The sequence below is a fragment of the Andrographis paniculata genome, unplaced genomic scaffold (assembly GCF_009805555.1).
Source record: "Andrographis paniculata isolate CXL003 unplaced genomic scaffold, ASM980555v1 Contig32END, whole genome shotgun sequence".
Taxonomy (NCBI): domain Eukaryota; kingdom Viridiplantae; phylum Streptophyta; class Magnoliopsida; order Lamiales; family Acanthaceae; genus Andrographis; species Andrographis paniculata.
The window spans coordinates 4,205,012-4,276,140 of NW_026137565.1; the positions used below are offsets into that span (position 1 = coordinate 4,205,012).

A 71,129-nucleotide genomic window follows, 5' to 3' on the forward strand; every position below is an offset into this window, starting at 1 on the left:
TTATTGATTGAATCAAATATTTCTTTATATGGTACTACTGTCCAACTAAATTTTTTTGTCTACTTTTTATATTTAAAATTTAAATAGTATATATGTATTGATATAATATTTAAATAATAAAATTTTAAATTTAAATGGTTATTTAATAAGATATAAATAGATATTAATATGATTTTTTTAAGGTAAAATTAAATTCAATACTAAAAACAGTTACATTTATATGATTTTTTTTAAAGAAAAAGTTTAATTTGATATTTTTCTATAGAAAGAATTTTTAAAAATAATAAAAATATATGTTCATATTAAAATGTGTTCAAAGATTTGAATAAAATATAAATAACAAGTATTAATGAATAGAAAATTGTTAGAGGAAAATTCTAACAAAACACAAACTGTTTGGTTGTTTTGTAAAATAATTTAAAGAAAAATAATTTTTTCTATAACATATAAAAGAATTGTGTAGATAATATAAAAATAATAAATGTATGTAATATATTATCTTTAAAAAAAATAGATTGATTTATTTTCACAAAATAAACAAACACTCCATTATGGATATTTTAAATAACTCAAATAATTAAAAATAATGGGAAAAAAAAATTCAAAACTCCAAATGCAATTAAAATGATATACTATTGGGTTTTATTTATACAAATATCTTGAAATTTGATATTATTTATTTATAATAATGTTTTAAAAATATTTTATTAAATAAATATTCTGTCTTATATAATATCATATGAAAAATATTAATTTTTTGATATTATCAAATTCTTTCAAAATTTCAAAAATCTCCCCCCCCCCTAATTTTTATTTACTCATAAATTTGAAATTATGTAGAGGATGGGGCACTTTCTAGAATTATCTGTTTTTGGATATATTTGGGATCACGAGTCATGCACTTGTTATATCACATCAGAGCGCAGAGTTAATTTCGTGGGGCCCGCATTTTGAAGTTCGACTGCATCCCTACTATGCTGATTCGCCACGCTGAATTATTGTGATGATAATTTATTTTAAAAATTTTTTATTTATAATTTTAAATTTAAAATAATATGTCCTCCGACTCGGTTCTAGGTAATATAATTTAATAAATTAATTATATTAGTTATAATATTATTTTTTTTATTTTTTATATAAGTAATGTTATTATTATTTTTTAAAATAAAAAAAATATGATTAAAAAAATTAAAATAAGTATTTAAATATTTTAAATAATATATCTCAATACAAAAATATAGAATAAAATTTTATATAATATAAATAAATAAAATAACTATTTATAATTAATATAAACTAATTTTATAAAAAATAAAAAAAAATTAAATATAAATAAAATTATTTATTTATTCATAAGAAAAATAGAAATAAAATGATTTTGAATAAGTTTCACGTGTAAGAGGTTTCTCCAAATATATATTTCATTCGTCCATCTCTAACGGTTATATCTATCTTTTATGTCATTCTGCTTAACATTAAAAATATCATTATATTTGTATAATTTTTTGTATAAATGTTTTTCTATTAGTATTACAAGACACTAACAAAAATACTTTTGATTTTTTTTTTTAATTTGTACTACGTTTTGATATAATAATTAATATTCAAATATCAATATGCAAAAAGTAAATAAGACCCTTAGAGCCGGACGGAGGTAGTATATAATAAAAAAATAGTTCGAGTATCCATTAATATTATGTTGATAACATATGAATATGAATTTTCAATCATATAACTTGAATTAATACGATATACTATTATTTATTGTTAGTTTATAATTTATATGTATGGTGTGTTAATATACTCCGTTCACAATTGACACTATTTTCATTTTTATTTGTCCCGTGACAATTGACAATTTTTTATTTTTGTTAAAGATTATTAAATCAAAATATATTTAACAAATATAAATCAACTTAATTACTACATAATATACAACATCAATAAATGACATAGAACCACTCAAAACTTCTATATTTCTATCTCTCATAAAAAATTAAATATTTTTATCTATATTTAAAATTACACATCTTTTATGAAATTTATTTATGTTAATTATAAATTAAAAAAATATTTTTTTATTTACTTGTATTATAGAAAATTTTATTCTCTACAAAATGATATCCATATTGCATATATTTTTAAATATTTAATAATATATTTTAATTTTTTAAATCATATATATTATTTTTATTTTAAAATTATAAATATTATTAACTATATAAAAAATAATATAATAATATCATAACTCATTATTATTTACTAATTAAATATTCTTACCTTAAATACCGTATCTCTAATCAAACTATTCAATTAAGATGGAAAGGGGGGAGTAGCTTTTATATTGAGATCAATATAGTATATATTGTGTAATGGTACATTGTTACTATTATATTATAATAGACATCAGGGTGTGTTCCTTTTACGTTAAGTTTGGAAAACCAACTCTAGTGTTACCGTGAGTTTGTGAATGCGCGCGAAACCACATCCTAGGCGACAAAACTGCAAGCTAGTATGTAGGGTTTGACCATGGTAAGCCTTCTCATACCCCTTGTCTTTCATGTATAATATATACGCGAAGCAGTCCATTTACACCATACGTGCATGGTTGTGCATATTTACCTGTATTATGCTAGTTCTATAGTTATGAGCCGTAGTCAATTGCCATCACACGGGCACGGCCGTGCATACTTATCTGCTTATTTCTGTTTCGGTCTTACGTAATTCTCGGACGATTTGTAATGTACTGCACGCCACCGGACGGTCTACGCGCATGACATATTTTTGTCATTAACGCTTGTTAACTTTTGGTATTTGACATATTTTTTCACGTCGGTTATATATTTTTTTATTATTATATAGCAAACGTAATTTGCATTGAAGAAATGTTTCTTCCACTTATTCTTCCGCACTTAACGGTAGGTTACTGCCATAATTAATTTTTTTTTTTTGTCTTTTTATTTTCCCTTTTTTTTGTTAACGAAGAAAAGAAAATTAATAAAAGAAAAACATCACATTTCATATTTATTACATTTTTTTATATTTAATATAAATTATTTTAATAATATAAATAATCTCATCTCTCCAATTATTACTTATCAAATCACTATCCAACAAAATCAAACAAAATCTACTGCACAAAAGGAACGCAGATTCCCAACAAAAAAAATTAAATAAAAAATTTAACTATATTAAGATCTTGTACCAAAATGTTCGAAGCCCATGCACTTACCCAAATAACTTTTTTTAATTTTTGTCAATTGGGCCTTGTTAAGAATCAATACCCAAGTCTGTAGTGTGTACTGTGTAAGGCAAATTCAATTTCTCCCTCTCTTTGACACTTAAGATTAAAAGCAAATAATAGTAATAATAAAATACAGTAAAAAATAATGATGAAAGGAAAATAGACAAGAGTGTGTTTGTTTTGTTGAAAAATAAATAAAAAAGAAAAACAATATTTTTCTCAAATATTAATATATTGTATGCACTTATATTTTTATATTACTACAATTTCCTGCTTCACATAAAAAGACTAGCATTTCAAAAAACAAGCAAACTCCAACATGTTTGATTTGTATTTTAATTTCAATTTAAATAATACAATACTAATATGGTTAATTTAATTTTTTTACGTTTATTTCTACTTTATCTCAATATAATAGTAATATTTCTAAAATTTTGTGTAAAAAGCAAATGAATATATATATATATATATGAGACGAAAAGATTATACTATATGCATTAATATTTGCGAAACATATTGCATTGAGATGTATGACAATTAATTGTCAATTTTAACTACTCACTCCGTCCCATAACGAAGTATTCATTTCTCCATTTTAGTCCATCCCATAACAAAGTATTCATTTATCCATTTTAGTCCATCCCATGACAAAGTATTCATTTTCTTTTTTAGTTACTATCTACTTAACATTACAAATACCCTTACAATTTACAATATATTACACAAATGTCATTATCTTTATATCACACATACTAATAACGTTATTTTAGTCATTTCTACTTTATTCCTACTATATTCCAATATAATACTAATATTTCTAAAACTACGTAAAAAAAACAAATCGATATTTAGCTCCGGGAGAGAGGGAGTATTACTTTGTGCTAAAGTATTAAGTAAACAGTTGGTTGGTGTTATTTGGTTATACATAAATTGAAAATTATATATATTTTATATTTTATTTTAAAAATATTTAATTACATTATTTCAGTTTGCTGTATTTTTTTAAAAATAATTTTGTTATTAATTAATTATAAAAAATTTATTCAAATATATGTTTTTTTTTTGTTATTTTTAGATGTTTTGTAAATAAATAAATAAATATTTTTAAAAAATATGAACATTTTTTTATTAAAATATAAAATAGAAAAGAACAAAGCTTAGGGTATGTTTGTTTGGGGGTTTGGACTTTGGATTGGGATTTGAATAGTAAAAATTTTGAATTTGAATAGTTGTATGATGTGATATAAATAGAGTTTGATGTGATGTTTTGAATGTAAAATTGATTTTTAGTATAATATAAAAAATGAAAAATAGGTGTTTGATTTGATGTTTTTTGGGGGAAAAAATTGGATGAATAGTGGAAATCCTCCAAAATCCTTCAAACAAACACACCCTAAATGAATTTTTTATTAGATTAACTTTTAATTAATTTTTTTACCAGATTTATAAGTTTAAATAAATTTATTATAATATATTCATTATAATACAAAATTATGTGATAAAAATATATAAATAATAATAATAATTTCTATTTTGTTTTTATTTTAACAAATTAACACAATTTACAAATTAAAATAATATTTAATTATTTTAAATTTATAAAAATAAATTTATAAGTTATCAGAATAAATCATATTAAAATAAATAATAAAAAGTATTTATTAATATATATATATATATACTATGTGAACAAGAGACTTAGTGTTTAAAGACAAATTAATAATAAAAAAATTATTCTGAAATATGAGGTATACAATATTTTAAAATTAATTTTTAGGGTTCAATAAATTTTTTCAATCACCAAAAGTTTAAATTAGCAGGACATAAAACTATTAAATAAACTAAAAATTGATGAATAATAAGGTCATTACTAGACACACTTTGGCTTTGTTAAAATATACTATCTTTTATAAGATATATCAAAATTCATTTACTCGCTCGAAAACACTCATGTTTCAAAATTTTCGAAACTATTCTAAATAATCTCGGAAATTTCAAGACTATGTAAAATAGCTTTATAATTTACGATACTCTTCAAATAGCAACGGGTTTTTTTTGTTTCGGCCACTAATTCGAGACAGATTCCGAGCCTATACAAAATTAGTATCGGATTTAGTTTAAATTCCGAGGAAATTTTCCGAACCTAAAACTCTTTTTTCTGGCAGTGTTATGGCACTATGAAAATGAATTAAAGTGGTGTCACACCATCAAGTTGTAAAGGATTTACTTGCAGAGGCACCAATACATATATATAATGCTCCTACATTATGAATCTATGACATTTAGCCATTGCAATTAAATTAAATACAGCTGATCATAATGCTTATTCACAAATATCATATCGATCTTGATTAGATGACAATGTATGATATGCATGTAGGCATCACAATCCAAAAATAGCAGGTCTTTCACTGTAATCAATTTGACTTTCTTTGCAATAAAATTTGTTTCCACTTGAACAATAGGGACATCACTATGGTTGATGCTTATTCTTGGAGGCAGGTTTAATTTATATTTTCCTTCAAATCCATCATTGTCTTCACTTAAGAATCTATTTTAATTTCTGCTAATGGTGCAATTTGAAGACACCCCACTTGATTTTGCTTCATTTGGTGGATGTAACATTCGATTAGATTTTTATTTCTTTATTTTCAGAGACAAGCAGCAACTATAAATAGGGGATGACGATCTTCTTTTTTAAAATATTAACAACTCAACTTTAGAGAAACAAAACACTTATTTCCAAAGTAAGTAATTGAAATCCATTTTCTTTTTCAATTTTTGTAGAACTATTACTGTCTTAATCAACACAGTCACACACTAATTGATGTTTGGACAGATTAAGGGATGCGTAGATTCAAAATTTTCAGATAAAAAAAAAAACGTCTTATTTTAGGGTTTTCTTCTCTCAGGTTGAATGTATGATGTTATCACATTTTAAGTTTGCTTTTAGAAATATTTATAAAACATGTGTTTTTGATCATTTATAATATTTTTTATAAAAAAATAAAATTTGAATATGCTGTTTTACAGATTATTATTATTATTATTTTCTTTAGGGCAAAGTGCTAAAACATGTTTGAAAACATATCGAATTTATGAATAATGGCAGGGAACATATCTGAGAGATATATATGGCTGACATAAGGGCAACTGCGGTCATCGTGCTGGTCTTACTGATAGCATCGTCGGGGATATCAATGGCGGCGGCGGAAGATCACAAGCAAATTAGAGAGGATAATTATAAGGGAAATGATGTTAACAGCAATCTTAATGGAGGAAACCACCATGCCTATCCCATTCCTGAATTCAACATGCAATCGGGACGTTCTACTCCCGGGAGAGACTGATATATATATATATATGCCTTACAATCTTGTCACCAATTATATATATATATATATATATAAAATATATGAAGGTATATATATATGCGATCAAGTCGGGGAATGGTTACAGTAGTGATTGGGGCAAGTCGATATTATGTTGATTTGCTCCAATCAGTTAAGATAAAGCAGGCATGCAATACTTGTTTTTATGTAAAATAGATTAAATAAAAGCATGTATTATTATTTTATACTTGTAGGTATGCTGTATGAATACCTCTCAGTGCTTAAATTAATAATATTGTGTGCTGTGTAAGATTATGTTATAACTGTTATTAGTTTATGTATTGTATCTATATTATATTAATAAAAATTATGTTATTTTTCTTTATATCATGTATTGTTTGTCATTATATGCGGTGATGTTTGTGTGGAATATGTATAAGATTAAAAAAAAGGAAAAATAAAAAGAAAGGGTTTTACTTCAATAAAAGCAATAGTTGGTATTGATAACGGTATATATATAAGTTATGATCGTATTGTATGATATATTAAGAAAAAAAGATAGTTCTAATACTACAACATGTTGATCAATACAAATTTTTTTTTTTTGGGTTATGATTTGTTCATGGATCTGGAATTAGAATCGAAAGACATGTTAGAAATACAAAATTAGAAAAATGCCAAAAAATGAGATAAACTCATCAATTTCTATATTCTTGGCATCAAATCTATATTTATCATCAATTCTAGATGAAATGATCCATTAAAGTGGTTCAAGTTTTGTTAAGAGTAGAATATTTATGAAGAGTCTAGATATGAAAAAAAATACAAAAATACTAATAAGGAAGAGTATGTGAAGTAGTCGATCGCATAAATAACCAATATGATAATATAATATACAATGTTATAACATATTATTAACTTTTAGCAAACAAAATATATACACAATCCCATACAATATATAGATTATACACTACGTATTTCTATATAGCATAATATTATAATAGTTAAAAAAAAGAAAAAGAACTCTAAAACAAACTCAACAGAGAAAATCTGCTTTCCAAAATAACCATGAACAAATTCAGTGTACAAATTCACCAACCCAAAGATCCACTAATAATTCTAACATAACCTTAAAACAGACTTCAGTACCAAACCCCACAACCTAATAATACAAATACCCGACGATGATTAAATTTCAACAATAATTTAACAAACATATATATAATCCACTTAATTAAAATAGAAAAAAAAAAAAAATCACAAGGAGGAATCTGTCTCCTGGAGAGAGACTAATGTCAAGTTAGCATCGATCGATCAATTAATTACATTTTTTGTAAAAAAAAATCGACGACGATGACTGATTCGATTAAATTAATGAAGGAAATCAAACCCACCAATGGAAAGCAGTAATTTAGAAATCACGTCATCTGCAGCTGTCCACGTGTCGTTCTGACAGGACAAGAGATGGCCGGGCCCACTACGGCATTAGATTAGTGGAAAGATTGGGACAGGCCATGTGATCGCATGCCTGCCCAGCTAATATAATGAATTCAAAAAATGAAGAAAGAATTCATCAAGAAGAATAATATTTTGCTGCTAAATTAAATTAATTATAATTAATTAATTAATCTTCTTCTGTACAGCCATCCCGCCGGCCAATCAGGCTGCCGGCGGCGGATCGTCGCCGGCGGCGGCTTCACTCTCCATCTTCTCCTTCTTCATGTTCTGCTCGTGGTAGATTTTTCTCAGCCTTTCTATCTCCTTCTTCAAGGCTTCTTGATGGGCTGCATAAAATTTATTTATTTATTGTTTATATATATTTATTGTAAATAAATTAATATTCAATATTTAATTTATATATACCATCTTTGAATATTTTGTCTTGTGCCAAAGCAGCAATCCGCTGCTTAAGAGCACTGTTATCCACATTCAGAAGAAGCCTCTGATGATCCAAAAATGCAACCCTCGGAGACAATGCTGATACCTCAGTCTTTAATAATTTATTTATATATATATTAAATAATTAGCAATTATGATATTTGATTCGAGTAAAATATATAATTAATTAAAATAATAGTAATGTTTATGTACCTGTAACGTTGTCACACTCCTTTCGAGCTCAGAAATGTATTGCAACTTTCTCACTCTTGATCTCTGTGCTGATTGCCGATTAGCCAATATTCTGAAAGTATATGTTGTTGTTGTGCCCACGTTTAGTAACGGAATAAAATGTTTTGTATAATATATTTTGTCATACAAAAGATTAGCAGAATAATGAAATTAATAATTAATTGAATTTTAAAATATATATAATGTTTGATCCAGTTAGTCGGCTACTCATTTTTATAAGCAACTTTTCCAGGAATATTATATTCATGACACACATCGGGATTTTAATTACCTAATTATGGCTTGATTTAGACGTAATTCTGATTTATATGATCATTTTGATGATTTATCGAATTTACCAATCTATTACGAAGTTTTGATAGTACAGAATTTTAAAAATATATATATTTTTAATAATATATACAATTAATCACGTACCGCTTGATCCGCTTGGGGTCGACAATGGTGTCGCCGGAATTATTGTTGTCGGAGCATTTAGCCGGCGACGGAGCGTCCGCGGTGGCGTTGCATGAGCTGTCCACCTCTCCGGGTTCGGTTTTCAGCTGCGCGCGGTGGAGGTGGTCCGCCGGGAACCTCCTGTCGTCATTGTCGCTGTTCTGATCGGACGGCGAGGAGGGGTTCGCGCTGGAGGTTCTATTCGGCGGTCCGGCGGCGGCGACGTCGTCGGAAAACATGCTGCGCAGCTGCTCGTCGTCGAGCCTGTCGAAGCCATTATTGTTGCTGCAGCTGTTGGGCTCCTCCACGAAGGCGATGGGGTCGCTGACTGTACGGCGGTGGGCGCTCCGCCGCGTGGCGGAGAAGTCGAGGAACTCGTCGACCCATGAGCCGGCGGAGGACGGCGGCGGCGGCGCCATCTGGAAGGGGAAGGAAGACCAGTTCATGGGGAGAGGGGGCTTCGGAGGCAATTGCTCCATGCAAATTAAAGACACAAATTTAATTATTTAAATCAAATTAAAATTGAATAATTGGAATGGTCGGGTTGGGGAATTGCAAGAACTGTACGGCCGGAAATGGAAGGCAAAATAGGAAGGGAGGGTTAGGCTTAGCCGATTGAATGGAGACAGTTAGAATGCAAGAGGTTGGAATCTTTATTGAATTGAAGGATATGTATATATATATATATAAAAGCTGAAATTAATTAATATGTAGGATATATATATATATATATTTGTATGTGGAGATGCTATATAGTTACCAGGGGGGGGGGGCGGGGGGGGGGGTAATGCACATGGGGTGGGGGTGAGGGGGAGATGGGACAGCTGGCAACAGCTGGATTTGAGAAGAAGTGTCATATGCGAGAGGGGAAGAGATGAGATGAGGTCGCCATTAACAACGGAAAGTAAAGAATTAAAGAATAGTTTAATAAGAAGGGAAGGGTAGGGAAGGGAATCATGAGCGCAGCACGTGCCGATGTGACTTTTGCCCTCTGCTCTTCCATTCATATATGTCTGGCGCCAAATATCCTCTTTATTTATTTATCTTTTTCAATATGGCTAAATTGATTTTTTTTAGTTTATTGTCTAACTCATTTATTATTTTAATACTTTAACTAAATTTTGTATCAAAATAATTTCGTAAGGAATTTTTTTTTTTTGCTAAAATGGTCATAAGGTATCGGATTCGCTACGTTGGCAGCCGTTGTTGATGTGGCGCTGACGCAGTTGACATGTCATCGCCAAGTAGATGCCACGTTGGGGGACCATTTTAGCGAAAAATTTTATTTGCTGAACTATTTTGAAACAAATTCTACTTAAATGTCCTAAAAATGATAAAGAAGGTCATATACAATACTAAAAAAATAATTTTCCAAAATATTTTATAAAAAAAAATCCACGTGCCGTTGACGTGACATCTACGAGGCAATGACATGTTCACTCCGTCAGCACCACGTCAGTAACGACGGGTCAACGTGGTGAATTTGGCACCAGAGGACCATTTTACTGAAAATTTTTTATTTACGGGACTATTTTCAGATAAAATTCACTTAAAATTCTAAAATGATAAAGTGAGTCAGATACGAGATTAAAAAACAATTTACCCTTTAAATATACTTCGTCCGACTCGACATTAGTAATACTCCCTCCGTCCCAATACAATAGTCTTGTTTACTATTTTTGTCCGTCCCAAAACAATAATCTTATTTTCATAAATAACCATGTCACCATAAAAAATTTTTATTAAACAATTGCCGTTACTTTATACACTAATATACTTACAATGACAAAAAAAATTTTATTCATATTTTTTACCAACTACTAATATAATATCAATATTAGTTAAATTTGGTGCTCAACTCAATTAAGACTATAGTTCTGGGACGGAGGAAGTATAAAAATATTGTCATTATTATTATAAAATTATTTGGGTGTGTGTACTTGTGAGGTTTTAGTTTTTGGTTTTGATTTTGAATAATAAAGTTTTAAATTGAAATAGTTGTTTGATATGATATAAATATGTGTTGATGTGATATTTCACTACTAGAAAAAGGTTGATAATTGCGAAAATTTATTGCAAATTTTAATCCGTGACAATTAGAAGTCACAGAAAGTAATTTTGTGACAAATTTATGTCACAATTTTTTGTTTTGGCTATTCAGTAAGTAATATTTGCAGAAAAAGTTACAAACAGCTTTCTGTGACTATTTAAAGTAGCGGCTTATGTAACGAAAATGTCCAAGATATTTCCATTCCGTGTCTTTTGACTATTTTGTCACAAAAATTGTCACAAAATTTTTTCTAGACTATTTTAAGTTGCGGCAAAAATAACCAAAATATTTCCAACATTTTAAATTATTATTGATATTGTCATAGTATAATTTTCGTGACTTTTTAAAATCAAATGTCACAACATAAGTAACGAAAATAACTATAATTTTTTTTATTATTATTCGTAGTTATTCAAAGTAATAAAAAAATAATAAAATCATCTTCAATATCTTTATTCAAAATCGTTCGTAGCTATTCAATTTTTTTTTTAAAAAAAATTATGATGATATATTAAATAAATATGTATATATTTTAAAAGATAAATTTATAATCAATAATATTTATATAGTTAAAATATAATAACAAATAAAAAGTAATAATTTAAAGTAGATAGCTAATATGGCATGACAAAGTCGTTTAAGTCTTTAATAACTAAGGTCACTAATTCGAAACCCTTCGACTAGTGTGGTACGAAGTAATTATTTTGTTAATATAAAGTCACAGAGGTGTAATAGTATTATTTTGTAACTTATTGTCACGAAAATATCATAATTATAAAATATTTACCAAATTTTGTTGCAGCTTCTGTTGCTATATAAAATCGCGGATATGTCATGATATTATTCTATAACTTATTGTCACAGAAATGTCACCACTTAAAAACAGTCACCATGCAAAATTCCACGGAAATGGTTCTGTATATTTTTCTGTGATTTTTTAGTAAAAAGTCACAAATTTGTATTAAAATCGTGACTTTTTTTACCGCAACTATAACCTAATTTTCTGATAGTGTTTTAAATGTAAAATTAGATTTTCATGTAATAAAATAAATAAAAATTTAGTGTTTGATTTGATTTTTTTTAAAAAAATTAAAAATAGTAAAATCGAAAACTAATTTCACAAGTAAACACACCCAAATCTTTTTTCTTTAGAGATAAATGGATTAATAATACACCCCTAAATAAACAAACCCAATGTTGAACCATGGTACATAAGTTGTGATATAAATTAAAAAAAAAATTAATAATTTTAAATTAACAAAGAACTGATGGTAAAAAATTAGTTCCGTAAGAATAACCTAATGGTGTGGGGGTTGGGTGTTTAACAGTAAGGTGATGGCTTCAAACCAATAGGACCGAGTATTAATTTGTCTATTTTACAATCATGCAAATCATATTGGATTATATGTTATAATTTCTTTTTACTCTTTTAGTTCTAATTCAATGTATATTCGATTTATCATTTTTATTTGTCCCACTAAAACAAATTATTTTAATTATAATAAAAATAATCATATGTAAATATCAAAATACTCATAATTTTTATAAAATTATTTATTTTACTTTTTGCTTTGAATCAAAAAAAATATCAAAACAATTTTATATATTTTCACTAATTAATAAATATAATCTATTACCAAAAAAAAAAAAAAATAATATATTGGACAGGGGCAAAGAAAGTATATATATGTATATATATATATATTTATTTTGATATTTTTGAAGTGAAGCAATAGTAGATGAATGTAATATATTCCTTCCGTCCCTAACCATGTCAAAACAATAGTTTTATTTCAATACTCCTACTATTTCATTTTTATTACACAATTGTCACTACTTTTTACATTAATACACTCACAAGGAAAAAAAAAAAATTATTCATACTTTTTATTCACTATTAATATAATATCAATATTCTTTAAATTTTGTACCCAATTCAATTAAAACTATATTTATGGGACGGAGAGAGAATTAGAAATTCTTGTGGTTTCTTGTTTGGAGTATTTTCAAGATACATTTTGAAATATTCTTTCATTGTAATAATTGTTGTTTGAGAAGATTGAAAATACATCAAATGAATAAATTAAATAGATATATTGATTACGAGAATGTTACTCTTATCGACTAACAAAATATTCATATTTTTATTTTAAATTATTTAATTACAAAGTAATTATATTTTTAATAACTATGGATTTTATCTTTTTTCTATAAATATATTTTTATTTTATTATTATATTATTATTTTTACACTAAAAAATAATAACAAAATTATTTTTAAATTACTTTCAATTATATATTATAATTAAAATATTAGTATTATTTTTTTAACTCCACGTTAAAAATAAATTATATATTTTTAAAATAAACGGAGGAAATATCTAAATATTATTGCCTCCGTTGAGAAAAAAAAAAAAAAAAAAAGAAAAGTGCTCAAACTTTGGGTATAAGTTTTAACGTGGATGTGCACTTCTGTTACCATATTTTCTATTTTTTTTTAAAACTTTAACTAATTAAAAAAAAATAAAAATTTAGGTGACTGGACGAGAAAAAAGTACAAATTTAGGTGACATGAAAGTATTTCTGCCTCACTTCTCCTTTTTTTTTTTTTTTTTTTTTTTTTTATTTCTTAGTATTTGAATATTAATTATTATATTAAAACGTAATACAAAAATGATAAAAATATTTTTATTGGTGTCTTATAATATTAATGTAATGATATTTGTAACAAAAAATTATACAAATATAAAAATATTTTTAATATTAAAAACAATGACAACAAATACAAATGGATAGATTGAGGGTGGACGGAGGTAATATTATTACTATTATATTTTTTTCCCTTGGACAAATACACTGAAGGCGGCAGAGTACGTTATCTTCATCTTAATAAAAGTAAATTACATTTTAATAATTAGTTTTACATATTCAAGAAGTAGGTACCATCAAGTACAAAAATAGTTTAACATTATTCTTTCGGCTTAATAAAAAATAAATTACATTTTAATTATTTTTACAGATTCAAGAAGATTCCATCAAGTACAAAAATAGTTTTACTTAATAAAAGAGTGAATAAATAATAATATTGAATGACAAAATATATTAATATAATTGAAAGAGTATGTAAAAATAATATATATTTTTTTGTATATATAAAATAGAGATCAATTTTAAATACATCTAGTTTGTGTTTGATTGTAGGATTTTCTAAGAGTTTTGATAAAATTGTTCCAATAAATATCTGTTTTTCTATTTTTTTTTATATTACATCAAAAATTAATTTTACATCATAAATATTATATTAATATATATTTATATTATATCAAACCATTATTTCACTTCAAAAATTGCTATTAAAAAAACACAAACCTCACAAACAAAAACACAACTATTGTTTCAATGTTGGTTTATCTTAAAATTTGAAGTTTATGATGTAAAAATTGTGTTGGATGAGATAATATTGTTGATTTGAAATTCTTTAGAAGAAAAAAAAAAATCATGAAAATTCCATACTATAGCTCTACACACACAGCTATAGATACAAAAATGTATGCATATGAATACATATATAAATACATATTAGTGTTGAAAACTACTCCTCAAAGAGATTACATATGGACAAATGAGCTGTGTAAGAAAATTAAAAGGGCATCCATCTATAATATATATATATACACATCTATAATATATATATATATACACGACAAAATTGTACAAAATTTATTTGTGGTTTTATGAAATTGCGCCAAATCTCTCATATTTTGAAAACTGTGTCAAATTTCTTCGTGGTTTCATAAATTATTCGTATAATATCTTCGACCATCCTTATTTAACAATGTTTGACCTATACGCGTCCAAATTGCGAATAAGTTTCATAATCTCAAATTTTAAACTCCTAAAATTACAAATATATTCATTTATTTTATATTTAACCTAAAAAACAGCAAAAAAAAACCCAGAGAAAAACAACTATTTCTATGTATATTTACTGTTTCTTGAAGCTGAATATAAAAAATAAATGAGTATATGTTAAATTTTAAGAATTTATAATATATTTTTTTAAACTCTTTTGTACTTGGGACGTGTGCAAATCAAATCCTGCTAAATAAGGACGATCGATGAAGTTAAATGCTAAGTTTATTAAATTATTAAAAAAAATTGATGCAATTTTAAAATATATAAAATTTGATGCAATTTCGTAAAATCATATATTTATAGATATTATTTTGTACTGTATAATATATATATATATATATACACTAACATTATATATTAGGATTAGATGTATAAAATAATAAAATTAAATGTCCACCCTCCCATGTGCACTGTGTTCTTAGCCCCCACCTTCCTCTTTACTTTGTCTCCCAACTCTCACCCTCATCCCCACATGCTCTCTCTCTCTCTCTAACCTCTACATTGTATAATTTGTTAAAATTATATTTGATAAATAACTTATTATAACATATATTTTTTTAAAAAAATACAAACATTCTTCAAACTATAATCAGAAAAAAAAAAAAAAAAAAACAAACCTGATAGTATAAATGCATAAGTAAGTAGTATCAAAATTTAAACATACTCATATACTAATGATTTGATCTAGTGCTTCTCTATTATTAAATTTAAAAGATTAATATATCAAATTAAAATAATTAAAAATGTAATAATTCGTGGCAAAATATAAACTGAGTGCATGCTCTCTCTCTCTCTCTCTCTATATATATATATCTGTCTCTATAATATATATATATATATATATATAGTGCTTAGGGTGGGAGGGAGACACTAATAATGATTAGTGCAAAGTTCAAAGGTTGTGCCAAACAAGCAGCGCAGCTTCTGTCTCACTAAACCATTTATTATTATTATTATTATTATTATGATTATTATTATTATTAAAGATGCTTCCGTTTCCTGTCGTGTCATGTTTATAATAATTAACTAATTAACCAAAATATCCCATGAATTAATTAATAAAAGGATTTTCCATTATGATCATGTGAAGGAGATTTTATCGTCACGCAATAGAATAAATTCATTAAAGTATATATATAATTAATAATAAATAATAATATAGTAATAAAGAAACTAGTGGTGACTGGAAGCAGCAAGCATGTGCATATGCATGTGCATGTGGTGTGAAGAACAAACTCACATTCATTCAATTCAATTCAAGGATACCTCTGAAAAATAAATCAAATATCTCTTCCAATATATCTTTTAAATGTAAACAAAAAGCCAAAGATTCTGACCTATTAATTAATTAATAAATAAATAAATAAAATCAGGCAATGTCACTGTCTGTGGTTTTTGTGTTGTTATGGTTTTTTTTAGGTCTAATTTTCAATGATCCCAAAAAATTTAATTTATTTCTTCATTCATTAATTCCTTCTCCGGCCGTACGTACATGGGCTGGGTCAGGTCGGGTCGGGTCCGGTAATCAAATTATTGCACGTGGAGGAGCCACCAACTCTGCCCTACTACTAAATTTTTTTATTTCCCCTTTTCCCTCGTCTTAATCATCCTTCGTGCTTTTCCCCAACTCTATGTTGGCTTTGTTTTGCAATCCCAAATTATGTAAAAATAGTTCATTTGGACGCGAAAATTTTAAAAAGAAAGATACTCCTTCCGTCTCATAAGAAGTATGCTATTTTACATTTTTGTCCGTCTCAAAAAAAGATATTTTCTAATTAAAGTTAAAGGTATTTTGATATTAACGTATGATTTTTTTATTTTTTATTTTTAAAAATGAAAGAGATAGTTTGAAATTAGATGGACGAAAATAGTATGAAGTATTTTTCCTGAGGAATTGAACCTATGATTAATTGAACCTAAATGAATTGTTACTATGATTATACGTATACTCTGCTGGTGACAATCTACATATGACCATTAAATGATTGAACCTCAGTTCATCTGTCATATATGGTTCGTCTAGTGTGATTATCTAATTTGTAGGGTATTAGATTCAGCTAGAATTTATCGGTGCGCCCTTTCAGATAGCAGTTTTTCCCACGTCATAAATATATATATATATATATTGTTGATTCATTCACTTTATTTTCGCCTTCTTGTATTTATGCTCGGAATTAATGAAAATTGCGCATTTAATATGAAAATACCAGTCAAAGTAATAGCTTTACTATGCGCCGGCCATCTAAAAGATTGTTTAGAGCTTCAAATAAGGCTTTTTATTTTTTTGTTTTTAAAATTGCAGTTATTCTTATTTTGGGTCTATTTTGGTCTTTAGGGTTACCGACTAAAAAAATTTAATTTTTGTTTTTGTGATCAATTTTTTTTTTTTTTTTTGGGAATAAAAAAATCTTCGATCTTTGATAGGAATTTTGCTATTTTTGCATGATAGATTGGAAATGGTAAGTAATTGTAATACTGTGTGGATTGGTATTCAGAGCGTTAGACGTTCACATGCAATGCATGATAATAGCCTACACAATGTGTACCTAATTATGTGGTTTTCATTTATTATGTAAATTATCCTATGTTATTATATTTAATTTATTTATTTACTATAGTCGATTAAAATCTGAGATTAAGTAAAAAATTATTTACTATACTTATTAATTATATTGAAAACATACTATAATAATGAACATACAAATCATACTTGTGAATTATTCCACCGTAACACTTTTAAGAAGTATAATATATCATAAATTCTCCACAACAAGAATAATAGAGCCCCTCGTCACGATTTGAAATTTTATTTAAATAGTATTTTAATGAATTTAAAATTACAACCAAACACACCCCAAATCTTTTGCCTAAAAACATGAATAAAGTTTTTTGTTGTTCCAACAGTAATGATTTATACATGATTTATTTTGACATTGGTGACATAATTGCTAGTTAGAACTATAAAGATGTGTACTTCCAAGTTGTTCCTAACCTTTTATGGACTCCCTAATCAAAACTAAGATCTTTATAATTAAATTTCCTTTATTTTTTAATTTTTACATTTAACTATAATAATAAATTTTTAAATATAATACTATAATAATTTCATCAAGGCACGTGCATCTTTATATTATCTAATAATAATTTCATCAAGGCATCTCAAGAAGAGGAGAAAGATGTGATAAAAGAATGTTGTCATTACCAAAAGAACCATCTCTTCTTGTTGGTCGATTCGCCAATTGACTCGTCCTTTCGGTTTTCCAATCCTTGCTTCAAGGCATCCTGTCGATTCCTACGCAGTAGTTTCGTTGTTGTGTCATTAACATCATCAGCAAAGTGGCCAAAGATGTAGGATTTGTATGAATGCAGTAATGCTTATGCTTTAGAAAAATATAAACATTACTTTGTATCAGTTAGGCGACCGTGCAGACTCCATCTTTGGCGAAATCCTTCCACGCCTTCAACTCCACTTGCCAAAATCAGGCGCCTATATGACGAAGAGTAGACAGATAAACATTGAGCTCAATTAAAATTTGAATTTAAATGCCAATTTCCGAGTGAAATCCAATCATTTCGTATGCAAGGCAGATGGGCTAAATTGCATCTAGATGAATAGGTGGTGCAGATAAGACTTTAACAACAATGGCTCCTGCGGTTCCTTAATTCATCTACGGTAAATAAACTGACTGGTTTAGCTATTCCTTCAAGAATTGGCGTGATAATGGCACGGCTAGTAAATAAGAAGCCTGTTGCACATTTATAAATAATACATATTAACGACAAAAATACCAAGTTAATCATATGCATAACAAATTTATTCAGAGAAGATATTTTGTCATCTTCCTGAAACCATTCTAAAATATGTAACAGGATTCTGCCTAATAATAAGAATCAGCACAATGTACTCATCTTGAAGCTAGTGAAATTATACTCATGAATTTCAATTAATGTGATTTAATCTTATATGATGACATTTAATCATAGCTAATGATACATACCTTTCCAACAATGATGCTTCTGCTTCTAAGCTCTTATATCTTTCCTTTGCTTGTTCCAAAGGCATTGACATCCCTAATTTCCGTTCACTATCTTGAAGCCGTTGTCTCAATTGATTATCCTATACATTGAAGATCCTTCCATTGAGTGAGGGCAAGAATTTTTATTTTTTCCTTTGAACGGAAGATTGAGAACACAGTATCAAGAATCCAAGTTTACCCTTCTCTCTGCACACTGTTTGTATAATGCAATTTCATCTTGACAAAATGGCTCAATATCATTAATTTGAAGACCTATGATACAAGAGCAATGAAATTAAATAAGAATTTGTCCTCTGGAAATTAGTGTCTCATCCTGATGCCATTTCTATTCCCAGAAGACAAAGGAGGAAGACTTACACAAAAACAGATTCCGCAGAATTCCATCGCATAGATTAACACCTTCTAGTACATGAGATGCTATTTCAGGTGGAATGATGGGTGAGGGCGGTCCCGTCATGAGATCATCACCCACCAATATAGTTTCCTCCATTGTAGGTTTAGAATCCACTGAAACACATGTATAAAGGAAAACAACTCACTACTTTTGCAAACCACATTTCACTACAATTGTTAACTCTTAACAGAATTTGTTGGATAATTCTTACAAAGAATGTCACTTCTGCCATTTAATCTTTCAACTTGGAATATCCAAAAAATTATGAAATGATTTTTTATTAAAAAAATGCTTGAAATATAAAATTCCACATACCATCCATGGTGAGGACCTGTTCCGGTACAAAAAGTGCTCAATGATACGCTTCGGGTCCACAAGTAACAATTTAGACACTGAAATATAAATGAAGAACATATAACCATCCAAGATTATGTTAATATCTAGTTCAAAACACATAGCAACTCATTTATATATGTATGAGTTGAAACAAAAAAAAAAAAATATGAAGATATCAGTAAAATAATATCACCTGAAAAGAAGAATTAACCTCATAGTAGATGATCACTCAACAATCAATTTCTATACAGGTTAATTGCATCATAATTTCCCAATTTGTTTACACAATTAGCTTCTCAGCTCAAGCTGTCATTGGATGAGCATTCTATTTAATAACGCAAAACTAAATTCTTCATAATTGGCAAATTAAGTTCAGTTTTGAGCTAATTTGATTGGTCCAAATGGATATTAATGAAGTGAGGTGCCCAGTCAGACTGCCAAATTCTTCTAATTTGGTATACCGTTAAAATCATGATCGCAATCATATAGAAGGTTTTGCAGTGTATCAAAAGATAACAAGCATAAAGTTTATTTTAATTCAAGTCTATTAGAAATCGAGTAGGAAAATCATGTAAAAAATGAAATGGTTTCACTCTCTCAGGTAGCTTGTTGTGTACAAGGACAAAACCTAGCTTAGTTCGATTTAATTTGACTCCGAACAACTAAATTTATAGAACTCTTACGAAACTGAAACACAAGACAGTAAAATTAATGTCAAGATCACATAAGCGCATGAACAGCCACACATGAAAACATATACCAAAATAAACGATGAAAACAGCCGGTAATCCACGCCGAGCGTTGACAGAGCTTTCCACCACTGCTTGCCACTCACTAATCGAGCCTATTTCGCCACTGCTCGTGCGCGTCACCGGATGATGAATCCAATCCCTGCTGCTCACTGCACAACACTCTCTCGCGCGAGCACAAACTTCCTCTCTCTCTCTCTCGCCTATATCGCCGGAATCGAGGTTGACCGGCGCCGGAGAGGTGCCTACTCTCCCTGCTCGATCGCGCTCGTTGATGGCGCAATCGTGAGAGAGAACGAACATAGGATTGGGTTAGTTTCTGTGGTTTATTCGGATCATGGGCGTGGGCGCGGGTTATTGGTTTAGGGTTTTGGTTTTGGATCTTTTTCTTTTTGTTCATGGGCTAATGATAAAATTGGGCTTGGACCTCTTGGTTCTACTTTTTTTCTTTTGCTTCAAAACCCTCAAATACTTACAATGGTTACAATTTTTTTTTTTTTTTACTTAATATTAAAAATATTTTTATATAATTTTTTGTACAAATATTATTCTAAAATACTAATAGAAATATTTTGTCATTTTTTTCTTAATTAATACTAAATTTTAATATAATAATTACTATTAAAAAAAAGAGAAAAGTAAACTATTTAAGTCGGATGGAGGTAGTACATTTTCTTAGGGATGTCAAATTGGGCGGGTTAGTCCGGACCTGCCCCAGGCCCGGTCTTAATGGGGCGGGTTCGGGTCTAAAAAATTTGGTTCGGAGCCGGTTATGAATTTTGAGTTTTAGACCCGGCCGGGTTCGGAGCGGGTTACAGGTTTTACTATAAACCCGCCTCACCCGGACTCGAACCCGAATATTTTAATAATTATGATAAATTTATTTATATTTTTATACAATATAAATTATATTATTTATTTATTTAAAAAAATTAAATATAAAATAGAACATTAATTCTAAATCAAATTTATCTTTACATTTGTTTATCCTACAATTCTCTTTATAGTCGGGACTACTACTGACCGTCATCACTACGGACTATCGTCAATATTTGATTGTTCTTATTTTTAGAACTATAATTTTTTTTTTGTACTGACACATACTTCTTTAGTATTAAATTATTTTAAAAAATTTTTATTTTATTTTATTTTATTTTATTTTTTTTTGAATTATAAATATATATATCAAATAATTTTAATCGAGAAGTAAAAATAATAATAAATATTACCTACAATATGATTATATGGAAAACATGGTCGTGAACATGACTTAAAACATGACTGTGTTGAGAACAGGGTCGTGAACCTAACCTAGAACATGGTTGCGTTGAGAATATGGTCATAAACAACGACTGTGTTAAGAACACGGGCCGTAATCAACACAGCTGGCTGTGTTCAGTTCCAATCAACCATTTTGGGACTAACATTGATAAAAACTTTTGAATGAGACCAAAATTGATAATTATAATATTGAATGCAACAAAATTGATAATTATAATATTGAAATTTTTCTCTCATAGTAATATTTTAAGCACATTCGTTAAATATTGTCAATACATAATAGGTTTATTTTTTAAAATAAAAATAAATATACATGTTTCTTTTGACGAGTTTGGAAAAAAATTGATTTGAGTTTGATATGAAAATAATATTTAATGAGATGTTTTGTGAGAAGAAAAAATATATTTTTTTCGAAAAACGTATAATCCAAATAGTAAAATTTGAAAAAATTTTGCAAAAGAAATGTACCTTATATATTTTTTAAAAATGAAATCGTTAAAAATAAAATTGGAAACGCAAGTAAAGATAAAGTTGAGTATTACTATATTCAATCATTTGACCGTTACAATGACGAGAAATCCCATGGCCAAGGCAACATATTTGGAATTGGCACATGGTTAAATTTTAACTTAAAAAGTGTATTTTTGTAAAAAGAAAATAAGAATTGCATTGTAAAAAAATAATAATAAAACCAAACTCGTGTTCGTTTTAGCATAATAATTAGGATTATGCAGGTTTCTCCTCTGCCTCGGATATTCGCAAAACTGTCGTCTTCTTCACGCTCAAAGCTGCAGATTTGCAGACAGGACATGTATTCTTCACAAGAAGCCACTTCGATATGCATTGTTCATGGTATTCATGTCTGCAATCCAGCTGTCCTATGCATTCTTCATTTTCATAATCTCCCTGCCATCGAACAAACATTGCCATATATCGATGATATTACAACATGATTTGAACAACTGGACAACATGATATTACGATACGATACCTGGCATATGACACACAAATTTATTTCCGGCGGATCGCGACGAAGAAGACGAGTCGACATGGAAGTAAAGCTCTTTGTTTTTAAGTTATTACGAACGAATTCCTCGGACAGTTCTGTCTACAACATGACATCAAAACGAAGGTATTTTAAATTAAATGATCGTCTCACCTAAAAGTTTAAACTAATAAAAATCTGCAACAAAACGAGACTCTAATATTACCTCATAAGACATGGGATCGAAGGAATTTCTAAGTTCGACATAGCTGGGAATCTCGAGTATAGCAACTTCCTAAGAAGGCATTCTAGTCAAGCATTTTAGAAATTCATGCATAGTCGAAATAACAAAAAAATGAAAAAGAAGAGGTTAGATTATAATTACATCTTCCGGAAAAACTCTAAAGTAAAGATTGGTGTGTTGTCTTGAATTAGGATCGGTAATAATTTCACTTCGACGAGCGCCAAATGACTGAAAATAGGATGTGTTCCACGAGCATCTGTCTGCATATATATCGGCGATTCAGTGAATTTTGTCGACTAGAATGTAATGGAATAAGGGAAGTTGTAATACTTGATGTAGGCGCCGAGCGAGGATGATGAAATTCAGACAACGAAGCAAAAGGTAAATCAAGATTTGACGCGAGGAGCTGCGGATGGATGACATTGTAATGTGGCGTACCGAAGAATGAAGTATTGTCGTATTGTCCGGGCATTGCAGGATCAGAAACTACAGAATGTATATTCCGGGGCACCTCCGATACCATATTAGATGAAGTAAACGATGGCTCGAAACAATTTATGTATATAAATGTAAAAAGATACTACATTGATCGAAGGCATAATCTTGAATTGACTAAGTAAAGAAGAAATTAGCTTAAACAAACTTAAATTGAAATAACCAAAAATAAGTTCAAGAACAAATGTATTGAATTTAAGAATATTTACCCAATTAGCCATGGATGAAAACACTCATAAACACCAAAGAACAGAGTTTCCTCACCAACCCCAAAATTTAACTCTGAGAATTTAATTCTGGTAAATAATCAATCAAGAATGGAAATGAAAGCTAACCTTTCTATCATGAGAAACCTCCAAAATCTGCACAAGAACTGAACCAGATTAAACTTCTTCAATACTTATTTCATTCCAGGGTTTGAGAAATTTGGGGAAGAAATGGGTTATATGTGAAGTTTCTGAGTCAATGTGAAGATTGATTTTTTTTAATTAAAAAAGAATTTGCTTTCGAATAAATTAAAGAATAATCTTTGTTAGTCATTATTGGACTATTTACCGAATGGTGTTTTTTAATAAAAATTGGAAAGTATAGTTTTAGAGTAAAATGCAAAGAAACAGTCGCAATCTAAGTAAGATATGGCTTTTTGATTACATGATTTCCACTTAAAGTTAGGAAGACTGACATGAAAGAAGCATAAATAGTTGTATTGTCGTTTTTGCACCTAAACTTTGCTTCCACACAACACTTGAACTTAAATGTCATCAGACCTACAAATCAATCAATTTATTATTATTATTATTATTATTATTATTATTATTATTATTGTTATTATTAAATTGTAGATATTAAATATATATAATTAAATCTTTTCAAAACAAAAAAAAAAAAAAAAGTTAAAATGAAACATCTTATTAAAAAGGACATATCATTACATCTTCTCATCGACTGGAATGCGCTATGTGATCTCGTTCGAAAAAAAAAAAAAAAAAACAAAGACCACCTCTCCCCAATAAATAAGTTTCTTTGCCAAACAATTAATCTCTTTAGACTTCTGTATTATTCAAAGCTTTATTCATTGAAAATCACTAATTTAGATAAATAATCTAATATTGATTGATAAATTAATGAAATTAATAATTTTTTTGAATATATTTTAAGTTGCTGAAAAGATCAAAACTCCAAAATATGTTGAAATCAAAGAGAAGTTATTCGAGATCATGCCAAAACTTCAAAATATTATTCATGTTCTTAGTGCAAATCATCAATTTGGTCATTTTCAATTTAAAAGTTAAAGGGACGACGCTACAAAAAAAAATAAATTATGTTACACCAAATCTATTTCTACAAAGATCAAATGAAAATCAATATTCCATCAGTTCTAATTCAAAGAATCATTTTTACCATTTTTATGGTCCTATTTTAAAGTATCTATTTTATATTTTAGAAAAAAAGTAATCCTACCATAATACCAAAATAGCCTTAACTTTTACTTAAATTACAAACATAGCCTTACAAGTACAATTACTTTATAAAAAATGTTAAAGATAAAAATATCAAAATCTCTTATGTACTTCTACTAACGAATATAATACTATTATTTTTTGATCTACTATAAAATCTCAAAGACTTATTTCAAAAGAGTAGGATGGAGTACTACTTATTTGATTCTCAATAAAAATGTATTAGTTTTTTCTTATAAATATCGCATCAAAATATTTAAACAAAAACTAAAATCATCATCTTCTTTCAAATCAATTTCAATCAATGACCCCACAAATCAAATTTTTTAAAATACTATCTAACTAAAATTCAAATCAACAATTCATTTCAAAACAAAACATGTAAACAAAATTTTCAAAAATATATGTTGTAATCTTCTTTTAAATTTGTGAAATCTATCTCCATTATCTCCTAATTGTTTTACTTGTTTTTTGTTTTTATCTCAAACCCTAGCAAGCTAGCTACTCATTTATTTCTTGGTATATAATTTATGTAACAGCCAAAGTTACTGCTTAAAATTTAATCAATCAAATTCACATATATTTTGAGTTTGAAAACTAAAATGCATGTAACTACAATTTATTATAAATTAATAAAAAATTAAACACGAGAAGCACTTTGTTCATTGCTCTCAGTTTCCATAGAATCTGAACATATAAATATATATATATATATTCACAATTATATAATAATTCATCTCTCTATATATTTCTTGTAGTACAAAGACATCGACAAGCCTCTTCCCTTCGTATTACTCAAAAAAACAAAAAATAATAACTGAATAAAAAAACACTCCAAAGGCCAAGCCACGTGGCAGCATAAAAGCCAAAGGGTTTCATCGGCTGCGGCGGCGCCGCCGCCATGGAGTAATTATTGTAAGGATAATAACTTGTCGGCGGGGTATAACTTTGGCCGGTTCCGCCACCGCCGCCGCCGCCGCCGCAGCATACGATGGGATTGGCTGGCGGGCAGTTGGCTTGGTCTACAGGCGGCGGCGGTGGGGCAGCGTCGGAATCCGACGGCGGAGGGTGGCAGGGATACTGGCAAATAGTGCAGTTGCTGCAAGCGTTGGGCGGCGCTGCCGTGATTCCGTCGCCGTAGTTATTGTTGCTGCCGTCGTCGCCGCCGTCGGCTTTGGCTGCGGACCGGTGGGAGACGGTGATCAGCAAAATTAGCGTTGATGAGAAGAGCAGCAGTGGAGATGGAGACATGATTTTTTTTTTTTAATTTATTTATATATATATATTTTGAATGTTTACGTGCTAAATTTGTGCTATATATATATAGACACTCAAATGAGACTTTTTAAATTTAATTAATATTATTATTAGTTGGATATGAAATGCCACGTGTCACGGACGAAGGGTGTGGTGGCATCGGACGTGATGCATGCTGTTTGCATGAAATTCAATAGAAAATTTAATGTTGGCTTTTGCGTCCACATTGTTTAAACTCTTTAGTCTTATTTATCGTTATATATTTTTAAAATATTTACTTTTTCGTCGCAAGTATTAATTTATCATTTTCACCGGTCTCATTCAAATGCATTAATTTTATCTTTTTAATAAAAATAATCATACAATGATATAAAGTCAAAATACTCTTATTTTTTATTTAAATTATGTTACACATCTACAATTATACATAAAGTAAATATATATATATATCAAAATTTACATACTTTCACAAATTAATAAAATACTATTATTTTTTAATTTATTTTAAAATTCTAAGATACCTCCTTTAAATTGGACGGAGGGATTTAGGGAGTATATTACAATAAATTCAAAAGTTATTTTTTATATAAAATATTTATTTATATTTGGTCCAATTTTGCAAACCCGGACTCGGCATGATGAGCTATTTTGGGCATTTAATGAGGCAGCATATATAGCATTAGAATGCATGAAATAATTTATGTCGTCATAATGATGAAAGCATGAAAGGAAATGCATAGAAAGGCACCGATAGACGACGTATGTAGCTGTCACCATGTCGAATTAAGAAGAAATCAAATTGGATGCATATTCCATTACAAATTACGTACTACAAATTAAACACATAATACACACATCCATAAACATACTAAATTAACATTAATATCATTACTGATGTTATACTAGATTAAAATATAAAGAAAAAATAATTTTCATATATAAAACTATCACCTCTATTATTAAAATAAAATATTTATGAATTTTCGTGAAAAAATAGATCATTATATTTGGACCTGACAAAAATACTACTATCATATATATAAAGAAATAATATTAATAGGATATGTTCGACACTACTAGAAAGATACAATAATGCCGTGGAATAAATTGTAGCCGGTGGCCGCAACCCGCAACAATTTTAATAAATTACTGTGCAAATGTCGCGGAATTCTTTCCGCGACAGATCTTATGTGGGTATTTGATATTGTTGCGAAAGACCGCAATAATGCAGTCTGCCGCAGGCAGGAATTAATGACATATTGTTGCGGAATTTTGCAAAAAGTTGTTGTGGTCTTCGGTTTTCCGCAACAAATTGTTGCGGTTATCACTTTGAAATCAAATTGCCGCAAAATTCCGCAACATTTGCTGTACAAATTATTTTAGAAATTTTCGCGGTCTTTTCTTACACTAGAACCAAAATAATTATTTTTAATTTTTTTAATAGTAAAATTGATTATTCATATAATCATAATCTAATTTCAAAATTAAATTTGATAATATTCTAATAATATTATGTAGGTGGAATAGTATCATCGATGTCATCTTTTTCGTTGCTATAATAGTATCTACTCTTACTAGCTTCACTAGTCCGATTCTCACTTCTACTTCAACTTCATTTGATAAGTATCAAATAGATTAGCCATTTGAGGATAATATAGTTCTGGTTCATTAAGAGTACAATTATTAAACTTTAAAAAAATCAGGATTTGTAGCTAGAAATTTTATCACCTGTGGTCGCGACAAGGGATTTTTACCCAAAATACCCAGAACGTCCGCGAAAAATAGCTGTTACGGATTTCCACGTCATTTTGTCACTATTTTTATTATAATTTATGTTTCTGCTATTAATTAATTCGTATTTTTGTATACAATGTTTGTTTGATAAATTCAAAAGATTCGAGAATAAATTCACAATAGTGGTATCAGAACCCTAGGTGATCAACCAATTATGAAATTGAAAGAAAGTTTAATTCGAGTTTGGTAGGACTCGAATATTGGTAAAATGCTAAACTCTATTCCCTTTATTTTCGGTATATTATGATTCTTGATGAAATTGTGGTTTGATAATATGCTGATTTTCTTGTGTTGATTGACTATGCATTTATTGGTGATTAGATTGAATAATCTTAGAATTTTTCGTAATTTATTGTATTTCTTCGTGAATTTTTTTTGGAAATTAGTATTTCTACTATGTAGTTTCTTGGGCTATGTTTCTGTTAGTCTTGAGAAGTTGAGTTGTTATAGTCAATTGTTGGATGCATGTTGATATTTCCATGTGAGATAGAAAATGAATGTTAGATATTATTTGGAAAATGACTAAAAAGAATTGTAAATTGGAGGATAATCAAAATAAAATGATTTTTGTTGCATTATGTGTTTCCTTGGTGAAATAATTGAAATGCGCGTATTAGATTTTTTATTTGTATACTATGTGATTGATTTAGTTTCTTATCTATAGATTCTTTGTGAATAATAAGATGCCAAGTATGAAAATCAAATTGCATGTTTCTTGTGAGAATTAGTTGAAAATAAGCATGGGAAGCTAAAATTAGAACTAATTGTAGAAACTTAGAAATACTTTGATGCATGATGTTGTTTGCTATATGATGAGTTGCATATATTCTTTGATATCTTTGCAATTTGATTGTTTAGTTGACATTATGTAGATTGACTTTCTAATGTGATTCTATTATGTGGATTGTCTTGCTGATGTAATCTTTAAATGTTCTATATGTGATAGCGACTAGTATTGATATTTGGTGATCATATTTGTTACTTGGATTACATATTTATATGCTCTAGTTGTTTTGTTTGATTAAAGCATATTATCTCCTTATTTGATTGTTTGTGGTCAACGAGCCTGTATATTTGCGTTTAGTTTGTGAGCTATTTGTGCTTAGACCGTATGACTCTGTGCTTAGCCTGTAGAACTTGTGCTTAGGCTGTAGGACTTAGTGTTTAAACTATTGGACTTTGTGCTTCGGCTGTAGGGCTTTATGCTTAGGTTGTAGGACATCGTGTTTAGGCTGTAGGACTTTATGCTTAGGCTGTAGGACTTTGCGCTTAGACTGTAGGACTTTATACTTAGACTGTAGGACTCCATGCTTAGGTTGTATGGCTGCATGTTTGAATTGTAGAACCGTGTACTTAAGCTGTAGAGTAGTATGTCTAAACTATAGAATACTGTGTCTAAGTTTATAGAGTAGTGCATCTAAGTTGTAAAGTAGCGTGTCTGAGTTGTAGAGTAGTGTATCTAAGTTGGAGATTTGTGTATCTGACCTGTAGAGTTGCGTGTTTGAGGTATAGAGTAATGTGTCTTTGCTGTTCTGTGTGCCTATGTATTTTGTAGTTGATATCAAATAAGGTGGAGCTCTTGTTAAGTAATTCTAAGTTTTGTATTCAATATGTTGTAGCGTTCTATTTGTGAATATGCATGTATGTTGGTGGATTGTGTAGTAGCTTGTTTGTTCGTTTAGAATATGTAGGTTCATTGTGTTGAATATATTTAAACTTGCTTGTATGATTGTTTTTGTAATAGCTTATGTGTACTACGTGCTAGATTATTAAATTATCAATCTAGGTGCATGTTAGGACTTATGTGTTCTACGTGTGATTTTTTTTCTGCATAACGTTGTTCATAGAAGTAGCGAAGGACAAAAGACGATGATGAAATCCATTGGTGCAAGCTAGGTCTATATCTAGTAAATATGTTTTTTAGATTTCGTTAAATCGGGACCAAAATAGGTGGAGATTGCTGAAAATTTTAGCTGTCCAAGACCTAATCTAACAAGTCTCTCGATAAATAATTAGTTGGCCCACTCTTTAGATCGATCCACCGGGTCGGCGCATTCCTTTAGCCCAAACCCATTAATCCTTTACCCAATCCCAAATTTTTAACCCTAAACCCATTAGTTGATTAGATTAGTTTTGAGGTAGTTTATTAGATACAGAGATTGAGGGTTTGGAGTGAGAGAGCGAGTGAGAGAAAGAGGTTTCTTGGGCGAGTTCCTATCAGTTTTTCAGCTGAGTGAGAAGCTTTTTCGAGTGCCGATTTCGGTAGGTGTCGGCTTGAAGTGATGAGCTGACCTGTAATTTTGAGACGTGATTACCTCTGGCCATTTTGCACCATGACCGAGCCGAACGTCGCGTCCCTAACGCCCGTGAAAGAAGATCGACATGATCGGAAGAGTTTGGAGAAGGTGATCGGAATACCTGCTGTCCAGTCCGTCCGTTGTTGTTTCGGTGTAGATGGCCGGAGCCTGGAACTGCTCGTTCGGGTCCGATTGCCGCTGGAGTTCGCCGCTATTCAACCGCCCTCCGTTGTTTGCTGCCGACCGCCGCCGCGTTCGCTGGTATTGTCGTTGATCGTCGTCTTCGTCTGACTTAGAAATCGACAAGCAGGAAACTTAATTTCTTGGATGGAATCCGTTTCTGAAATTTGAGACGACGAACAGGGAAATTCAAATCCTAATCTCAATTCAATTTCGTTTTCTGTAGTTGAGTCTGAGAAGTGTTTGTTTGATTTCAGATTTAATTTCCAGAATGAAATTAAGCAGAAAGAATTAGATATAATGCTCATTTTTTATACTCCCGTTAATACGACAAAAATACTTATTTAGAGCCAAAAAATAAAAAATAAAATAAAAAATAAAATAAATATATTTTTGGTCTTATTCAATATTATAATTATCAATTTTAGTTTTGGTTTTGATTGTATTCAAAAAGTTTTATCAATTTTGATCAATTTAAATGAAAATTTATCAATTTTAATGCAAAATAATAGAATGACTTGGAAGGTGACTGGGCGTCCCAAACAACCATTTTTTTGATATATATTTTTTATTATATTAATTATTTTTATCATGTAAATTTTACATTAAAAATTATTAAATAATAATTAATACTCCCTCCTCCGTCCCCAATTTATCTATCCATTTTGTTTATGTACGGGATTTTAGGAATATTAGTATTATATTGGAATAAAATAAAAATAAAGATAAAAAGACTGGTAATGATAATATATTGTAAATTAGAAGGGTATTTATAATGTTAGATAGATAGTATAATTACTATAAAAAAAAAATGAAAATTGATAGATTGTTATCAAATCTATTTTAAATCTAAAAAAATAAAATAAATATTTTGTAATATTTTTATAATTTTTACTAATTAATAATAAAAAATTTTAAAACAAAATGAATAGAATACAATTAAATATCTTAAAAATTAATATATAAATATCCTTTAATATAAACAAGTAACGAATAAACTAGTAAAACCAACTAATAGCAATAGCCTAATTTGACAAATACACCCTAAATGAAAATTCGATAACCATAGTCTAGTTTACTCTCTGCGGATTGCAAAACCTACACGTAGTTCTTCTCCCTGCCCTTTGCATTTAAACAGCTTTTTTGGAGCAGAAACGCATCTAACGAAACTCAAAGAGGTAGTAGTTGCGTTCAATTCAGCTTCTCCTCGATCATGCCGTTTCAATTGCAGCGAATTACCAAAAGAGTGTTGATCGGCAATGGACTGCGCTATTCGTGTCAGAGAAGTTTCGTGACGAGCTGCAAGGGAGTGTTATTACCGCGGTTCGGCGGGCCTGAGGTTCTGGAATTCCGTGATAATTTGAATGTGCCCGATCTCAAGCCTAATGAGGTCCTCGTCCGTGCTCGTGCTGTCTCTGTGAATCCTCTTGACTGCAGAGTGAGTGATTTTATTTATTTAATTTAGTTCATTTTGAATCTTGCCTTGTATGGTGATTTGTACGAATCATTCCAGGATTACATACCGGTAACTACTATCTGGCTAATGTTCAATTATTTCAACTATACGTAATCCAAAAATATCTGCTTAATTTTGTTGTTGACATGTGGAATTGCAATGCTATTGAATATTAGTTATTTGAGTGTGTGAATTCCTTGGAAATGATTGGTTGATTGTTGGTTGCAAGGAAATAGAGTAGTATTACTGTTCCATTAGTCTGATTGTGGCTTGCAAGTTCAATTGTGACATTCACTTGTATTTAAGTTTTCAGAATTTGTGCATTGCGTTAGCTATTTAAGTCTTTTACTTTTCAGATGCGTGAGGGCTATGGCCGGTCACTATTCGAACCACTCCTGCCACTAATTCTTGGCCGTGATATTAGTGGCGAAGTTGCGGCAGTTGGAAGCTCTGTCCGTTCACTAAGTGTTGGGCAAGAAGTGTACGGAGCTTTGCATCCTACTGCAGTGAGGGGTACTTATGTTGAGTATGCAATTCTTGCAGAGGATGAGCTTATCTCAAAACCAGAATCCCTTTCACATGTGGTATGTATAGTACAGTACAAATGCTTATGGAAACTTCAAGCAGGAGTAAATTCGTACACCTTTTTCTTGTTTAGCACTACTCTATACACACAAAGTGTAGCCATGCTTATCTTCTGAAAATTGAAGGCAGCTAGTTGGTGATTCTTTGTATTAGGAAATTCTGTAGAGCTTGATGTATAAATGTGTGGAGTATGAATTCATCAGTGTATCATATATGGTTGTTTGACTTGAAAATTTTATCATTTACATCCGTTTTGCACTTTCATGGGTTAAAAATGTCCATGGAATAAGGATTCTTGATCAGAGCTCTGACTGGAGATTTATTTTGTAATCATTAGGAAGCAAGTGCTATACCTTTTCCTGCATTGACTGCTTGGCGTGCACTTAGAGATACAGCCAATATAAAACAGGGGTAAGTTGTAACACTGATAAATGGAAATATTTCCTAATATTTGCCACTTGTGCATGCATTTCAAGTCGTGTAACTTTGAAGTCTTCTAGATTTATAACTTATTTCTGGGTTGAACCTGTTTCATTTGTAGATTATACAGTTAGAAGTTTATGCAACATTCTATGATTCACTTATAAATAGTGTTCTATTAATGTCAATGGGTTTATTACTATATTGAAGCTTTAGGTTTTCTCCAGAGGTTTTTAGCCCTTTCTATTTATTGGTAATGCACTAAACCCTAGTCTCTTGCATTTTTTAAACACTCCATTTTATGACAAAAGTAATAAACTAACCCATTCTGTTGAACTTAATCTACTCTGCAAAACCTAATTTTTGAGTGCCTAAATGCCATTTTTCTTATGATAATATTGTGAGAAATTCTGTTGGCAATGTGTGAATCATCAATGACAGATCTCTTATACTCAAGCATTTATGCTGTCTTTTTTCTCCTCCCTACTGCACTTTATTGCCAAGGTCGTATCATTATCTCAACCTATTTTACTGGCATGCCACTAGTCATGGGGATGCACGCCCTCATTAGAATCGAATTATGGACCTAAGCAACCAAACAAAGGGCAACCTCTAAGTGCAGGAAGTATCAGATTCTGAATTTACACAGCTGAATAGATTCACAGGGTGAACAGCATATGAATGAATACTCAATTTCTTATTCTAAACAACCACTGGCATATCAATTCAGTAATTTTGCATTTTCTTTGAAATATTGCCGAATCTTGATTCTTCATATTGGATGTTTAGTTGTTGCCAACATAGCTAAAATAGCAATTTTATGGTTCATTATCATCAAAGACGAAGTTCAGATTTTGGCATGCTTGCTGTGCATTTGTATTTAACTACACTTGGGTACTAATAAATGTGATTGAATCAGTCAAATTGGATGCTGAATGGTGTGTTAGCCTACTGCATAGAATATGCTTTCTTCTGAAGTATTTGGAACTTGAATATGGCTAAGTAAAGCTGTGATAATAAGAAGTCAGACATAATCATATGTTATGTGAATAGATTGTTGATTGGTAAATTAACAGTAAAGCACCTGTGCCTATTATGTGCAATCACATCCTGTCATTTGCAGTTTTTTTCTTTTTTGAGTTTCTTTTTTCCCCGAAATCTTTGTAGACAAAGGGTGTTGGTGATAGGCGGGGGAGGAGCTGTAGGCTTTTCGGCTATTCAGCTTGCTGTGGCTGTCGGTTGTCATGTCTCTACAACTTGTGAAAAGAAAAGTATTGACCGTATCTTGGCAGCTGGTGCTGAGCAGGCTGTTGACTTTGCAACTGAGGTTGTGAATTACCACATCGCCTATTTGCTGCCTATTGTGTTCATTGAACTCCTGTTTTTAATTTATTGCTTGTCTATGTTCAGTTGTTCACATCTGCCTTCTTCCTTCTTCACATGCATCTCATCTTTAGGATTATGAAGCATCCATTAAAGGACATTTTGATGCTGTATTGGACACAGTCGGAGTACCTGACACAGAAAGAATAGGTATCAATCTTTTGAAGAGAGGTGGCCATTACATGACACTGCAGGTATAACAGAGCCCCAACATTTCCCTTTTCCTAAACAAAATTCCTGTTGTGTGAAATGATCTGTAAATTTTGGTTGCATTGCCTTTTGCAGGGAGAATCAGCTTCCTTGAGTGATAGATATGGACTAGCAATCGGCATTCCTGTGTCAACAGCTGTTTTATTGAAGAAACAAATGCAGTATCGATATTCTCATGGAATAGGTGCGCTATACATCCCAGTTTTGTCTTTTTTGTTTATAGCTGAAATAATTTATGTTTGAACTTGAACTTTACAAACACTAATAGTTTAATCTCCCAAGGAGTTATTGCTTCTTGCGCAATGACTTGTGATTCACTGCATCTTTGTACAATATTGGAGTAGCATAATTAGGTTTTTGGATATCTACTTAGCTCTCAAGGATTGAACATCTCTCTAACTTTCATTGAGTTTATAGAAGTAGATCTTGGAGTTTAATTTTTCTAGCCATTGGTTCAGTGCATGGTTAGCTGTCAAGCTGTGGCATATTAATTAATTATTTTATGACACCCCTTTAGGCCATGTATACACTATGAGAGATTATTTAACCTCCGCATGTTATTTAAACAATTCCAACCGATCCCATGTAGTAAAAACACCCTTTGGAGGATACCGATTACAAAACGAAACTTCCATCTGAAAATCTCATTCAGAACCACCGCGAGAAGCTTACTGTGTCATTTCTCAAAACAGTTCCAGGTGGCCAATCCATTTTCTCTTTTGTTCCGATGTTCAAATCTTGTAGTTTTTCTGAGAGTTAAATCCTTTCTTTCCTGGATTTCCTAGATTTTGTGGCACAGTTCTACATTATATGCAGTCTCTGCACCTAAGTATTTGTCCTTCGACAGGATAACAGCTGATCGATCCACATTTGCTGAAATCTTTGTTGTCTAGTGCCATCCTACTTATCCTTTGTGTCATGATTTACAGAATACAGTTGGACTTATATGAGAGCTGATGCCGAGGGTTTAGCTGAAATTCGGAGGCTATCTGCAGCTGGGAAGCTGAAGGTACCTGTGGAGAAGACATTTCCGATTTCTCAAGCTAGGGATGCCCATGAGGCCAAGGATAAGAGGCTTATTCCAGGTAAAGTTGTTCTCGAAATCGACTAGCCCTGCCCTTCTGCTCTTAATATGATTGAGGAATTTTGACTTGAAACTGAAAATGTGGTGTCAACATGTATGTATATTCTGAATAGCATTTTCAGTTTTGTATACTAGATGAAATAAAGTCGAATGTTTAAGCAAGTGATCTCTGAGATTACCAATTGAAAGGGAAAAGAGAAACAAATGCTGATATGTGTGTCTCTGAGTTTGATTAACTAACCCTTTTATTATTTTTATTGATATATATATATATATATATTCATATATTTGTGGATATGTATTATTGCTGTTATTATTTGGTTAAATAACCAGCATATTCTTTATTTATTTATATTAGTGAAGTTTATGAAAGTTATTATTTTCTACTAGTTTATGGTGAAATGTGTTGGATAATTATATTATATTGCTACAAGAATTTATAACAAATGTTCAATGATTTATAATTATTCTTTTTGCCCCTTGCCATTTTTATTCTTAGCTAGAACACCCAAGTGACCTTGTATTTTTTTTTTTTTTTATTATTTACTTCAATTGCTTTCCTAAGTATTTTAAAAAGTGAAATTTAAAAATTAATTTATTGATTAATTATGTATATATATTTATTTGTGTTATAAAAATTTTATTTTTCAGAAAATAACATTGATATATTGAATTTATATTAAAAATTAGCTTTTGAAACCTTCAAAATATATAAATTTATTTTTATAGTCACATCAAACCAAAAATATTTAGCAAACACACCTTTTGATTTTTAATACATTACATTAATATTCAGCAAACCAATATCAATTTATTCTTCTACATAAGATAATATCAACAAATCTTTTACAAGATAAAAATTATTTATTTGAAGTTTGTTTCAATTTTTTTTATCATCATACCATTTTTTTAATTTCTTATAAAATGCAATATTTTATCTTTTAAAATTACAATAACATATGCAAACGATTCAAACAAAAACTTATAACGAAACCCCAACTAAGCAAAATTCAAAGCCTGTTGTCCCATAAGGAATGTTATGGTGTTTTGGGGTAAATTTACGACCATAAAATTATGAGTTCAAACTTTCGACATTTCTGAACTTTCGTCACTACTTTATTTAAAAACTATTATGTTCTATCAGAATTTTACGTAAATTAGTGGTTATTTTATTATTATATTTTGAAAGGGAGGTTATTTTTTAAGTGAATATATATATATATATATTTCTGCATTTATGTGTGTTTGTGTGTGTTTTTTTTTTTAAATTTAATTTATTGGGTATACATTAATTATATATATAGATTCAATTATTTTAAATTCAAGTTTAAATATTTGTAACTAAATAAAACTTTGTTATTTTTATAAATACATGTCAATTTTCATATTTGTATCTTCCGACATTAAAAAAATATATTTACATAAAAACAATACATTTTGCAATAAATTAATGTTCAAGTGAATATTAACAAAATTATTTTCACACATGATAACTATATCATGCAATCAAACCACCTTAACATCTTCACATATACTAATAAATATGCAACAAAAAACATTATAAATTATGCTTATTATTAAAAATCAATCTTTCATCTCAAAATTCAATTTATTCATTCATGAAAGAAATATATATTGTAACAAATAATTTATTAGACATTTCATATATAACCTCAATTTATTGTGTACATGTAATGAGCTTGATTCCACATGTATTTTATAGTCACATCAAACCAATTTTTTTTTTTTTTTTTTTTGGATTGTTAAAAAAATAAAGTGATAAGTATTGTTGTTTTATGAGATATATATATATATATATATATTGAAGGGTGAAATGGGATTTCAAACTAAAGTTTTATATATATATATATATGGTTTTTGTAATATATAGATTTTTGTAATGGTATTATATTTAAAAATTAAAGCAAATAAGAAGTAGAATATCATTATATTTCACTTATCATATTGGATTTTTGTAATACTATTATATACTTTTGATTTTTTATGATATAGATATGTAAAATTGATATTATAATTTAGGTAAAATTAATATAAATTCATTACAGGTGAATATATGTAATATTTAGAAAATTTATGTTATAAGTTCATATAAAAATGATAAATTCTATAATGCACTTATGTTTAGCAAATATATAGGCTAGAGTAATGCATTTTCTATTAAAATATATCTTACAATGAAGAATATTATAATATTGCAATGAATAATATTTAAAGTAGTACATGAATATATATAATATATTGTGGGAACCGTACAATCTAATATAATATATATATGTATATATTTACTGCGTTGAAAATTAATAATATATTGTATTTTATATTATATTATTATATATTATTCAAATTTGTTGTGTATATTATATTATTAGTGCAATAATTTATGTGCAGTTATAATGAAATATTTTTTTATTATTAGTGTAATATTAAATTAATCATTTGGTACTATTCATTTTCTTTTAAAATATCACATCAAATGTACTTTTTTTTCTCACAAAACATCGAATCAAATATTAACTTTTTATTTTTTCTAAACTTTCAAATTTCCAAAAACCTCCAAAAATCCATATCTAAACAAACCCTGTGTTTGTTTTGATTTTTTTATTTTTGTAGGATTTTTATAAAAGTTTAAACCGAATTCCAGCTAAGCAAGCCCAAAGCCTATATTCAAACATTTGCAAATCTTATGTTTAATATTTTTGATTGATCATTTCATTACATTTCAAACACTTATCACAAATTATATTTAAACAGTTTTGCTATAGTTTATGTTTAAATAGTAATTTAATATTAATATTTTGTAAATAATAATAATATAGAAAATGATGGAGATTACATGTGTTTATTTTTACTCTCAAAATAAAAAAACACAATTATTTGATCCGCATATTTGTCCATACAAATAATATTATTTTATCAAAATATCATAGTATTAAAATATTATATAAATAAAAAATCAAAATCAAATAAGTCGGTAGTAAATAAATTAAATAAATATAAAATAAATTGTATAATATCCATTTATTTTTTATTATAAATACACAAAATATATTATATTTCATTTATTGTGTGAAATTCATTTTATTAAATTTAAGTATAGTGCTTTCAAAGCTGATGTTGGCCGCACCTAATTGTGAAGTGTTATATACATAAATAAATAAATAAAGTAATGTTTTAAATAATCTTCTTTGACTATAATAATAAATAAATAATTGATAAATTATTTAGAGATTATTATTATTATTTTTATTTTTTATTTTTGTAAAAATTTGGTTACAATTTGTCTTTAAAAATTACAAAATAAAGAATTGATTAATTATTTATTTATTATAAAAACGATTATCTAAAATATTTTATTCATTTTATTGTATAGCGCTTGCATAATTGGACACATTATATAACAAGTCTTTGAACGAAGAAAACATATTTTAAATTAACAAAAGAAGTTTCTACAAAATAAATAAAATGCATACTTGTGCAATTTTTATTTTCATTTTACTATTCAAATAATTTTTTTCCTCCAAAAATATCAAATTAATCACCTAATTTTCATTTATTATACTCCCTCCGTCCCAGATACCGTGTCTGCTAACACGGTGTTTTAGGAAGGGTGTAATTAGTAGATAATTAAGAATGTATTAGTAAAAATAATTATCTTATAATCTAAATAATTATAAATTAAGATTAAGATAAGTAATTAGTTTAATTAAAATTAAAAAAAATAAAATGAGATTAAAGTGTGTAATCATTTTTCAAAAAAGGAAAATGACATGGTATATGAGACGGACAGAAACGGCAACGTGGACATGGTATTTGGGACGTAGGGAGTATTACACTTAAATTAAATTTTACATTCAAAATATCACATCAATATATATCTATATCACATCAAACAACTATTTCAATTCAAAATTTTACTATTCAAAATCAAAATTCAAAATCAAAATCTCACATATAAACACACTCATAAATAGTTTTTATATTTATAATAAAATACAAGAAGTATATATAATTTGCCAATGTACATATATCTCAAGGAGAAAAAGTATCTTATGTATTTATTATTATTGTCGAACGTGTATAATAATCGTTTCACCTAAAAGCTCATCCGAGAGCTAGGGCTCTGATACCATAGCGCATAATGCGTAGAATGATCATTTTACCTAAAATTTTAAACTCTTACATTGTACATCATTAATTTATTTATTGTGTTTGGCCGTATATTTATTTTTTCTTTTTTTTTTTTTAAATAGTCTTACTATTCATAAAAAACTCACTTTTTTTAAAAATTTTTTTTTTTTACTATTCATCAAAGATTTCTTTTATTTTAAATTTTGTACATGTTACTATTCAAAATTAAATCCAAACAAATTCACTATTAGCATTTATATACCTAAACTTAAATTATTTTAAATTCACATTGAAATTGAAATATTTTCAACCAAACAATATTTTTACCTTCCAATATTAAAAAAAAGAACTATATTATTTCCACACATTATGATTATGCAATCAAACCAACTTAACACCCTTAATATAAACATGAATATATTATGCTAATTATTAAAAATATTTTACTTCAAATATTTATTCATTGATGAAAGAAATACAAAGTAAATAAAGATAACAATTTATTAGACAATTCATATATATAATATTTTATTGAAGACATTTAATAGATCCAATTCCACATGCATTTAAAAGCTTTTCTCCATTAGGAGAATTGTAGAAATCCTTCTCTTCTGAATGACCATAAGCACAACTGCATTGATATTGCTTTCTAAGTTGGTCACAACACTTCAAACTTGGCTGCTGCTGCTGCTGCTTATTTTCAATATTTTTATTATTCAAGAAACATTCCTTCTTCAATTTGGGAAAATCACATTTTATTTTTCCTGATATTACTGCATCAACATTTATAAACATCACACAAAATATCATTGCAACAAGAAGACATGCAATTATTTTACCCATAGCCATGACTGAAAAACGATTTTATTTTATTTTATTTTTTTTTAATGTGTAAGTTTTATGATATATATATATATATATATATATTGAAGGGTGGAATGAGATTTCAAAGTAAAGTTATATAGGATTTTTGTAATAGGTTTGTAAGAATAAAAAACAAATAGTAAATATAATTTGTTTCATCTGCTACATTGGATTTTTGTAATGTGCAGATTTTTGCAGTGGAATTGCGAATATAAAAAGCAGTGAATATCATTTATTTTACCTTTTTTTTTTCATTTTTAATTTTGATTGAGATTATTAGTATAAAGTTGTCTCTATGACTTGTAATTCATGTAATGTTATTACAAATTAAACAAATAGTTAATACTTCTTCCATCTTAATCAAATGGGTCATTTTGAGTTTATAGTAAATTAAAAAATAATAATATTTTAGTAGTTAGTGGAAGTATGTAAGAGATTTAAGATATTTTGGCTCTTTCAACTTAATGTATAATGTAATTGTATTGTAATGATATACTTGTAATTTAATTAAATATTAGTGTATAATTACCTTTTTTAAAAAATAAGAAAAAAATAATTTGAATGAGATAGAAGAAAATGATAAAAAAAATAAAAAAGTACTTTTGATTTTGGACGGAATGAGTATAATTTATTTCACATATCACATTGGATTTTTGTAATATCATTATACTTTCAATTTTGAATGATTTATATAAGAATATAAAACTGTAAAATTTTGAATTTAAAATGTTTTTTTTGATGTGATATAAGTATGTATTGACGTGAAAGTAAAATTAAAATTTGGTATAATATAATATAATAAATAATAAATAAATGTTTGATTAATTATATTTTTTTAGAAAAGATAAATTGAAATAGTAAAACTAAATGCAAAATCTTATAAGTAAACACCCAAATTAAATTTATTTTATAAATTCATATAAAGTGGATATTTCTACACACTCATTGTTTAATTAGCAAATATATTATACAAATTTTATTTTAATTTAGATTTATTTGCAATTTTGAAATAAATATAAAAAAAAGCCCAATTCACATTCTAGGATTGTAATTAATTCTGCATATTTAAAAAAAATAAAATATTTAATTTCAATTTGTTGGGAAAATAGTTTATCGAACTAACACATTCGAACCTTTTAAAGGGCCAATTCCCTAAATGTGGGCGTTTCACAGTTATAACAATGTTTTAACAACGAAATATAATACAGAACATAAAACAACAATGAGACAAAGTGTTTGTTGACCCGATTCGATTATCAACAAATCTACATCTGGAGATACCAATCCAGGAGGAATTCCACTAACTAAGGCTGATTAAGGACACAAACAACCACAACTCATTTAACTCTAACGCTTGTCAGGGTTGTTGAGATATTTTAGATATTCAGATTTAGTAGATTTATATCTAGATTTGATCTTATTCATAGATTAGATTACTTAGATTTGAGTCTATCGAGTCTATTTTGTATGACCTATATATAGGCTCCTTATTTTGACGATAATAAGACAATCTCATTATTTTCCCCCAAAATTTCTAACATAGTATCAGAGCAATAGATGAACTTTCTGAAAAACTAAGAGCAAGTTGTTTGCCAAGTTGACAATCGATTGGAGTAACTGGAGCTTACTGGAAGACGCATGACCTAGGCGAAGATGCCAATGAAGACTAAAGGAATCAAAGGTAAGAGCTGCAGAGCGGGGATATGTGCAGGAGATATGAAGAGACTCAAGCTCAAACAACCGACCCGTTTTGCGTCCCGTCCTGAGAAGCTGACCCGTCTGAGAATCCTGAACCTGCACACCACTAGAAGAGAATGTAACGGTAAGACCTTGTTCAACTAATTGACTTATAGAGATAAGATTTAAGGCTAAGTCAAGGATCCAATAAGTATCAGGAAGATATAAGGAAGGGGAGGACGCAAGACCGGTGTGGGTAATATGCATGGTAGTACCATTGGCAGTATATATAGGTGGTAAATGGGAGACAGAGGACATATAGGTCAAGTTACGAGGGTTAGAGGTCATATGGTGACAACAACCAGAATCAAAATACCAAGTAGATGTACCTGGAGTGGTAGACATAGCAGAATTGGTTTGCATAACATGTTTGATGATGGCTTCTATGTCGTGAGGATTGTAAGGCGCATGCTGAGTCTCATCAGTAGTAGCAGCCATAATCGTAGAAAATGCAGTCGAAGAAGACCCACTAGACTCCCGAGGTTTGGGAGCAAAGCTACCGGAATGTCTAGGAGCAGAACTACCTGAACGTTGAGATCTTGTGGGACAGACCGGAGCAATATGGCCATGCAGACGATATGAGTGGCACTCAATCTTCGGACAGGTAGACCAAGTGTGATCAGGAGATTTGCAAACTCGACATCCAGTACGAGCAGATCGGGACTGGCGAGACACAACTAAAGCAAAATCAGAACTTGGTGTCTTAGCCAATTAGAGACGGGTCTCCTCAAAAGTAATCTCCTGAATGGCAGCATCAAGAGTAGGCAATGGATGTCGATGTAGGAGTGAGGCACAAACAACCTCATATTCAGGTCGAAGGGCCATCAAGATCTGAATAAAGTCAAGATGGTCCTGACTAATTTGTGACTGCCTGAGACGATAACGAATAGGCTGAACCTGAGCAAGAAATTCATTAACAGACTGACCAGGTTGCTGTCGGGCGGAGCTCATCGTGGTCCAAAGTTGATAATAATGAGCAAGACCTGTAGTCTGAAAAAGAGCAGCGAGGAAATCCCATGGCTCCTTTACAGTATCAAAAGGAGTCAATTGTACCTGAATCGCAGGTACAGAAGTATTGCGTAGTAAGAATCTGATGATTCTTACTATCCCAATCTTCCAATTTGGCAACATAAGCTTCATGCTCCCGAGAGGTGGGATCAACATGCACAAAAGGAGATGGAGAGACAGGTGGTCGGATATCGCCAGTGACAATTCGCCATAACTTCCTACCAATCAAGAAACTTTTCATAGACTGCATCCAAAGATCATAATTATCGCCGGACATGATAATAGTAATAGGTAAATGAACGTCCATATGCTCCATAACAAAAAAAAAACGTATAAAAATATGTGAATCACGAAATCAAAGCCCAAAAAAAAAAAAGTAGATCGAACAATCCAATAGGTAGCAGTCGCAAAACGAGATCAACTCCGATGACAAAACCAACCACACCACGACGTAGGGAACAAAGCAGGAGGCGACGACCGAAAAAAAAAAAAAAAAGAGACGACCGGAGAAGGACGGACAATGGACGGCAAACAACGGCGGCGGATGATAAGACAATCTCATTATTTTCCCCCAAAATTTCTAACAAGGGTTAACCCAGGAAAATATCTCATCAGGTTCGCGTTGCTACAACCTTGTACTAACAACGACCATAAAACAAAGAAGTCCAGAGCTTGATCATTTCCTCCGGTTGGAACTCCATTAATTCCGAACACCTTCGACCTTTCTAGTTGGGGTGTGTTTGTTTGGGGGATTGGATTGGATTTACACTATTCATCCCATTTTTTCCCCCAAAAAATAGCAAATCAAACACCTATTTTTTATTTTTTATATTATACTAAAAATTAATTTTACATTGAAAATATCACATCAACACCTATTTATATCACATCATACAACAATTCAAATTCAAAATTTTTACTATTCAAATCTCAACTCAAAATTCAAACCCCCAAACAAACACACCCCTGATATCAGTGTAGAACACACATTCAAAATGTGGAGAGTTGAACTGGATGGATGGTGAGAGCCTTTTTTTTCAATAATATTCTCTCTAATCTATGCATCCTTGAAAAGAACACACTTCACATTAATTTCCCTTAGCATAAAAATGAATGAAGTGTCCTTCAATGATCTACATAAGTCTGACCATTTCCAAAATACAATATTTGACTCTTGTAAACATTTAAAGATTGAACACAATGAGTAAAATCAAGCCACAAATTCAGACTGCAGTACGATTACAGTGACAACCTTACTGCAACATCAAACTACTTGAAAAAAATAAATGTTATGTTTTTTTATTTTTGTCATTCACACAATTGAATTTAGCATGTAAGTATTCTCGTTTTTCTTAAAATAAAAATAAAAATAAAAATCAAACTTCTTTGTTTACTTTTTTTTACTTGCAATTCTTGTTAATTCAATTGATTCAAAATAAACATAACGTAAAATTTCTTTGTTTATTCAATTGATTGTGTTTACATTTTTTTTTAACTTAATTAAATACTCTCTTCAATTGGAATAATTATGTGATTTTTGTAAGCACAAATATTAAAAAATATATATATTTTAATATTAATATGATATAAGTAAAAGATAAAATAGAAATATTATAAAATTTTGTTTAAAAATTTAATAAAAATTATGTGATAAATAGAAAATATAGTAGCAAAACCGTTACCATAATAATAATAATAATAATAAAATTATAAGTGAATAAGATATTTTACTATAAATAAATTATACATAGAAAACAAATATATATATATACTAACATAATTTCAAAGGACATAAAATTTAATATTTTAATATTTAGGAAAAAATGTTAAAGAAAAAAAAAAAAAATTTATAACTCACTTGTGGATATAAAAGTATGCATCATTCTCCATCATAATTAAAAAATTAAAAAATTGTATAAAACTTTTTATATTTCCAATACAAAATACAAAATATCTTTTAGGAGAGCTTATGTACAATAATTTTTTAAAATATAAAAAAAAAATTATTTAATTTTTAGGAGATTTTGACAAATAATTTTTAATAAAAAATAAAAATGTTTCCATTGTTACTAGATATACATAAATAAAAATAACGTCAGGACAGAGGGAGTACTTTTTAAAATATACCATTTTTTAATTATAAGAAAATATATTACAAAATTTTCGAATCCCAAACGAATTATAAACCATTACACCAAAGAAAAATAAAATAAAATAAAAGTAGACAGGCTTATTGGCAATATTCATTATAAATTATGAATAAAAAATTGAAGACACCAACCCAAAATCAAAAGTAAAGGTCAAAGTCAACATAGGAATGCTGCTCCGGGCCAAGTCGATCTTTGACTTTTATAATATTAATGGGTTAGGTAATCGTAAAATTTACGTCGTAGCTGGTCGAGCCGACAAAATTTGTCACGACAATTCGATAAAATAATAATTGAGTTTGAATCATAAAATTTTAATTTTATTATATATACGAATTGAAATAAATTTGACACAATAACAAATAGATTGAAATTCAGTTAAGGCCTTCAACTTAAATACGGCAATTCAATTATATATTAATATATATATATTTTTAAAAATTATTAAGTTAAATTGAGTCTAACCTAAATATATGTATAATAAGTTTTACTATTTAATTTAGTTTTCTTTCATATCAAAATTTGTAAAAATTTAATTTAAAAAGAAACGTTATTGGGGCGTGTTTGTTTGGGGATTGGATTTTAAATACACTATTTATTCAATTTTTTTCTAAAAAAAACATCAAATCAAACACTTATTTTTTTATTTATTATATTATACTAAAAATTAATTTTACATTCAAAACATCACATCAACACCTATTTATATCACATCATACAATTATTCAAATTTAAACTCAAAATACAAACCCCCGAACAAACATACCATAAAAGGATAAATAGGTCTATTTATGGTTAGTCGATTCTCTTCTATTTTATTAAAAGGTTGTCATTTTTTATTTTTGTTCGTCCTAAAATAATATTACTATTTTCTAATTTAACAATTATATTATTTATTTAATATAATAAATACGTTTATAACTTACGCTATATTACACAAATATCATTACTATAATTAATAAGAATATATATATATATATTTTTACTATAATTCAATTTAACACGAATATTAAAAAATTTTCGTCCAAAAAAAATAGCAGAAAAAGTATTATATTTGAAAGAATAAATTTTAAACGAAAGCAGTGTTCTAACCGGAGGGGATTGGACCCCTCCCTGTCCCTGTCCCTGTCCCATCACACACATAATGGGTGCCTATCTATAAAGCACTCACTGTTCTAACATGTTTAAATAAACAAATGGATTTAAGATCTATTGCGAGCTCTGGTAGCTCGACACTAACTTCTAAACCCTTTACCCACTAACCTAATCCTCCCCTTTCCCATTACCACCAAACTTCCCACAACTACCAAAAGAAAAAAAAGGCCACAACTACCTCTACTTCGATTTTGCACCAAAGTTCCATCCATTAATCGCATACATATATATATATATATATATATATTCTTGATCCTTTAAATCAATACATCAGACAGATTGAGCAGAAGCCGAGGTTGAAGAAAGATGTCTGAATCAGCAAACTCGAAGCTTCACATAGCAATGTACCCATGGGTAGCCATGGGCCACATCAACCCCTTCATCCTCCTGGCCAATGAGCTCGCGAAACGTGGCAACCCTGTCTCCATCCTCATCCCCAAGAAAGCCCTCCATCAGCTCGGCCACGTGTCCCTCTACCCCGACCTCGTCAAATTCCACGTCATCTCCATCCCCCAAGTCCCCGGCCTCCCCCCGGGGGCCGAGACCGCCTCCGACATCGACATCACCGCCAAGAACCCGCTCGCCATAGCCTTCGACGCCACCGCCGCCCAAGTCGCCGCCATCCTCGCCGGAATCCGCCCCGACATTGTCTTCTACGACTTCGCCGATTGGATCCCCGACTTGGGCCGCGAAATCGGGTTCAAGACCGTCTGCTACAACGTCATCTCCGCGTCGGTGATGTCGATCGGAATCGTCCCCGCCAGACATTTCCCGAAAGACCGCCGCCTGACGGAGGAGGAGCTCCGGCAGCCGCCGGAAGGGTATCCCTCCTCCACGGTGGTGCTCCGCGGCCAGGAGGCCCTGACTCTGTCCTTCATCTCCACGGACTACGGCGCCACCACTTTCGACGTCCGCATCGCCGCCGCGATGCGCGGCTGCGACGCCATCGGCATCCGCACCTGCCGCGAGCTGGAGGGCCCGATGTGCGATTACCTCTCGGCCCAGTACAACAAGCCCGTTATCCTAACCGGGCCGTACCTGCCGGAAAGCCCGAAAGAGCCATTGGAGGAGAAATTTAACAATTGGCTAAACAAATTCCGACCAAAATCGGTAGTCTACTGCGCGTTCGGTAGCCAAATGATCTTAAAAAAGGACCAATTCCAGGAGCTCGTCCTCGGATTCGAGATGACAGGGCTGCCATTCTTCATCGCCCTGTCGAAGCCCGAGGGGGCCGACTCCATGGAAGAAGCTCTTCCGGAGGGGTTCTCGGGAAGGGTGGGGGGGAGGGGGGTGGTCGAGGGGGGGTGGGTGCAGCAGACGCAGATCCTGAGGCACCCGTCGGTGGGGTGCTTCGTGAGCCATTGCGGGTTCGGGTCGATGTGGGAGTCGGTGCTGAGCGAGAGCCAGATCGTGGTGGTGCCGCGGCTGGCGGATCAGATTCTGAACGCGCGGCTGCTGGCGGCGGAGCTGAAGGTGGCGGTGGAGGTGGAGCGCGGCGATATGGGGTGGTTCTCGAAGGAGGATCTGAGCAGGGCGATCAAGAGTGTGATGGATGAGGGGAGTGAGGTGGGGAAAATGGTGAAGGAGAATCATGGAAAGTGGAGGGAGAGGTTGCGCAGGGATGGGTTCATGGATAATTACATCGACGGCTTTATCCAGGAGTTGCAGAAGCTTTAGGGTTCATTACATTTTTGTGATGCAAGGGATTTGATGACATTGTTGTACCTTGTAATTTGGTATAAAGGGCAGAGGATGTATAGACAAAGAACTATGTTTCGGATACCTTATCAACAGAGGATACGATTCGATAAATTTAATTTGATAGTGTATTTTGTGAAAAATAATTACTTTTAGTTGAAATTTGGAATTTGTTATTTTGTTCATTATGTCGTTTCTAATAGATATATACAAGGAGCGGTTAGGGTGTAAATCAAAAATATCAGCATTTGTAATATATACTGTCAGTTTATGTGCTATATCAGTGTTTTTGGTTCATAATTACAAATGTGTTGTATAACAGTACATGCTGTGATTGTATTGTATAAGAATATAACATATGTTGTTAGTTAGTGTTGTTAGTTCATATGCAATATTTGTATTATATAAATCTAGACGATGTGTTTCCGATACTACCGTATGCTGCATAGTATCGTCAACACAGCGCTGAAATCCGTGTACTGTCTTACAACACACTGTGTGCTTTCAACACTACAGTGCTGAAAATTTCAGCACGTAGACGCCGTCATATATATAATATATATTTATATATAATTCAATAAAAATAAAGAATTAAGAAAAGAAAAAGTGTAATAGAATATCTTTGGGCCTTCCCCTTATCTTTATTTGTTTGTGTTGGGCTAAATTTCCTTTCTTTTTGTTGTACAATATAGTTCTAGCATTTGGTCCAATCTTCTTTAGTGGCTTTGGTAGTTTGTTAGATTAGATAGTTTATTAGATTAGTTTCTCTTCTTGTGGTTCTGTTGGAGTTATATATACGCTGAAATGACGTTTTTGGTTAATCACTACAAATTTGAAGAAATTTATTTTGGAATTAATTTTTTAATCAAAATTTACCAAATTTTTATTATTTATCAAAAAAAAAATTCCTTTAAAAAATATCAAAAATCAAATATTTATTTATTTATTTTTTATTTTCATATCATATTAAAAATTAATTTGACATTAAAAATATTAAATTAATACCTATTTAAATCACATTATACAATTATTCAAATTCTAAATTTTTACTACTCAAATTTCAAATGTCAAATCTCAAATCCAAAACTTTAAACAAACACACCCTTCTTCAATATCTCCTCACATATAACATTTAAAAAATAATAAAACTTAATTCCCAACATCACAATACCTGTTTGATTTTGCGTTCTCCTCGTCCAAATATATGTTTACAGTATTATATAGTATATTAAATTATTATATGATGTCAAAAAATGCATGATATATTGTAATATTCATTGTTCAGCCTCTAATAGTCACATTTATTTTTTAGATCAATGTATTTAATATTAAAAATATTTTTATATTTATACAATATTTTATATATATATAAATATAATTTTATTAGTATCGTAAAGACATTAATAGAAATATTTTTATTTTTTATTTTTTAATTTGTACTATATTTTGATATAATAGTTACTATTCAAATATCAACAAAAAAAATAAAATAATAAATGAGGTACTTCAAGTCAGACGGAAACAGTACTCTTTCCGTCCCAAAACTATACTATGAGTTGTGTTTGGCACGAAATTTAAAGAATATTAATATTATATTGGTAGTGGGTAAAAAATACAAATAAAAAACTTTTTTACCTTTGTGAGTGTATTAGTGTAAAAAATAGTGGCAATTGTGTAATAATAATTAAAAAATAAAAATAATTTTATAGTGATATGATTATTTATGAAAATTAGACTGTTATTCTAAAATGGATAAAAATGATAAACAAAACGACTTTAACGTGATAGAGAGAGTATTATGTATTGTTATTAATGCGTCCTACTTGTTTTTTTTTTTTTTTTTTTAACGCATATTCTGACGGTTACAGTAGTTGGTTGAATTTGAAAACTCCGAGAAACAACAGTCAAAATCTAAATTAAATAAAAAGCTGATGCACTTCATCTCTTCCAACCGCTGCAGGTTAAAGACTCAACCAGCATTCGCCGTTTGACCGCTAAATCAGACACAATATTTATCTATATATCTTGTTGCTGTCACCTAATCCAAACAAATAATAATAATAATAATAATAATAATAATAATAATAATAATAATAATAATAATAATAATAATAATATAGTGATATCATTAATCTATTTATTAAACAATGATTTTTATATTTTTAAAAAATAATTTTCTTAATTGATTCCCATACTGTGATCGATTGCTTGTCCCAATAGAATTAGTCACCACTGCTCACTCGCTTGTCGTCTTGTCGGTTTATCTGATTAAAATTAATGAGGTGTTAATTAAGGGCTGATCCTCCATCGTCATCACCACCAGGCACCATGGTTGTAAGTGGTGTGATCTTATTGGCCACTGGTCCTGTCAAATTAATTTGAAATTTATCTGTCTGGGTTCCTTCGCTCCACGTCTCTTGAACCATTTTCAGACACTCACCGATTTGATCCCACTTGGCACTGCCCACTCCATCGCCCAATCTAATCGAACCTTTAATTTAATTTCATCTTTTCTACCTATATATATGTATGTATGGGTTATATTTAATTGTACATATTTGATTTAATAAATTAAGTGATGTCGAGTGGTGTGGATTATTTTCTTGCCAACAACTATGGGTCGTCTTCTTGTTGATGACACTTTCGGGCCTGGGAAGCTTCTGGATGAGGTCTGGTTTTTTGAGAATTTGCTCGACACAAGACCTAGGAGCAATAATAATTTCTCCAGAAGTATGTCGGATCCTGGCACCTCATCGTCTTCAACCTTGGATGATCACCACAATAATGGCAAATCCTTCGAAGAAACCTACGAATCGATAATCAGGAAGAATATTCCTGTTAAAGATCAATCCCGACTGTCCAGGGCTGAAATTGCAGACAAATTACCTCGTACCCCATCGCTCCCAGCATCTCTGATCCGAGACGAAGAGGATGAAGACGATGAAGAGAGAGAGTTTTCCATGGGAGAGTTGATCAGACAAGCTTCACTCAACAATTCAGAAACCCATAATCGAAGAGTTAATAAGGTGACTGACTTATTGTCCGAACGAACCAAAACCCTTTTTTTGAATTCTGAATTCTTATGCTAATTAATTATTTTCTGGTCGACATTTTCGCAGAATTGTAGCTTGTCGAGAAGGAATCGGGAAGATCAGCTATGCCCCATGAATCGAATTGAGACACAGAAGAGCTTAAACGCCATAGAATTTTTGAAATTTCATGGTGCAGAAGATTTGGACAAAGGAAACCCTGGTCGGCCATTGTTGCACCGTAGCGAATCAGCTCTGCCTAATTGGGCTGCAGAGAAGATGTCCAGAGAAGACATGAAAGCACAGCTCAAGTTTTGGGCAAGAGCTGTGGCAACGAATCTTCGATTCCAAGAATGCTGATTATATACATACAAACATATATACATATGTATGTATGTTAATGTATGTAATTCTAATTTCTATGATCTCTCTCCTGGTTCGTAGATATTGATGATGATCGATGTAATAACTAGATCTCTGGTACGTACTCATCGAACATGTCTTTTGTGGGATTGATCATTTCTCATGTGAATAATTATTATCCAAAATGGTGCTTTTTGTTTTGTTATCTATTGTGGGAATGAGTGGATAAGGTTTTCTGGAATTGGCTAAAAGAGCAAACTGGGAAATTGATTACTTGAAAGGGGATTTGGACGCAAATACAAGTTCCATTGATGATTGCATTTATTATTATTATTTTTTTTTTTTAATTTTATTGACGATGATTGCATTGTTGTGGTCGATGGATTTGGCATCTCCACTGTTACATATATAGTATGTTGTACTATAATTCTATAAAACTAAAAAAATAAAATAAAAAAATAAAAAATCAATATCTACGTGATTTCCGGTTCTATTTTATGTGGATAAACATTAAAGGTGTGTTCGCTTGTGGGTTTGAGTTTTGGATTTGTATTTTTTAACAGTAAAAAAATGAATTTGAATACGTGATATAAATAGACGAAATAATTTTGTAATATAATATAAAAAAAATAATTATTTGATTGGATGTTTTTTGAGACAAAAGTATAATTTGAATAGTAAAAATCTTATGTAAAATCTTCTCAAGTTTTTATTATTCATTTTTTAAAATATCAAATCAAATAATTATTTTTTATTTTTATATTATATTAAAAATTTATTTTATATTTAAAATATACCATCAATATCTATTACATTATATCAAAAATTCAAATTCAAAAATCAAAAATCAAAAATCAAACCCACAAAAACACCCAATAAAATAGTAGTAAAATATTTTCTACCTATAGTTTGAGGATGATTATTCTCCAAAAGTGTTTTGGTGAGAAGAACTTCAAATAATTTTAGAAGTGACTTGAAATCTTAAGTAAAAAGGCGACTTTGAGAATTTCGAGTCCTTATTATATATGCACTTGAAACATACGAGATTATTTTGGATATCCTTGGTTAATAACAATAAGGGTGTGTTCGATTGGTGGATTCAAATTAATATTTACAGTATAATTACTGTGCAAATTTAAAAATCAAAATCAAAATTCTACTAACTTACAGGGTAGGCTGAAGATAGTTGTGGAGATTCTCTGCAAAGCAATCCGTCAAGTCTATTCAAGTGATTGAAGATACACGCTGGTGGTAGGTGAAGTAATATATACACAACATCGGTGCTTGACATTTCGATTGTAAATTTGCAGGAGCTTAACACCGGCGTGCCGGCGGTGATAACAAAAAAATCCTACCAAAAGAATGACACTTATGAACTTATTGATATTACAACTTTCTTTTAATGTAATAATATATATTAGATATTATTGAATTCTAAGTAAAAGTACTTCAAATCGGTTCTTATAGTTTCAATGAACTATGAGAACACATTAAGATATTATTTAAAAAATATTAGGAAGAATCCCATGCAATTGTAAGAACACATTAAGATAATATTTAAAAATAGGCTAAATTGTACAAAACTCACATGTGATTTGATGAAATTGCACCAAATCCCCTATATTTCTAAAACTGCGTCAAATTCTCTCGTGGTTTCATAAACTCTGCGTCTAATCCCTCGGCGGTTCTTATTTAACGATATTTGACCTAAATGCGCTTAAACTGCGAATAAATTTTAAAATCTCAATTTCAAAACCCCTAAAATTACAAATATATTCATTTTTCTTATATTTAGCCTAAAAAAATAATAAATATACTAAAAAATAATTATTTTTCTCCGGTTTTAAAATTTTATATTTACTGTTTTTTAGGCTAAATATAAGAAAAATAAATATATTTGTAAGTTTAGGGGTTTAGAAAATGAGATTCTAAAATTTATTTGCAGTTTGGACGCATTTAAGTCAAATACCGTTAAATAAGGACCGCCGAGGGGGTTAGATGCAGAGTTTATAAAAGCACGAGGGAGTTAACACAATTTTAAAAGTACGGGGGTTTGACGCAATTTCGTTAAACCACAAATCTATTTTGTGCAATTTAGCCCTTAAAAATATTAGAAAAGATTCGGTACTGAATACTCCTTTCGTCCGCCTCTAATAATCACATTTATATTTTACTTCATTGTATTTAACATTAAAAATACTTTTATATTTGTATAATTTTTTGTACAAATGTCAGATATTTTTTGCAATTTTTTCTTAATTTGTACTATATTTTAATATAATAATTAATATTTAAACACGACAAAAGTAAATGAGAGCTTAGAGTCGGACGGAAGTAGTATTATTTTTCAGCATTAGTCTTCCAACCACTAACAATCGCTACCATTTTCTTCTCTATTATTTCTACCACCTACAAGACCTACACTGTTGCGGCCGCCACCACCGCCGCCGGCAGCGGCGGCGGCGGCAACTCTATCATAAGCTACAACCAATATCATCTACTACAACCAAGAGCTTATCATAAGCTACAGCCAATACCCAATAGTTGAAATTTGAACAGCACGGCCGTAACAATATTATGTATTTATTTAAACAGTAATTTTAATATAATGTTTCATAGGATGAAACAAATTATATTTATAAAAAAGAATTATAAAATAATAAAAGATAAAACTAAATTATAATTAAATGTTACCCTAATTTTAAATTTCTTAATTATGCATGCTTATTTTATTCTTATAAACCAGTTACATATATTGCACGAAAATGAATTAATTCATAAAAATAAATATCCCCTAAAGAAATCTATTTCCACTATTTAGAAAGTTCTTGAAAAATCACAACTTTTGCAACCTTCCAGAACTTGTACATTACGCACCAACATTTGTACCTTCTGTGGATATCATCTTTTCCGATTTCTGCGATTACTGAACAGAACAGAACAGAACAGACACCAAACATCACCGGTAAGGATTGATCAGCCATAGCTAAATGTTGCAAGCCCATCGGCACCTTTCACCCTTCTCCTCCACCAATGGCATCTTCCCCTCACTTTCTCCTCTCCCCTCGTCCCTTTCCCTCTGCTTCCCATCCAGAAACCCTAATCGCTGCTATGCCCGGAAAACATGGACTGCCCTAATCGCCGACGAATCCATTACCGCTGAAGAGCCGCCGCCGGCGAAGGATGGGCCAATCGAACTCTTCCCCACAACTTCCCCGATTTTCGCCACTTCCGACGAACCGACGCCAATCCAAACCGCCACCAGCGTGCTCCTCACCGGCGCCATCACCGTCTTCCTCTTCCGCTCCCTCCGCCGCCGCGCCAAGATTGTCAAAGAAAAGGTACTGCTAATTTATTTATTCTACCTGCCCCGATTTTATTTATTTATTTATTTTTGTAAGAATATTTAGGATTTGTGCATTTCCTGTTATTGCCAAATCTCCAATGACCTGCACCAGAAATTCCGATCATCCGGCGACAAGAAATCGCTGGTGGACGAAGCAATGGCGACCTTGAAATCACTATCTCCATCTGCAGACAATGCCAAGTCTCCACCTTCGCCGGTTCAGGCATTTCTCGGCGCGTTAGGCGCCGCCGCGATCGCGCTTATCCTCTACAAATTCACCATCACCATTGAATCTTCTCTCAATCGCCAGACAATTTCAGATAGCTACTCCGTACGTTGTCGTTGTTGTACTAATTTGTTTCAGATTCTAATTTCTAATTTGCAAAAATCATGATGCTTTAGATTCTATTTTCTCTGCACATTCTGTTTTCTTCTTCTTCTTCTTCTTCAGGTCCGCCAAATAACAATTACCATAAGGTAACTCTGTGTTCTTGCAGACTTGCAGTACAATCACACTTACTCCATCAATCCATACTAATTCGAGCTATCATTAACTTATCGAACAGGACAATCATCAACGGGCTATGCTATCTTGCAACCTTCGTTTTCGGGGCTAATTCTCTTGGCTTGTTTCTCTACTCTGGTCAGCTCGCCTTCAAGTCTTTAATTGAAAATCCTAACGACAATAGCCGAGCGCCGTCTAATCCACCGGCCGATGTGGCCGATGATCAAAGTTCAGAAGATATTCAATAATGGAGGACTTGAATGTGAGTAAGATTCGATCCGTTTTGTTGTACATGTTCGTCGATTATGGATATAAACTTAGCATTAAAGTTCGTAAATTTTAGCATTCGATGTCGACGATCTTGATGTCTTCGTGAATTTCGATTTGTTATTTGACTACTTAAACATTTTACCGATCGCTAAAGGAAATATATCTACAAAAAGAGCGATTTTTCGACCATCAGCGTCGCGGACCAATCGATGCCCCGTTCGGGCTGCGATCCTCCGCACGATCTGCAACTGTCTCGACGTGCTTTGTCCGCGATTTGTACTCGGGATACGGTTCAGAATTCCTGTCGAGATACTGCAGCAGGAGCACAGTGATCAGAGATGCGACGAACATCGGTATGGGGCCGAAGATCCAAAGTAGCAAACTGATCGCAAAGTAGAGCGACCTGAGGCCGACGACCCAGAAATTACTTCCCCGTACGACGGCAGTCTCGACGACGGCGACAGGCATCTCGCAATTGGGCATGCTTATAAGGAAATTCGCGTGGACAAAGCAGCGCGCGGTCTGAACAAAGCAAGCGAACGCGACCATGAAGCAAGCAAGAATCCCGATATATTTGATGAACACGACGGTCGCAGTCGTGTTCCCGTAAATTCTCCTCGAAATGTAGTCGTTGCTGTACGAGCTGCCGATCCACGCCCCGATCAGCGAGCTGAGCGCGAGGCAGATCGAGGCGAGGGAAGTAGCGGCGGATAAATTGCCGCCGACGACGCCGACGGCGAGAGCCCTCTCCTTAGCCTCGAGCTGCGGCAGATCATCGAATCTGAGCCGTTGGATGAGTGTATGTAATAATAATGGTGAATGAATCGAATCGAATCTCGAACTAACTGACCTGAAGAATTCTTTCGACCCAGGCTCTTCGGCTGTAATTTTCGAAGCCGATGACAGTGGTTTCGGGGAGATTGATGCATCTGTGGAGATGAAACATGTGATATCCGAACAGGAGAAGCAATCCGCTGGGGACTAATACGAAGTCCAGGTGCTCTTCCTTCCATGTGAGGCCCCCCATTGATCTTGATTCGACCAGATTAAGAAAATTGAAGTTGGATTATTATGACCATGTCTGGGCTGCTGTGGTTGGGAATCTTTAACATAGAACTTAAGTAATCCGTGGTGGGTAGGGTAGGTTGGGATTTAGTTACTTAATCAAAGGTTAAAGATTAAAGAATGAGGGATTAGGTAAAGGAAGATGGCTGCGGATATATATATATATATATCTATATAGCAAAATTACTAGTAATCCACTTATATTTGTTTGTTTGGGAGTTTGGATTATGAATTAGAATTTGAATAGTAAAAATTTTAAATTTAAATTGTTATATAAATAGGTATTGATGTGATGTTTTGAACGTAAAATTAATTTTTAATATAATATAAAAAATAAAAAATAAGTATTTGATTTGATATTTTTGAGGAAAAAAAATTTGATGAATAATGAGATTTTGGCAAAATCTTACAAACAAACACACCCTTATTAAGTAGTTTGAAAATTTTACTTTCATTCTTTCTCATTATTTAGAAATTGTATAAAAAATTCATGTGTTTTAAAGAATATTGTATATAACTTTTTTTTTTTTTTATGCAATATTTTATAAAATACATGTAATATCAGGTGGCTTTTAAATTACCCAGTGAAAAATAATGCAGACTTTTTAAATTACAAGTGTAAAATATATATACTTCTTCCTTCCGTTTCAATATAATAGTCTTGTTTACTACTTTTGTCCGTCTCAAAACAATAGTCTCATTTCTATAAATAACCATGTCACCGTAAAATTATCTCTAATTTTTTATTATTATTACACAGTTAACACTATTTTTTACGCTAATAATTTTCTATGCAAGATTTTTTTTTTTTAAAAAAGGAAACATTGATAATGTGGAAAGTACCTAAACTAAGAGTAGATAATAATTAAAAAACAACCGCCTTCTGAGACAAATCAAAAACTGATCCGAAATTGGGATCAAACATTAGGAATGACTTTCATCCATCAACCGTGACTAATATTATTTTAGTGTAATACTTTGGAAGAAAAAAACACAGTACTGCATTTTTATTAAAAAAATGTACAATATTAATTTTAGTTTGAAATCATAAATAAATACATTTCAACTATCAGTATTTTATTAAATTGATTGAATGTCTTTTTGTAATTTTTTTGAAGATTAGCTGAATATTATATATTATGAAAATAAATAATATTTCTTCCGTCGTCGATATCCTTATAATTGGACATTAATTTTAATTTTAATTTTAATGAATAAAAATAGTTATTTTTTTATAATTGAAAAAGTACAAAATTAGATTTTTTTTATTAAAAAAGAAAAGGAAATATTTTTTATGACTATGAAAGTACAATTAATGAGAAAAATGTGAAAATTGATATTCTTTTTAAAGAAAAAATGCCAACAAAAGGCACTGGTTGTATTATATCTTATTATGTAGTTTTAAAATTTTTCTGTAAATATTATTCTATTTTCTCTTATAAAATACCACATATATTTGCTGACTATTTTGTATTTGAAATTGAGCTCAAATCTAATTCAAGTAAGAATTTATAAAAGAAGAAAAAAAGACAGTGAAATTCTTTAATTGTAAAAATAAACAATGTATATTTGTTGACGAAAGTGATAATTTCATACAAAAAAATGAAAAAATAAAAAGAGTGTAGTTTTTTTTTTTTTTTTTTTTTTTTTTTTCAAATAGAAAATTCAACTTTTTATTTTATACTATTTTCAATAAAATACATTATTTTATCTTAAAAAATGTGAAATTAAAATATTATTTAAATTAAAATTCGAATTAACACCTCAATTTCAAATCAAAACTAAACAAATTCACGGTGACTATAAAATCTAGACAGAAAATAATGCAAAAACCAACTAATCCTGACCAATTTAATTACTTCTTCAATAAGATCACTTCATTATCAAGCTTTAAGTTAAAAATAATTAATCTATATATAATTTATGTTTATTTACTTGTAATTTTTATTTTTTATTTTTTTTTATTATTTTTTTAATGACGTGGTAATCCGCAGTCGCTATCCGAAAGTGCGCATCGGGTAAACCCTCGACCGAACCTAATACTCTGCAAATCAGGTCCAACATAAAAGTCACACTGGCAAATGACCCGAAACATCTGAGGTTTAAACAAAAAAATAATAGGAAAAACAATAAATAGAAGAGGTTAACAAAAATAATAACAACTTGTATGCTTTAATTTTATATTAATGGCTACTTCAAATCAACGTACGACTTTGACAGGCGCATGCATGCTTGCGATTCTTTCCTACTCCCCAAAACTTTAATTTAATTTAATTTAATTAATTAATTAAAAAAATGCTTACTACAACTTTAGTTTGGTTGTAATAACATTGGCAATTGGTTTATAGTAAAGAAAAAATGACAAAAAAGTTCTTATTAGATTGTAATATAAAAGTAATGATATTTGTTTAATATATAAAAAATTATAAAAGTAATATATTAGATAATCAATACAATTATTAAATTAAAAAATTGTATCATTTGTTTGGACAAACAAAAATAAAAAATAGTATCGTTTGTATAAAACAAATGGAATATAAGAAATGGTTAGAGTGTTAGATTGGCATACTTTGGTATGGTAAATGGTGAACGAAATGCCATCAGTTCGAACACTATCTAAGCTTCTTGGTCGAACCTGTCACACATGACTTATCAAATATAACTTGTTTGATTTATTTGATTTGTAGGTTATTACACTTACTCAAAAATTTGCCTAATACACAATATTAAAAAAAATAATAATTAAAAATAAAATAAAAACACATCTATACAACGATCAGACTCAAGTCGAAAATTCAACGCAAAATATATTACAAGTAAATTATACAAGAAACGATCGATACAATCATGTTCACCTTAAAGCAACCATTCGTTTAGTTCACCACTTATAGTTATGCAACTTAGTCGTATTTCTATCGACATTTACGAGCATCCCGACCAAGGCTGCCGAGCAAACAAACATCGGTATCGGCCCAAATATCCACAGCACCATACACACCGCCAAGTAGAGCGACCGCAGGCCGGCGTTCCAAAAATTGCTCCCGCTAATAATCTCCTTCACCACGCACCCCACCGGAATGTCGTTGTCCGGCATGCTGATCAGAAAAATCGCGTGCACGAACCGCCTCGCCGTTTGAACAAAACACGCAAAAGCCACCAAAAAGCACGCGAGGATCGACACATACTTGATGTAGATCACAGACGCCGCCGTGCTACCGTATATATAATTACTACTAAAAATGCGCGTGTCCGAGCTCCCCGCCCACGCCCCGAGCAACGAGGTTAAGACTAGGGATATCGAAGACATGGCCGTGGCCGCGCTTATGTTGCCGCTGATCACCGACACTGCCGGCCCCCGGTCCTTAACATCGACCTGAATTTATCGCATCAAAATCAACGATAATTAACGATTCATAGATCAATATGTTTCGGAAATTAAAAAATCAAGAATGATCAAGAAAACACACAAATTTGTTGACACAATTCGATCTGATGATCTATGTTTGGGGTGGATAGGAGTGTCAATTCGTATTTTCGAGTCGTGTTCGTGTCAGGTTGAGCCATGAGGATAATTAAAAACTATCAATCCGAACACGAAATTGGACCTGAAATCCTAGACCCGAACACGGCACGAATTCTTTCAGGTGGGGTTCACGTTTACCTAAATTAGTTTCAGGTCACCCGAAACTCAAACAAAATCGATACGAAACACATCCGAAAACTTAAAAAAACTTAAATTAACCTAAAAAAATTCATTTTATTTTTATTTTTTATATTTATAATAAAAAAAATTCAAGTCAACTCAAAACACGAAACTCGAAACCTGACCTGATTTTTATATTTCGGGTTATCAGGTCAACTCGAAACACGACACGATTTTTTTTTTGTTTCGGGTTCGAGTTGACCCAATTTTTTGCAAAGTCGAAATACTCAAACCCAAATCTGAAAATTTTCAAGTCGAACAGGTTCGATTTTTCAATTTTTTCTTTTCTAAAAAAAATCAAATCAAACAACTATTTTTCAATTTTTATATTATACAAATAATTAATTTTACACTAAAAACATCGGATCAACAACTATTTATATCACATCATACAACTATTTTAATTCAAATTTTTTACAATTCAAATCCCCAAACAAACACACCCAAGTGTACATCAAAACCCTTGTAGGGTGGAGAAGCTGGATGTACAGTGCCTCTCTGGCTACAAAATCAGCTTCACAATACATTACAATGGCAAAAATTGATCGATCAGTGAATCACGTACCTGAAACATTCGTCTAGTCCAAGCCCTCTTGTTGTGATTCTCGTATCCAATTACTGTATTCTCAGGACATTTCAAGTATCTGTAGACAAGAATTAGATGATATCCAAACATGAGGATCAGCCCAGAAGGTACGAGGATGAGATCGAGGTATTGCTCATTCCATGGCCTCGCCATGGTCAATTTCGATCTGTAAGAATTAGTTGCAGGATCAGTTTAAGAACATGATCTTGGATACAGTTGAGTGATTTGGTGAAAAATTGGGATTATTAATTAATTGAATATATGTTGATTTTGGATGGAAGAATTGTTTTAATTAATTTAGGAAGAACACAGCACATGATGCTTCGTTGGGGCTTCATCATCGAATACAATAGAATAATGTCACTACTTGGCAGCTCCATTGACGATTGTGCAGTTGCATTAAATTTATAGTGTAGTGTAAGATCGATATATAATTAATTAATTGTATAGTATTAATTAGGGTTAATTTCCATTTCGTGCAACTCATGCATTTGACTTTCTTCAATTTCTGCAAATTTTTTCTGGATGAGTGTTTGATGTATATATATATTGATTCGTTGCGTGCCGTGGGAGATTGATAAAGTAAGATAAAATTTGATTAGTATTAGGGTGTCAAATGGGCTGGTTAATTAGAGTTTTCGCTTGGAAATTTGGATTTTGTGTTTTTGTTGGTTTAATATTTTGAGTGGAAAATGAAAATTTTAGTAAAATATAAGTAATAAATAATTAAAATCACATCTTTTATAATTTTATTTTTAAAGTCACTTGCATGCATATAATTGGCCCTTCAATATTTATTATTATCGTAAACAAAAAAATAATACTCCCTCTGTCCCATAGTTTGTTTTTTATACGAAGTTTTAAAAATATTAGTATTATATTAGGATATAGTAGAAATAAAAATAAAAAGACTAAACTAATATGATATAAAGTTAATGATATTTATATAATATATTGTAAATTGGAAGGGTATTTGTCATGTTAGGTAGATAGTACAATTACTAAAAAAAATAAATGAATATTTTTTTTATGTAACATACCAAAATAAAAAAAAATTTGATAGATTGTTATGGGAAGTAATAACTTAAATATACCGTTAAAAATATATTCATAAGAGAACATCAAATTTTGCTTGTGTTTTATGTAATTTTAAAAAATAAAATGGAATATAAAATACATAAAGAATATTTTATTAAAAGTTCAAATAAATTAAGGTAAATTAGACTTGAATATGAGTTTAATAAGATAAAAATTTTAATTTTAATTAAAGATGATGCAGAAGAACTTCCTTTAGTTAATTACATTTAATGGAATTGCATGGTGACATGCATGCATGCTTATTTCTTAAATATTGTTACTTGGTTTGAGTTTAGATATATTAGTTAAAAGATTTAGTTTAAATAGTATTTTAATATAATATTTTTTTTTAAAAAAAAAAATGATACTTTTTCGGTCCCAGAACTATAGTTGGGTTGTGTTTGGCACGGGATTTAAGAAATATTGATATTATATTAGTAGTGGGTAAAAAGTACGGTTAAAAGACTTTCTTACCCTTGTGAGTGTATTAGTGTAAAAAGTAGTGACAATTGTGTTATAATAATGAAAAAGTAAAAGTAGTTTTATAGTGATATGGTTATTTATGGAAATGAGACTATTGTTTTGGGATGAACGAAAATGATAAACAGGACTATTATAATGGGACGGAGGGAGTATAATTTTATTAGGAATCACGTACTTAATAGTGAAAATTTGTGTTTGAAATATAAACCAAACACACCTATTTATTTGTTTTTGTTTATTTCTCCTCTCTTTTAAAATTGTTTACTTATGTTTGATCGAAGGATTTTGAGAAATTTATACTATTCATGTAAATTTTCTTCCAAAAAATATCAACTCAAATACATAATCATTTTCTCTATTATACTAAAATCAATTTTGTATTCAAAACATCGTATCAATACTTATTTTCAGGGCCCTATAAGCATGTAATAAAATGAATTTTCAAAATAATATGATCGACAATTTTGCTGCTAACATATTAGTCATTTCAGAATTTAAAGAATCCCAATTTTTTTGGATAAAAAATATTAAATATAACATCAGAATCATTATCAAAATCAGCAATATAATCATCAATGTCAATATTTTCAATTTTATTATTATTAACATTATCAGCAATATCAACACTTTCAACATCAACATCATCACCAACATAATCATCAATAAAATTCTTATTATTTTCAATATTCAAATTATTTTCGATATTCAAATTATTTTCGACATTCAACTTTGGTTTTCTTATAATAAATTTATTAAATGCTCCACTCTGAGATTGAATTAGTTCATTAATTCTTTTTTTCTTTTTGCGTTTTTCATATCCCGACTCATAATTTTTTTTTTGAGGTATAATTTATTATATTATTTGTAAATTGTAAAAAATAAGGAGTAATAAAACCTGGATTGAAATCCTCTCCAGCAGTGTTGGACAGAGCGCAGCTGGGGCCGAATGTGTCGCCTTTCCTGCAATTCATAAACCATAATCCAACAATTTATAAAAAAAAAAAAAAAAATTGAATTGAAAAAACAATAAAATTACTATAATAGAATTAATTGATGAGAGAATTAAAATTATTAAATTAATTCATACCAGAAAAAAAAAAAAAAAAAAAAAAGGCATGGTGTGTCGCATGTCTGTCTGTCTATGTCGTTGTTGAACCGAATGAGAAAAGAAGATGGAGGGGGATTGTCTGTCTATCTATGTCGTTGAATCGATGGAGAAAAGAAGAAAGAGACAGAGATGATTGTCTATCTGTCTATGTCGCTGAACCGAGGGAGAGAAGAAGAAGATAGAAGATGATTGTCTATCACTCTGTCTATGTCCCTGAACCAAGGGAGAAAAGAAGAAAAAGAATGAGGGAATTGTGAACCTTGCTGGTTGGAGGGGAAAAAGTGAGAAGAGACCAAGGGATTGTGAAGGCGACCATTGAATTTGGGATTAGGGTTTAAAAAATAATTTTAGAATTATAATTAACTTAGATAATTATGCAGAAGAAAAAATATAATTTAAAATCTAAAATTTAATTTTGAAATTTAATATATCTAATAATAATATATTAATATTTCAAAATATAGGTCATTTCTTAAAATTGGGCCTGAACGATCTTCCACTATGCTCCTATTAATAGCTGCCCCTGTTTGTTTATATTACATTATGTCACTATTCCAGTTTAAATTTGGTACTATTCAAATTTTAACCCAAAATTAAACCCCAAACAAACATAATTTTCTTATTGTCAATAAAAAAAAAAATGTATTATTCTTGTTCATGTTATAAGTATATATTTATTTTTTGTATATAATTTAATAAATATTTTATTGTAATAATAGTTTGTGATAGTTTTGTATTTAAAGATAATTTTACCCTATAATATGTAAAATTATTGTAAAAGTATTAATGTGAATAAATATAAATGTTAGGGTATTTGTAATATATAGTGAGTCTATACTTTGAAAAAAATAGATACATTCGACATAGAGCTCTAATCGGAAATATAAATTGTATGTTGTTTGGACAACAAATATATACATACCGTATTGACAGGGGAAGTACTTATTTTTCAAACAAAACATCGCATTCTATTATTTCACTTAAAAATATTAAAAAAAAAAATTGGTGTATTTGTTTCGCATTTAAAAAAAAAAAATACTCCCTCCGTCCCAGAAGTAAGTATTCATTTGCTTTTTGCACGTAGTTTTAGAAATATTAATATTATATTGAGATATAGTAGGAATAAAGTAAAAATGACTAAAATAACCTTATTAGTACGTGTGATATAAACGTAATGACATTTGTGTAATATATTGTAAGTTGTAAGGGTATTTGTAATGTTAGGTAGATAGTACAGTTACTACAAAAGGAAATGAATACTTTTTTATGGGACGGACTAAAATAGAAAAATAGATACTTTGTTATGGGACGGAGAGAGTAGTAAAATTTTGAATTGAGTTTGGGAATTGAATTGTGGATTTGCAATAGTAAAATATTGAATTGAAAAAATTATGTTGTTGCGAAAATTTTAAAAACAAAAATGCATAGAACGTGGAGAAGAAGACACAAATTTATTGACCTAGTTTGATTTTTTTTAAAAAAAATACATTTGGCAGCAACTAAACCAAGTAATTTTACTAGTATTTTTTTGTATATATTAGAAAAATATATCAACTGCATATAGATGTCAAAATTGAAGACCTAGGCAAACTCTACGACGAACGGAGGTCGAGAAAATGGATGTACAGTAATCGTCCAGGTTCCATCATGAGTTTTACATCGCAACAATCTTCTAGTTAAATTCAAACTCTCTTCGTTTTTGTTCTCCATCTTCAACTAGTAATTGCAACGACGTCAAGCCTCTTTCTATACTTATCGAGGCCAATTGGAATTAAACATGACCTCAATTTGTCTAAAGATATCACTTTAGTGAACATGTCTGTTGGATTTTTCCCTAATTCCTCTTGAACTTCAAAATCTCTATTTCCAATAGCTCACGAAGGTAATGAAACCTTTGCTCAATATTTTCATTTTTGCATAAAATATATGATTCTTTTTTAAGTGAATTGTATTCTAACTGTCACTATAAAACTACTATTTTTTTATATTCTCTCCCAAAATTATTGTTTTTGGATGCTTTCCCAACTTAAATATGAAATTCTACAGTCAAATCATTTTACTGCTAGATTACGTTACTTTTATTTGTCTTTTATTGTCGACAAAATAACTATATTTTGTAGTTTCGAAGTCAATGATAGTGTTGTTCTTCCACAAATGAACACATATTCTGATATATTTTTATCATAGCCGCTTCTTGTTAAGTCTGCATTCACAAATCAAACTAACTAGAGCTCTCTTATCTCGAATATTAATGTCTTATCTACAATGTCTTATAGATATCTATGTACCTGTATTGTACAAACTATGGTATACATCAGAATTTTTATTGTGGATGCATATAGAACACTCCTTGTATTTATATAGTGGATGCATATAGAACACTCCTCGTATAAATACATTCAAACACCTTCTTTGGTGATTTTTTATTTGAAAACTTAAAGTGACTTACCAAGAGTGTGTTTAGGAATTTTGCATCCTCGATGTTGAACTCCTTCAAAATTTCATCTACATATTCATTTTGTAAAGGACTCAACTTTCCACAATTTTAATCTCAAGTTGTTGGCATGCCAAAAATTTATTTCGGCTCTCCAAGATCTTTCATCAAGAATCTTTCTGTCAATTGTTGTTTTAGCTTTGCAATCTATATAGTAACATGTCATCCACATATAATAAAAGTATTATATATGAGCCGTCAAACCTTTTATATTATCAGCAGTAGTCGTCAAACCTGACTCACAACACTATCTATTGGATCTTCTCACTGCTATCAGTGAGTTTGGATCAACTTTTGTCGTGATCTTAGAACTTTCAGTAACAAGGGTACGTAGCTTAACCTCGATATCAACAGTACTTTGAGTATTCTTAGTTTGGTTTCTCAGGCTCGTGTTAAAAATATTCAACTCAATAATTTTCGAATTCTTTTTGTCCTTGTCATTCGACCTATTTTTATAGGTGACATGCTCATCAAAATAACATCTCTAGAATGTATGATCTTGAAATTAGCTTTATCGTAATATTGATATCCAATTTATTCACTCATGTCTCTTCCGGAATCTTATTATTATTTAACGGTTTTGTTGAACCTCTATTTATTAGAAATATTGACTTATTTAATTGTATTAGCCCAAAATACTTTTAGTAAATCACATTTCAATGGCATGCATTTAGTTCTTTTATTCAATGTCGGATTTATTCTTTCCGCCACCCTATTGTGTTAATAAGTTGTGTGGGTTTTTGAATGGGAATATAGTTTGAAGATATAATTAATGGGAAAAGTACATGTCATTATTAATTATTGGAAACTAAATGGCAGCTTTGACTGCATTGCATACTCCTCCACTCATCATTCGACATTTTCCAACGTTAAAACTACTTGAGAAATTCTTTCTTTATTCACATGATTGATTTATTGGACCGCATAACAACAACAACAATAACGTACAGTGCCTACAGTTCCATGTCCCTCCAGTTTTTTACAATTTCTTTTCTTTTGTGCAACAGACAACTGTCTGGAGCCTTGTGCTTCATTCATGTGAAGGTCACGGATCCGCGTCACGTGACCATCCCCCGCGCTACCCATTTAGGCAAATGTTAATTATTCTTCTTACCATATTTAATGGAGATTATTACTTATTAAATAGCTCTGAGAATGAAAATGAAGAATTTAATTTAAGTTGAACAGCTAAATTTATCGTAACGAAATTAAATTAAGCATTTACAGACTGGAAAATGCAAAACTATTGTGGTCTCTAAAAGATTCCCCACTTTTCCACCAAGTCTTCTCCTCTGCCAGCTCATCATCCTCGGCTCGGCTCAGAACCCGACTCCAGCCGCGCCGACCCCGAGCGGCGCCCCCCGGTGCGGCTCCAGCTTCCTCATCGAATTCTTCCAACAACAAGAGTCAGGGAGTGGCATCAGCTTGGCCGCCGCCGACCTCATCGGCTCCGACTTACACCTCGTCAGCACGAAGGGTTCGTACCCCACGGCGTTCACCAGTTTCTGCTCAATCATGGTGGCCATCGACGAGCACGACGACCGTGGCGGCTGCTGATCTAAAGGATTTGCTTTGGAGTCGATGCTGAGCCTTCTATTGGACGCTGGGTCGTTATCGCCGCCGCCGGGGGGATTGGTGGCTTTGGCGGATTTGCGCGGCCTCTCCGGCAGCCAGCGGATGAAATCGGTGGTGCAGACCCAGGTTTCCTTTGAGACCTCCATGGATAGCTTTGGCTCGCACATCATTAACAGCAAGCACTCTGGCAGTACTGGATTTCCCCCCTTTTCTTTCTGGACAGCAATTTGCTGTTCATCGCTGCTTGCAATGTCGGGATTCTCTGAAAATTCGACTTCTGCTTCTTCTTCTTCTTCTTTACAAGGATTTACATCTTCTGCTTCTTCATCTTCGTCTCCTCCATTATCAGGCGTTTCTGGAAGAGGTTTTAACCGGTTTTCTTCTTCCTCATTGTTTACAGAGATGGTGGAGTCGTCGTTCTCTTCACTGTCTGTTTGATCTTCTTCTTGTGTTGCTTCGTTTTCTCTGTCCATCACAGCAGCTACACATGGCGGTGATGGGACTTGATTGCTGTCAATAATCTCTTCTTCTTCTTCTTCAGACAGAGGGGAATGATGAATTGGGGCATCTTCGACGTGGTGGTTGTCTTGAATGAGGCAATCTTGATAGGGTTCTTCTACAGCATTTTCTTGGTCAAGCAGAGCTTCAAAAGATGACATATTAGACTCCACCTCTTCTTCTTCTTCTGCTTCTTCTTCTTCTTCTTCTAACAATGTCTTGTTGTCCTCATCGTCTTCCACAGCATTTGGTTCCTGCAACTCTTCTTGAACGACGATTTCCTCTTCCAATTGTAAACTAGGCTCTGCAGCTGCAGCATCGACTTCTTCAAAACACTCTTCTTCTTGTTCATGTTCTACATTAACAGACGACTCATTACCGTCTTCCTCTGCAACTACTTCTTCCCCATTCTTCCCCTTATTCTCTTCTTCTTCCTTTTCTGCAAAATGGCCATTGCCGTCGTTCTCGGCGCGGGCATCCCAGCTGAACCTGTTGGCAAGGGCCGCCATTTTCATTGGATCAGATCTGCACCTCATGAGCAAGAGCGCGTTCTTGGGAGGTATGCAGATGCTCACTCTTGCCGCCGCCGCCGCTTCCTCGGCGGCGCCGCCGCCTCTCTCGTCGACGGTCTTCCCCTTTACTTTAATCCTGTCGTCCTCGATCTCAATATCTTCGAACACATGCCTTCTGGAGCTCCTCCTCCTCCTCATCGACATCCTTTCTTCCTCCTCCTCGTCTCCGCCGCCGACCACAAGCTCAATCTCCCTCCTCCTCCCTCCTTCCCCGTCGTTCACCGACACCAACCACCTCGCAAACACAGCCCCACACCCATTCTCGCTGCCCGATCCGCTCTGCTGCTGCTGTTTCTCGCACTTGTCGTCTTCCTTCTCCCGCGTCGAGAAACAAGAGCTTTTGCTGCAGGGGAGCAAGCAGCTGAATTCAGCCCCAAATCCACGCAAAGCCTCGCAAATCGACACCGGCAAATGCACCCATCTCTGATTCCGGTGCTGCTGCAGACACTCCTGCGGCGGCGGAGGCGGAGGCGGCGGCGGGGGTTGCTGATACTGATACTGATACTGCGCTCCGCCATTGGAGGACCTCTGCTTCTCTTCCTCCCCACCCTGTTCAATCTTCCTGAAACTCACTTCCCCACTCCGCCTCCTCGACAAACTCCGATTCTGCTGCTGCTGCTGCTGTTTCGCCTTCTTCTTCGTCTTCACCCGCACTTGCCCGATGCAGGTGACCTTAGGGGAAGACGGCTCCGGATTTTCAAAACCGCAACCTCTCTTCCTCCCAGTAGTAGTGCTAAAAAACGGCGACGCTTGGCCTCCCTTGAGGCTGCCATTAGTGCGGAGGCGGCGGCTCAGGGAAGACGACAGGGAAACCGGACCGGAGTCGCGGGCGGCCCGGCCGGGGCTGAGAATGGACTTACTGAGCTTCATAGATGAGGAAGACGAGAGACGAGAAGAGAAACAGATGAAGAGCTCGCTAGTCGCAGCAGCAGAAGCGGAAGCAGTTGCAGAGGCATTAGCAGTGGCGGTGGTGCTGGCAGTAGTGCGAAAATGGGGTCTGTCCATGTCCATTTGTGCTTGTCCTTGAAATCGAGAGCCAATGCTGTTTTTACTGCTAGCTCATTGTGCGGATTGATGGGAGAGAAAGAAAGGAATGGTGAAACTGGTTGGGAAATGGCGATGGGGAATGACGATGAAGATGACGATGATGAGGATAGGATAAAGCTAGGGTTTGTTTTGGGGATGGCGATGTGCTGTTTCGTCAGTTTCTTAAACAACTGGCGAATTAAATTAATTAATCCTGGGTTAATTGTGGATAGTGAAATGACGTTTGTGCCCTCCTTACTGTGGGGTGTAGTGTAGGATAGTGTAACAGAATTCGCACTCTAATAATTCCTTCTGAATAACAAACCATAAATTATGTGCGTAAAAAGTACGTGTCAGTACGTACGTTTGACCGGAAACAAGTGCCGTATTAGGGATGTTCGCCTTCTGTCGCGTTATTTTATTTTTTTAATTTTCAATAAAATTATTATTGTAATTTCTATTTATTTAATATTTGTAACTAGCAGCTTGTTTGGATGTGTTTCAACATTTGGATTATTTTAATCTCAATTATTTGTCGAGTCTGGATATAGTAGTAGTATTATCTGTTGATAGTAATAATTTATGTACACACAAATTCTCATTTTGTTGAGATTATTTATGAATAAATTTGTAAGGTTTTTTATATATTTATATTGACGGGGCTGCTGTGCAGACAATATATTGCAGCATCATCGGTGTGCTGTCAAATAGCACGCGATATTACTACGGCAGCACGTTATCTACATTGTCTTATACAATACAATCAATACTTAATTTCATCACTATATATTGTTATATAATACACTTGTAATTATGAATCAATAATACAAATACAATATATGAACTGATAACACATACTATAATCTTATACGAATACTAGTTGATTTCAGTACACCACACTGTTATACAGCACACTAT

At 31.1% G+C, this 71,129-nt stretch overlaps 10 protein-coding genes across 15 annotated transcripts; 4 read left to right on the forward strand and 6 right to left on the reverse strand.

Annotated features, from left to right (window-relative positions):
- Positions 1-7,612: 7,612 nt before the first annotated feature.
- LOC127247121 (basic leucine zipper 61-like) lies at positions 7,613-9,808 on the reverse strand. Its single transcript, XM_051268839.1, has 4 exons — positions 9,124-9,808; positions 8,668-8,758; positions 8,440-8,566; positions 7,613-8,360 (listed from the first exon to the last, which is right to left on the reverse strand). Exons 1-4 carry the CDS (start codon positions 9,618-9,620, stop codon positions 8,236-8,238), a joined length of 840 nt encoding a protein of 279 aa, XP_051124796.1. The 5' UTR covers positions 9,621-9,808; the 3' UTR covers positions 7,613-8,235.
- Positions 9,809-17,656: 7,848 nt separating this feature from the next.
- Positions 17,657-20,948, reverse strand: LOC127247088 (uncharacterized). Of its 2 annotated transcripts, none has more exons than XM_051268795.1 (7): positions 20,634-20,948; positions 19,853-19,929; positions 19,501-19,650; positions 19,322-19,395; positions 19,105-19,223; positions 18,510-18,593; positions 17,657-18,388 (listed from the first exon to the last, which is right to left on the reverse strand). In XM_051268795.1, the coding sequence occupies exons 2-7, from the start codon at positions 19,857-19,859 to the stop codon at positions 18,379-18,381; spliced, it is 444 nt and encodes a 147-aa protein (XP_051124752.1). In that variant the 5' UTR covers positions 19,860-19,929; positions 20,634-20,948; the 3' UTR covers positions 17,657-18,378. The 2 variants fall into 2 exon arrangements, with proteins under 2 accessions (XP_051124752.1, XP_051124751.1); XM_051268794.1 differs by having other exon boundaries at positions 17,657-18,398; positions 20,634-20,947.
- A 1,481-nt stretch (positions 20,949-22,429) lies between these two features.
- Positions 22,430-24,063, reverse strand: LOC127247883 (probable E3 ubiquitin-protein ligase ZFP1). 2 transcript variants are annotated; one of them, XM_051269949.1, is made up of 6 exons: positions 23,963-24,063; positions 23,463-23,618; positions 23,274-23,392; positions 23,115-23,183; positions 22,895-23,011; positions 22,430-22,809 (listed from the first exon to the last, which is right to left on the reverse strand). In XM_051269949.1, exons 2-6 carry the CDS (start codon positions 23,602-23,604, stop codon positions 22,630-22,632), a joined length of 627 nt encoding a protein of 208 aa, XP_051125906.1. In that variant the 5' UTR covers positions 23,605-23,618; positions 23,963-24,063; the 3' UTR covers positions 22,430-22,629. The 2 variants fall into 2 exon arrangements, with proteins under 2 accessions (XP_051125906.1, XP_051125905.1); XM_051269948.1 differs by lacking the exon at positions 23,963-24,063 and having other exon boundaries at positions 23,463-23,953.
- A 7,610-nt stretch (positions 24,064-31,673) lies between these two features.
- On the forward strand, positions 31,674-36,006 carry LOC127247098 (uncharacterized). Its single transcript, XM_051268806.1, has 7 exons — positions 31,674-32,053; positions 32,428-32,655; positions 32,994-33,067; positions 34,244-34,403; positions 34,534-34,653; positions 34,745-34,853; positions 35,599-36,006. The coding sequence occupies exons 1-7, from the start codon at positions 31,829-31,831 to the stop codon at positions 35,778-35,780; spliced, it is 1,098 nt and encodes a 365-aa protein (XP_051124763.1). The 5' UTR covers positions 31,674-31,828; the 3' UTR covers positions 35,781-36,006.
- A 10,888-nt stretch (positions 36,007-46,894) lies between these two features.
- Positions 46,895-48,791, forward strand: LOC127247046 (anthocyanidin 3-O-glucoside 2'''-O-xylosyltransferase-like). Its single transcript, XM_051268732.1, has one exon. It carries the CDS (start codon positions 47,120-47,122, stop codon positions 48,488-48,490), a length of 1,371 nt encoding a protein of 456 aa, XP_051124689.1. The 5' UTR covers positions 46,895-47,119; the 3' UTR covers positions 48,491-48,791.
- A 2,204-nt stretch (positions 48,792-50,995) lies between these two features.
- LOC127247765 (uncharacterized) lies at positions 50,996-52,081 on the forward strand. The gene is made up of 2 exons (XM_051269770.1): positions 50,996-51,537; positions 51,631-52,081. Exons 1-2 carry the CDS (start codon positions 51,127-51,129, stop codon positions 51,898-51,900), a joined length of 681 nt encoding a protein of 226 aa, XP_051125727.1. The 5' UTR covers positions 50,996-51,126; the 3' UTR covers positions 51,901-52,081.
- A 2,646-nt stretch (positions 52,082-54,727) lies between these two features.
- Positions 54,728-56,182, forward strand: LOC127247067 (uncharacterized). Of its 3 annotated transcripts, none has more exons than XM_051268763.1 (4): positions 54,728-55,244; positions 55,314-55,580; positions 55,652-55,726; positions 55,816-56,182. In XM_051268763.1, exons 1-4 carry the CDS (start codon positions 54,894-54,896, stop codon positions 55,864-55,866), a joined length of 744 nt encoding a protein of 247 aa, XP_051124720.1. In that variant the 5' UTR covers positions 54,728-54,893; the 3' UTR covers positions 55,867-56,182. The 3 variants fall into 3 exon arrangements, with proteins under 3 accessions (XP_051124720.1, XP_051124718.1, XP_051124719.1); XM_051268761.1 differs by having other exon boundaries at positions 54,738-55,244; positions 55,701-55,726; XM_051268762.1 differs by having other exon boundaries at positions 54,746-55,244; positions 55,362-55,580; positions 55,701-55,726.
- A 31-nt stretch (positions 56,183-56,213) lies between these two features.
- Positions 56,214-56,573, reverse strand: LOC127247373 (uncharacterized). Its single transcript, XM_051269203.1, has one exon. The coding sequence runs from the start codon at positions 56,571-56,573 to the stop codon at positions 56,214-56,216; it is 360 nt and encodes a 119-aa protein (XP_051125160.1).
- Positions 56,574-59,881: 3,308 nt separating this feature from the next.
- LOC127247915 (uncharacterized) lies at positions 59,882-61,736 on the reverse strand. 2 transcript variants are annotated; one of them, XM_051270001.1, is made up of 3 exons: positions 61,358-61,736; positions 61,236-61,271; positions 59,882-60,462 (listed from the first exon to the last, which is right to left on the reverse strand). In XM_051270001.1, the coding sequence occupies exons 1-3, from the start codon at positions 61,529-61,531 to the stop codon at positions 59,968-59,970; spliced, it is 705 nt and encodes a 234-aa protein (XP_051125958.1). In that variant the 5' UTR covers positions 61,532-61,736; the 3' UTR covers positions 59,882-59,967. The 2 variants fall into 2 exon arrangements, with proteins under 2 accessions (XP_051125958.1, XP_051125959.1); XM_051270002.1 differs by lacking the exon at positions 61,236-61,271.
- Positions 61,737-67,696: 5,960 nt separating this feature from the next.
- Positions 67,697-70,343, reverse strand: LOC127247741 (uncharacterized). Its single transcript, XM_051269725.1, has one exon. It carries the CDS (start codon positions 70,194-70,196, stop codon positions 67,860-67,862), a length of 2,337 nt encoding a protein of 778 aa, XP_051125682.1. The 5' UTR covers positions 70,197-70,343; the 3' UTR covers positions 67,697-67,859.
- Between the last annotated feature and the right edge of the window lie 786 nt (positions 70,344-71,129).

Excerpts from the sequence above, each read along its gene's own strand:
- LOC127247121 (XM_051268839.1), bottom strand. The coding sequence starts at position 9,620 with ATGGAGCAATTGCCTCCGAAGCCCCCTCTCCCCATGAACTGGTCTTCC. Across the intron at positions 8,759-9,123 it reads GACCCCAAGCGGATCAAGCG|AATATTGGCTAATCGGCAAT; the intron begins GTACGTGATTAA and ends ATATACTTTCAG. Across the intron at positions 8,567-8,667 it reads GGAGTGTGACAACGTTACAG|ACTGAGGTATCAGCATTGTC; the intron begins GTACATAAACAT and ends AAATTATTAAAG.
- LOC127247088 (XM_051268794.1), bottom strand. Across the intron at positions 19,224-19,321 it reads AACAGTGTGCAGAGAGAAGG|GATAATCAATTGAGACAACG; the intron begins GTAAACTTGGAT and ends TTCAATGTATAG. Across the intron at positions 18,594-19,104 it reads GAAGCATCATTGTTGGAAAG|GCGCCTGATTTTGGCAAGTG; the intron begins GTATGTATCATT and ends TTCGTCATATAG.
- LOC127247883 (XM_051269948.1), bottom strand. The coding sequence starts at position 23,655 with ATGGTATCGGAGGTGCCCCGGAATATACATTCTGTAGTTTCTGATCCT. Across the intron at positions 23,393-23,462 it reads TCGCTCGGCGCCTACATCAA|ACAGATGCTCGTGGAACACA; the intron begins GTATTACAACTT and ends ATATATATGCAG. Across the intron at positions 22,810-22,894 it reads ATTTGTGTGTCATATGCCAG|GGAGATTATGAAAATGAAGA; the intron begins GTATCGTATCGT and ends GTTCGATGGCAG.
- LOC127247098 (XM_051268806.1), top strand. The coding sequence starts at position 31,829 with ATGCCGTTTCAATTGCAGCGAATTACCAAAAGAGTGTTGATCGGCAAT. Across the intron at positions 34,654-34,744 it reads GCCATTACATGACACTGCAG|GGAGAATCAGCTTCCTTGAG; the intron begins GTATAACAGAGC and ends TGCCTTTTGCAG. Across the intron at positions 34,854-35,598 it reads TCGATATTCTCATGGAATAG|AATACAGTTGGACTTATATG; the intron begins GTGCGCTATACA and ends CATGATTTACAG.
- LOC127247046 (XM_051268732.1), top strand. The coding sequence starts at position 47,120 with ATGTCTGAATCAGCAAACTCGAAGCTTCACATAGCAATGTACCCATGG.
- LOC127247765 (XM_051269770.1), top strand. The coding sequence starts at position 51,127 with ATGGGTCGTCTTCTTGTTGATGACACTTTCGGGCCTGGGAAGCTTCTG. Across the intron at positions 51,538-51,630 it reads ATAATCGAAGAGTTAATAAG|AATTGTAGCTTGTCGAGAAG; the intron begins GTGACTGACTTA and ends ACATTTTCGCAG.
- LOC127247067 (XM_051268761.1), top strand. The coding sequence starts at position 54,894 with ATGTTGCAAGCCCATCGGCACCTTTCACCCTTCTCCTCCACCAATGGC. Across the intron at positions 55,245-55,313 it reads CCAAGATTGTCAAAGAAAAG|GATTTGTGCATTTCCTGTTA; the intron begins GTACTGCTAATT and ends AAGAATATTTAG. Across the intron at positions 55,581-55,700 it reads CAATTTCAGATAGCTACTCC|GTCCGCCAAATAACAATTAC; the intron begins GTACGTTGTCGT and ends CTTCTTCTTCAG.
- LOC127247373 (XM_051269203.1), bottom strand. The coding sequence starts at position 56,573 with ATGGTCGCGTTCGCTTGCTTTGTTCAGACCGCGCGCTGCTTTGTCCAC.
- LOC127247915 (XM_051270001.1), bottom strand. The coding sequence starts at position 61,531 with ATGGCGAGGCCATGGAATGAGCAATACCTCGATCTCATCCTCGTACCT. Across the intron at positions 61,272-61,357 it reads GGACTAGACGAATGTTTCAG|CTTCTCCACCCTACAAGGGT; the intron begins GTACGTGATTCA and ends CTGTACATCCAG. Across the intron at positions 60,463-61,235 it reads GGGTTTTGATGTACACTTGG|GTCGATGTTAAGGACCGGGG; the intron begins GTGTGTTTGTTT and ends CGATAAATTCAG.
- LOC127247741 (XM_051269725.1), bottom strand. The coding sequence starts at position 70,196 with ATGGACATGGACAGACCCCATTTTCGCACTACTGCCAGCACCACCGCC.